Source organism: Hordeum vulgare, chromosome 2H, assembly GCF_904849725.1.
Source record: "Hordeum vulgare subsp. vulgare chromosome 2H, MorexV3_pseudomolecules_assembly, whole genome shotgun sequence".
In the NCBI taxonomy this organism is placed as follows: Eukaryota; Viridiplantae; Streptophyta; class Magnoliopsida; order Poales; family Poaceae; genus Hordeum; species Hordeum vulgare.
In genome coordinates this window covers 527,877,665-527,949,753 of record NC_058519.1, presented here as the reverse complement: position 1 = coordinate 527,949,753, position 72,089 = coordinate 527,877,665, and positions in this window count along the sequence as shown.

Genomic DNA, 72,089 nt, shown 5'->3' with positions numbered 1-72,089 from the left:
GCTTTGTGGCGTCTCCTAACGTGATTTCCATGAACGTTCCACCTAAGGCGGAGTCCAAGATATTTCTCGAAGCGAAATTCAAGCCAGCGTAAAAGATTTGAATAATCATCCAAAGGCTCAAGCCTTGAGCGGGACAATTTCTAATCATTAATTTCATCCTCTCCCAAGCTTGTGCAACATGTTCATGATCAATTTGCTTGAAATTCATGATATCATTATGGAGAGAGATGAACTTAGCCGGCGGAAAATACTTGGATATATAAGCATCTTTGCACTTATCCTAAGAATCGATACTATTTTTGGGCAAAGAAGAAAACCAAGTTTTTGCACGATCTCGCAACGAGAAAGGAAAAGGCTTCAATTTAATCACGTCATTATTCACATCTTTCTTATTTTGCATATCGCAAAGCTCAATGAAGGTATTGAGATGGGATGCGGCATCTTCACTACGAAGGCCAGAGAATTGCTCTTTCATAACAAGATTCAGCAAAGCGGCATTGATTTCGTATGACTCCGCACTAGTGGCGGGAGCAATCGGAGTACTAATAAAATTATTATTATTAGTATTCGAGAAGTCACAAAGTTTGGTGTTTTTGTTCATGGTGACCTCAGCAAGAAAGCAAGCACACAAGATAACAAAGAGGAGGTGAGAAAAGGCGAACGAAAAAGGCAAACGAAAAAGGCAAATTGGTGAAGTGGGGGAGAGGAAAACGAGAGGCAACTGGAAAACAAAGTAAATGCAAGAGATGAGTTTGCGACACCTACTTGGATGAGTCCTTGACTTGATCTTCCTCCCCGGCAACGGTGCCAGAAATTCTTCTGCTGCGGCAACAAAGTAAATGCAAGAGATGAGTTTGCATCATCATTAAGACTAGCACAAATTTGGTTTATTGGCTTATAGAAAAATTTTAAAAGAGAAAAATAGAACAAGCCTCTGCACTCATAGCCTTTTCTTATAAATTGTCCAAATCTTGACATGGTTAATTTATTCGACTCCAGAAGTACCTTAAACCCATCTCGTCGTAGAAGGGAGCCGCTAACTAGATTCTTGTTCATAGTAGGGACATGTTGCATGTTCCTTAGTTGCACGATCTTTCCCGGAGAAAACTTTAGATCCACTGTGCCAATGCCACGAACGGAAGCATGTGACCCGTTCCACATTAGGGTGGAAGAATCCCTTGCGACCTGATAAGAAGTAAACAAAGAGACGTCAGCACGCACATGAACGTTAGCACCCGAATCAATCCACCATGAAGACGATTGAAAAACTGAAAGCACAATACATAAATTATCATACCCACCAATATTGCTAATGGTCACCATGTTGACATTCTTGGAGCATGTTTTCCCTCTGCGGTCTGCATGTTCTGGTCATTCCTTGGAAAAGTGATCGGGCTTCCCGCAAGCATAGCAGTCAAGCTCAGCCTTGTTGAACTTCTTATTCTTGAAGGTAGTAGTCTTCGTAGGTTTGTTGAAAACATGCTTATTCTTCCCTTTGTTCTTGTTTTGTGGGTACCTTTGCACCATATTGGCGGTAGGCTGAATCTCACATCCTTTCTCAGTGGTGTGTTTAGCCTGAGCTTTATCTTCAACATCAAGAGATGCAATCGGATTTTCGACTAATATCTCCTGTCTCTTGTGTTTCAGAGTAGTGGAAAAGTTTATCCATGAAGGACGTAAATTTGCAATCATGCTCCCAAGCACAAATTTATTAGGTAAATCACACTCAAGGAGTTCCACTTCCTGTATAATGCACTGTATCTCATGATCTTATTCAACAATAGAACGGTTATTCAGCATCTTGTAGTCGTGAAAATTCTCCATGATGTACACTTCACTGCATGCATCTGCACATCGAATTTCGCATTCAATGCATCCCACAGAACCTTCCCATCTTGCATGTGCATGTACACATCACATATAGCTCAGCAAGAACACTCAGAACGCATCCCAGAAATATAGTGTTGGCTTCGTGGAACTTTCTCTGACCTTCATCAAAAGCTCCTGATATAGGAGCGACAGTGTTGATACTGATGTTGGCAATGATCTGTTATTGACGACGATGGAGATGGAGATGAGTAGCACCACACAATTTGGACGGTAGACGACCCGTCATGACAAATTTGAGCAGTCGTGCAGAGCGCTTCCCAAAAACCTAATTCGTCCTCTCCATGTGCAGGATCGCAAAGATGAATGGTTCCAGAGACCTGCTCTGCCACACGCCGATGCAGGTCGGTGTTCGAGATGAGGTAGACTACAATGGCGGCGCAAGTTGTGAGATGAGGCAAAACCCTAGGTGTTTTCGGTATATCTTTTGTTGAGGCCGGTAAGAAGTATATATAGGAGGACCTCAGGTGGTACCGTGTCGCGATCACGATCTCAAACCGACTTGGTTTCTAACTCGCATACTTACTCGACAAGAAATAATTAACTTGTCTACCAAGATATAAAAAATAATACGACAAAAGGAAGCCGTGCCCCTACAAGGCAATAGGCCGGATTTTGGCGAACCATTCACGCGTATGTCGCACGTATGCGCTGGCCCAGCCCGCCCAGGCCAGCACAAGTATTGGGGATATGACCTCGCGATATAACCCATCGTTTAGTCCGGGTTAGGCCATTGCCGGCTCAAGGAGCATGTGTTTCATGGGCCACGGAGAAGCTAGGAGGTGATGCGGCAACAAAAGTCCTTCCTTGGCGCTAGGAATTCTTCTTGTTACTTATCTGGTTTGCGTCAGTTTTTCCCTTGAAGAGGAAAGGGTGATGCAGCACAGGAGCAGTAAGTATTTCCCTCAGTTTGAGAACCCAGGTATTGATCTAGAAGGAGGGCCTCGTCAAGTCCAGAGTACCTGCGCAAACACAAACAAGCTTGCACCCAACGCTTCAAAGGGGTTGTCAATCCCTTCAAGATTGTTTGCAAAGTGAGATCTGACGGCGGAAAGTGCAACGAAGTAAAAAGTGTAAGGCCGAAAATATGGTGTGGAGTAGACCCTGGGGGCCATAGTGTTCACTAGAGGCTTCTCTCATAATAGCAAATATCATTGTGGGTGAACAAATTACTGTCGAGCAATTGATATAGGCATCACGTCCGAGACAAGTAGACCGATACTTTCTGCATCTACTACTATTACTCCACACATCGACCGCTATGCAGCATGCATCTAGTGTATTGAGTTGATGACGAACAGAGTAATGCCTTAAGCAAGATGACATGATGTAGAGGGATAATCTCAAACCAATGATTAAAACCCCATCTTTTTACCCTTGATGGAAACAACACGATGCGTGCCTCGCTACCCCTTCTGTCACTGGGTGAGGTCACCGCATGGTATGAACCCAAAACCAAGCCCTTCTCCCATTACAAGAATCATAGATCTAGTTGGCCAAACAAAACCCACAACTCGAAGAGAATTACAAGGATATGAAATCATGTATAAGAGAGATCAGAAGAAACTCAAATAAGATTCATAGATAATCTGATCATAAATCCACAATTCATAGGATCTCGACAAACACACCGCAAAAGAAGATTACATCGGATAGATATCCATGAAGATCATGGACAACTTTGTATTGAAGATCCAAGATAGAGAAGAAGCCATCTAGTTACTAGCTATGGACCCGTAGGTCTATGGTGAACTACTCACACATCATCGGAGAGGTCATGGGGTTGATGGAGAAGCCCTCCTTGTCTGAATCCCCCCTCCGGCACGGCAACAGAACATGCCCCAGATGGGATCTTGTGGAGACAGAAGCTTGCGGTGGCGGGAAAGTGATTTCGACGATCTCTTGATTTTTTTGGGATTTTTAGGGAATTTATAGGCGCAACCCCTAGGTCATGGGGCGCTCAGGGGCCCCACAAGCCTGGGTGGCGCGGCCTACCCCCTGGCCTCGGGGTGGGGTCTTATGGGGCCCCTGAGGCTCCCCTGCCTTGGTTCCCAAGCTTCCCGATCTTCTTTCGTTTCGGAAAAAACTTTTCGGGGATTTTCTTCCGTTTGGACTCCGTTTCAAAATCTCCTCTGAAAGGGGTCAAAACATGGAAAAAATAGGAACTCGCACATGGCAGTGAGTTAATAAGTTAGTCCCAAAAAATATATAAAAGGCATGCAAAACATCCAAAGTTTGACAAGATAATAGCATGAAACCATCAAAAATTATAGATACGTTGGAGATGTATCAGGAGGTTGAACGTGCCGACTTACCAATTTAGCCACCAGACAGCCCAGTACGAGAAGATGGCGACTTAAGGCCCACAAATCGAAAGACGCCAGAAGCTTTCCTAACTTCGGAAAAAAGATAAAGTAGAATTGTAATAGGTCATGGGCGTTTATCGACCCGGACTTTGTTGTAATCTTGTAGCGACCCGACTCAAGACGAGTCAAGCCTCTGGTGTTTCTGTACCATCCCAAGATCATGCTGGTACGCACACAGTACATAATGTAGATATTCAAGAGTTCAGTCACACAGCTTTATTAATTGAAATCTCATAAAGAGTACTTTATTACAATAAAGGATTACAATAAAGTGGCTGAAGGCCAACTCATGAGATATCTAACGAAGACTAAGCGGAAGCATCAGGTAGACGAGTCCATCCGACTCCAAGGGCATGTCGCTGAGCGTAGATCGTAGCCTCACTCCTGGTCGGAAAAGTACTCTGCAACATGATACGTTGCAGCCGAGTAGGTCAGCATATTGAATATGCCGGCAAGTCATCAAAGAGAGGGGTAAAATAATAATCAACTATCTCTACATGCATATTTGGCCGGTGGAGCTAAGTTTTGCATAAAGCCAGTTTTATGCTACAACAAAAGGGGTTGGAAGCAAAATACTACTACATTGTTTGTTGTTAACGAGATGGTTCCGCCAACCAGTTCTCGTACTCGAATAGTTGTTAACACCCACATCATTATTAAGTTGTGTCGAGAGTTCAGGGGAAATTCAATGCCTTCGGCTCAAGTTGTCCATGACCATGGACACGGCTAATCGATTAGGTTGGGCACTCTGCAGAGTGCACACGTTCCCCACAAGATTTGATCGCCTCCGGGTTTTGTCCTCGCACTTCAGGGTGTTTGAAGATCGGATGATCAAAACATGGTCTTTCAACGGGTCCCTCTGAATCCCTGTCGGTGCCCGTCCATTCCTACCGTTCGTCTACATCTGCTAGCACCGCCTGTCGAGAGTCGCCGCGTTGTCCAACCAAGCCAGAGCCCATAATGACTTGTGGCTGTGCAGGTAAGCCTTGAGTTTTGAAGTCTCCGTCCGTCTCTTCGAGCCTGGGTGAAGCTTTCCGCGGGATGACATGGCCTCTCCAGCATCCCGGGCATCCACTGGGTTCTCCAAGGAGCCGATCAACCGTCCTTCACCCAGAGTTGCATTGCGTCCGAGGTCTTGAAAATCTTGTCTTAGTCCGGTCTTGATTATTATATCAACCTCGCATCACTCGTGGTATATACTCAACCGATAACCCGTCTACTCAAGCATAGCATTAAGAAATTGTCGTCCCGGGGCCAAGTATCGGGGTTGTTGTGTGCCTACCACATGATACTACAACTTATACTAAAGTTTCCAAGTACCTAGGCAGCATGCAATTGGGCAAAGAAGGTGATCTACCATGCATCGAAAACATAGGTAAAATAACATGATCAAAATGACTTGCCTTGATGATAGTTGTCTTGCTCGAGCGCTTCTAAGTAACACGCTTCGCACTCCGGATGATCTACCGATACAAACACAAAGCACACCATAAGCACTTCAATCATGCCACAAGTAAAATAAAATCACAAGTAATGATTTGCGAAAGCCTAAGCAAAAGAATTCAACACGCGCCGGTATGGCAGAAACTTGTTTCTGTTGAAAACACCTGTAAAAATACTTTAAAATTTTTGAAACTTCTACCACAGTAAGATTTTATCACTAGGAAGCAGTAGCAAAAAGAATCAACTCAAAATCATTTTTTAAACTCCTGGAATAGGCAAACCAAGGTTTAAACTAAATCTGCTCTAACTTATATTTGAAAATTTCAAACATAGACAAATTATATGTTTTCAAAAACTACAGGAAATTTGTGAGCTACTGGAAAAATAATAAATGTCATTGAACTTTGGGATAAAAAGTTGTGGCCAAAACAAAACAGAAACTTTCTGTTTTTGCAAACAGGCAGAAAAATTTAAAACTACTAGTACTAAAAAGAGGGGTATACGTGGCAAGCTACTGTTGGCTGGGAGGGGTGTTTGTTGCAGCGTTTTGAGCAAACGGCCTAGGCTTAACAAACTCGCTGGTTAAATGATAAGTGGAACTAAAAACCGTTGGTTTTCTCATATAGACCGAAGGGGTATTTCTAAGATCTAATCTATGCCATAGAATCAAGATCTAAGGGTTAAAAAACAAAACGAAGGAAGAACAGAGAGGTGGAGGGATAGCTACCGTGCTGGGACAGTAGCTCCGACGAGGGAGGGGCTGGCCGGCGAGGGAGGGGCTCCGGGGCGGTGGGGATGGGGCGGCTGCGGCGGGGCAGTCCTCCTACTCGGGGAGGCGCTCGGGGCGGAGAGGGGGCTCGGGGGGGCGCTCCCAGGGGGGCAGCCGAGAGCTGCAGAAGCTCGGGCTCCGGCGGGCGGTGGCGCGGCGGCTAGGGGCGGCGGCTCGGCGAGGAAAAGGTGGGAACGGGGTCGGCCGGGGGTGCGGGGTTTATATAGGCTAGGAGGGGGAGTGGGGAAGGTAAGAGGAGAGAGGGAATCGGGGTAGAAATCGCGAGTTTCCTGGGGAGGGCACGGTTTCGGTCACAGCTTTGGAAGGAGAGGGAGGAGAGGGATGACCGACGTGGAGTGGGTTCGGTCGGGGGCCCCACTGGGCAGCGAGTGGAGGCGGGGATAGGCAGGGGCGGTTGGCCGGTTTCAAAGGGATTCGGGATCCCGGGGCAGGAGATTTCGGCCCAGGCTAAGATGCGCTCGGCGGCGGCGATTTGTAAAGAATTTTTTTTTCCTAATTTAAACCTTTTTCCGAAACAGAAAGTAAAAGCGAATAAAAAGGTAATAAATCAAAATATTAATATAGGGTATTATATACCAAAAAAATCAGAAAAATATTCTCTACCCGAATAACATTTTTCCAAAGCAAAAATAAAACCTTTAAAAAAATGTTTTTTTCAGAAATTCCCAAATGTGCTTTATTTCTTTTTGCAATTATTTTTGCAAAAGAACTTTGGGTTTTCTTGGCTCAACATTTCAAAAAAATTCCCGCATTTTGGAGGTTCATTTTCCTCCGCTCTCTCTCTTGCGTGCAAGAGAGTATTTCTCCGGGCATTACTCGTGCGAGGAAAAATAGAAATGCAAATCAAAGACGAAGGAAAAATCACGTGCTAAAATTTATTTCACTCAATATGCATATATGCTTAGCTACAATGTAAAACATTCCCAATTAGGAAAATTGGGATGTTACAAATCTCGAGGCCTCTACCTATATATAAAGGGAGCCCTCGAGCCACAGAAATTAAGCAAGAAACTCTTGAGAGCTAGGATAGCTATTCCGCATCCTTTTAATCGAGATCGCCATCAATATAGACACCAAAGCATGACATAGGCTTTTACCTCCACTGCAGGGGCCGAACCTGGGTACATTAGTCTCCTATTCCCGGTCAACCTCTTCGAGTCGCCACACAGTGATGATGGCCTTACCACTAAGTCCTTTCACCAGGATATCTGCCGTGACAAAACCACGACAGTTGGTGTCCACTATGGGGCTATCACAAGGTGGAGTTGACTTCTTGGAGGGAACCCGCCCAGCGTTCGGGAGTTACGCGGTTGCTATGATGATCAAGAACTGTCGTGGTGATTGCTATGCCGACAATCCAGGCAGGGACCCTGAAGCCAAATTAGCCAAGTCTATCTAGGAGGTCCCCTTAAACCAGATCTCCACCTCGGCATTCGGGTCGGACATCTACACCAGCATCGTCAAGCTGGCTCGATGCGCCCAAAGTGACCGACCTCAAGCCGTTCGTCGTCATGTCTTCATCGGATTCACCCAGGGAATCAGCCTCTCGGATGAGCCAACGGGTAGCGAGGATATCCCCGACAACCCTAACGGCGAGTCATCCATAGGAGACACCAGATCCATCTTTCCCCTCTCTTATGGACCTAGGAGTTTTCCGGAAGTAGAAGCCGCCAGGGAGCCAAATGAGCTGCCCCATCAGGTCATGGTTTACATGGCAGGATTCACAGTCGCTTCGGATCCGCGGTAGATTTGATGGTTGAGATGACCAAGATTTTGGAGGGTCCTGTCACTGTGGAGAACCAGGAGGAGCTCAACGCGGAACTAGTAAAACTTCACGGAGAGATGGTCATGGTCCAGCAAGAGATAGACGCTGAAAACACCCGGATGGTGGAGTTTCAGGCTCGAATCCGAGGTGAGTCGGAGCATCTGAGGGCAGATGCTTGGTGGCTAGGGCTTCGACACAACGCTTCTCAGGCGGTTCACCATAGGAGGCACCAGTCCCGGTTGCCGCAAAACGTGACACCAACTCGTTTGTTTGCTAGTCCACACACACCAGGCATTGCACAAAATCCAGCATGCGGGCAAGAAGAGCCAGCTCAGGTGTCGCCACAATGTTTTCGCACACCGCAGGGTCACTTCTCCAACCCCGTTGACAATATGTTCGCGGTAACACATAATTTGGAGGTGCACCCTATTCATAGAAATTCTTTAGCTGAGATCGAAGCTAGGAACGCCATTGAGATGCTAAAAGCAGCAGCAGTTCAACACGCGCAGTACTCATACAGCCGAGATCGGATGCACTCCACACCATATGCCAGCTACCACGAGGAGTCTCTGGCAATTTCCAGTAGCGGGCGGCGATAGAAGCCCCGGGTTTCCCCAACCCGGGCAGGAGATTATAGAACGCCCAAGACCTGGTTCATGCGGCGAGAGCCGCTCGACATGCATAGGCAGAAGCGGCAGAAAGGCGGTGGGCCAACCGCATGTGGCGGAACCCGAGTCGGCAAAACAGGGGGCTAGAAACAGCACCAGAACGATCGGCATTCCTTGTCTATCTCTGGCTCTTCCCGGCGAGCCTATGCCTAAGGACTTGAAAGGACCTAGCAAGGTGCCAAACGATATAACAGATCTTGAGCTGGTAGCATGGATTGAAAGTTATGAGCTGGCCATGGATATGCTTGACGTCAGCGATGCGGTATGCACATAATATTTGATGATGATTCTAGAAGGGCCGGCTCGAACCTGGCTGAAGAATCTTCCTCCCAATTCCATTAATACATGGGTTGAGCTGAAGGAACGGTTTATCAAGAATTTTCAAGGAACCTCCAAACATCCAATGATGATTGTTGATCTTCAGCACCGTGTTTAGCTCACGGGCGAGTCAGCTCATCATTGGACTCGTCGGGTTGCAGAGTTTATCCACTCATCAGACAGCATTACGGCCTCCCAAGCCGTCCTGATTCTAGAGAAAATTGTCATTTCCAGCTGCTAGTCTTGAAGCTTGGTCGCCTAAAATGGAAGACTCAAGATATGAGTGATTTAATAGATGTTCCGATGAGGTATGTTGAGTCGGACATCATGAATGATCCTGGCTCGGATAAGGAGAAAACCGGCAAGAGCAAGAAAGGCAAAGGTGGCAAGGGAAACCAGCAAGGTGGAAACCATGGAGGCCAAAATAACAAACGGAAGCAGCCTCAGGGCGGGTAAGAGTTTGTGGCTAATACCAATACTAGGGTCAAGAATCAGCACCGCTCTTGGCGACCTCACGACAGGAATAAGCCACACAATTATGAGGAAGCACTCAAGGCGCCCTGCCCAAAGCTTAGTACCCAGGACAAGCCATCTACTCATTCATTGGTGAATTGTTATATTTTGCAGGAGTTCCATAATCAAGCTTTCTAGAGCCACCAGGGGGCTAATGGTGGACACCCATGTCAGTATGGTCAATCCGGCTCACAGGACGGCTCGTCTGGCGGTTTCCGAGGGTCGGGTTTTAATGAACCAGGCGGCTCGCGGTCAGCTTTTCAGCATCAAGGGAACACGGGCAACGAACAACATCCTGATGAGGGCAACCAACAACATAACAATCAATCTAGTTTTCAAAGCAACCCTAAGCAGCTGAACAATGGCCAGTACCATAAATTCATCACCAACACTTGCAAACAACAATGAAACGCAAGCAGCAAGCCATCAATATGATTGAGTCGGTGGTCCCTAGATATCTCAGCTGGTCTGAGCAGCCAATCATTTGGAGCAGAGAGGATAACCCTCCTTGGGTTGATAACCCAGGAGATTTAGCTTTGGTGGTGGTGCCTCAAGTTGGTGGCTATACCCTCACAAAGGTCCTCATGGATGGATGGACCAGTATCAACATCCTGTATTATTACACTTTTCGACGGATGAACCTTCACGATAAAAATCTACAAACTTCCACCACGGTTTTTCATGGAATTATTTCGGGCAAATCAGCTCACCTAGTAGGGAGAATCTAGTTGAATGTCGCTTTCGAGGACGAATTCAATTGCAGATGTGAACCCTTAATGTTTGAGGTCGTAAGGATAAGAAGTCCTTATCACGCTCTCTTCGGAATACCGGCTTATGCTCGTTTCATGGTTCGTCCTTGTTACATCTATCTCAAACACAAGATGTCGGGTCCCAAAGGCACCATAACTGTGGGAGGCAACAAGAAGATAGCCCGAGAATGCGAGGAAGGAGAGGTAGATTATGCTGAGTCGGCCTACGCCGCCAAAAAGTTAAAGTTCCTCACAGCCGATGATGACCCGGCAGGCAAGCCCCCCCCCCCCCCAAGAAAACCAAGAATTGAGTAAGTCAACCTGGCCAAATTTCGGCCATATCATATCAGAGCCACCCGCTCATTACCTCTGTATCGACCCCCAAATTTTTGTACATACTTCTATAAAATTTTGAATCTAATAAAGCTCATTTTTTAGTCCATAAACTATGCATGAGCCTTTATTGTTTTGAAAACAAGTTATTTCGGGGCTTTTGGCTCAACCAAAATCACCGGACTATCAAATTGTGATCAATGGAATCAAGCCGGCTTATCTGGACCCCAGATTATTTTGCAGTAATAGCATTGTCTTCTACAATCCTATGCCGAGCTTTTCCATGATCACAGGTCACTTGGGGGCTTCCAACTCACCAAGTTTAGCTTTCTCACCCTCTTGACCCGACAAAGATGCCACAAAATGGTTAAACCTGCCTGTATGCTTGATGCGATTCCGATCAGGTGTCCCCATGTACACTTGACTGGTCAATCCATTATGGACCCTGAACTGACAAGGTTAAAACATTGGTTTAGGTCACGTGAGAGCCGACATACTAAAAGCTAGTGTTAGGGCATATTTCTCCTAAGTGGTTTTAGTGGTTGATGACAATAGTTGTGCGGACTAATCATGTGCACTGAGAATTTCAGATTATTCATATCTAGGCACAAGACGATTCGATGCCCCTCGGAGTCTCTCGAAGACAATCGCTTTCTATGTTTCTCTTTGGTAGTTTTGAGTCGTAGGAAAGCATTTCTATTAAGAGGGGGTCCGTGTCTGAAAGGTTTGGGTGGAATCATCACGTACACACTTAGTGCACCCACTTTGTTTTGGCTACAATGGAGCTCCTTACCCATATTTATTCTCTACGCAAAAAGGCTAGCGGTAGTTATTTTTTACTACCACTCCAAGAGCGGTACTACCGCCCTCAGTACGGTAGTAATTTTTTACTACCGCTCCAAGGGCGGTACTACCACCCTTAGTGCGGTAGTATTTTTTACTGCCGCTTCGTCGGACTTTTTCACATACTTTTCCACCCGCAGTAGTAGGCACTGTAGTATTTCAGTACTACCGTGGTTGGTGAGATGCAGAGCGGTAGTACCGGTCTCAGGAGCGGTAGTACCGCTTGTCTTTTATTATGGTGGGTGGGTGACAGTTGGATGTGAGCCCCCGACTATATAAAGGTATCTTCTTCCTCAAGGAGTTCACATTCAACCTCTCTAAGATCCATTGTTGCTCCACAAGCTTACTTTCGCCCTATCTCTCTCCCTAGCAAATCAAACTTGTTGATTTTCTAGGGATTGCTTGAGAAGGCCTTGATCTACATTTCCACCAAACGATATTTGATTTCCCCCACTAATCCCTTGCGGATCTTGTTACTCTTGGGTGTGTGAGCACCCTAGACGGTTGATGTCACCTCGAAGCCACATGCCATTGTGGTGAAGCTTCGTGGTCTAGTTGGGAGCCTCCAAGCTTTCTGTGGAGATAGCCCCAACCTTGTATGTAAAGGTCTGATCAGCGCCTTCAAGGGCACCAATAGTGGATTCACGGCATGCCGCATTGTGTGAGGGCGTGTGGAGAATACGGTGGCCCTAGTGGCTTCTTGGGGAGCATTGTGCCTCCACACCGCTCCAACGGAGACGTACTTCCTGTCAAAGGGAAGGAACTTCGGTAACACATCCTCGTCTCCACCTGTTCCACTTGCGGTTATCTCTTACCTTTACCTTTACCTTGTAATTGTTGTGGTGAATTCACTGCTTGTACTTGTTATCCTTGTGGCTATCATCATATAGGTTGCTCACCTAGTTTTTCACATAGAGAACCTTTTGTTGCAAATGCTAATTTGTTAAGGCAACCTAAAAATTGGTAGTTGCCTATTTACCACCCCCCCTCTAGTCAACCATATTGGTCCTTTCAATTGGTATGAGAGCTATGTCTCTTTATTAAGGGTTTCACCTCCCGAGGAGTATGGTTGACGATGGTGAGGTTGGGCCCGAAGGGCCTGAGTCCGTGTATGTGGCTTCGGTCACACGTGATGATTTGAGTGAGGCCATGACCTTACTCAAAACGTCTGTGACGATCGAAGTCAAATCCACGCTTAAAGAATTACTTAAGGGGGTGAAGAATTCTCCCAACCCGTTGCTTGTGGTCAAACCCACCTCATCGGTGTCAGAGGCCAATTCCAATAAGGAAGCGGCTAAAGGTACTCAAACTTACTCCCCTCATGATAAGAATGGGACTGGGACATTTTCCTTAGTTCCTCCTCCCCCGGTCTATGGAGGACCGATTCATACCCCGCATATTAATAACCTAGGACCTCCTCCTAAACTTGTTAAAAGTGATTTCGCTAATTGGGTTTTCTCTATCAAGTCTCTTTTGAATCACATCTCAACAAATCTTTGGAGAATCATCGAGCAAGGTTATTACCCTCATGATCCCATGAACCTTACTCCAAGAGAAGAGGCGGACAACCAATACAATCATTCCGCATTGTTCATCCTTCAATCTGCAGTCTCCCAGAAGACCTTCCACATATGCGTCCTTTCACTCGTGCAAAGGATTGTTGGGAGCACATCATGGCTCTATACAAGGGAAGCTCACACATTCAACGATCTAACTTTGAAGTGGTCCTTGATCAGGCTAATGAGTTTGTGATGATAGAAGATGAGGATCCCCGTGATCTCTATCGAAGGGTGACTGCACTCGTTGTTGCTCTCCAAGACCATGGGAGCAAAGATACAGATGACACATGGATCAAGCGCAAGTTTCTCAAGGCCATCATGCCTTTCAATAAAGCCATGTCTTCCTTCATTCGGCAAAGACCAGATTTTCACTCCTTGTCCTCAGGCGAAGTGTTGGATGAGTTCATTGCTATGGATATTATGAACAATACCGACGACAATGCACTTGCTCCTGTTCGGTCAAAAACAGCATCACCCAACCTTGCCTTGAAGACCAAGGCTATTGTTGATGAAGAAGAGGAGGAGGAAGATGGCTGCCCCGAAGACAAAAAATATGCATATCATGAGCACATGGCCCTTGATTCAAGGCAATTTTGGGGAAACAAAAGGAACTCAAGACCCAATTTCTCCAAGGACAACTCAAATCGGTCCAAGAACAAACAACGGGTACGGACATGCTACAACTGCGGCAATGTAAGTCACTCTATTGCAGATTGTCCTTCTGAGAAGAGGGAGGACAACGGGGGCAAGCTCATTCGCATCGACAGGCCCAAGTCCTTCCCTAGCAAGAACACCTTCACCAAGAAGACTCATCCAAGGGGGTTGGTGGCCGATGAAGAGTACACCTCCGATGATGATGAAGACGATACATGTCGTGAGGGGATGGCAACGGCCACTGTTGCCATTGCCACTTCCTCCCCCAAGGTATCCCTTTTCGGCGCCACCAACAAGAACCGTATCGCCAGGTGCCTCATGGCCAAAGGTATCAATAAGGTAACCCCTAGCATCAAGACCACTCTCACAACATCTCCTTCATTGTTAGACGGTGTTGATAATAGTGAGGTAGCGGAACTTGATGAAAATGAATTTGATAAATTCTTGTGTAAGATCAAGGGTGAAACCAAAAGACACTTTGTTGCTCTTTTGGAACAACTTGGTTGAGCCAATGATCTCGTTGAGACTCATGAGGAAACTATCTCCAAGATGCAAGAACATAGTCGTGATTACGCAGATGAGATAGCCGAACTATCCATTGCCCTAGAAGAAGATAGTGGTCTTCGTTTGGCTCTTGAGGAGTCACTCAACTTTGACCATGCTAAACTGCAAAAGGATCTTGATCATCCTAGTGTTCTTACTCGTGTGCTTAAAACTGAGAAAGTTGCACTTGGGGTTGGCCATTATAGACTCAAGAAAGATTTTGACATACTTGACAAGGCTCACAAGGCCTTGAAAAGTGCTCATTTCTCCCTTAAGGAGTCTCATGATCAACTCCAAGCAAAACTAACCAAGGAGATTTTGAATTGTCCTCCTTTTGTCTTAATTCATAATGCTTGTGCCACTAACTCTTGTTGTGAGCATGTGCATCTTATGGAGGAAAATTCCAAGTTGAAAGAACAACTTAAAAAGGGCCTTGTTACGTGCATCCAAGTTGAGAAAATTCAAAATGATCTTTTGAGTAATCAAAAGGAAGTTGCAGGAACGAAAGGACTTGGGTTTGCAACCAAGTCTAAGAAGAAAAAGAAAAACAAGACGAAGCCATCACCCTCTCTCAAGGACATATTTGTCCAAGAGGGTGAGAGTACTCACAAGAAGATGAAGAACAAGGAAGGGGGTGACAATGTCAAGAAGGGCAAAACCACTCCCACCAACACCGCCGATTCTTTTAACCCCTCCTATATTTTATGTCGTGCTAGTGATGGTCATATTTATGCCAAATTTGTTGGTTCTTATTATGAGTGCATTGAGTGGGCTATTTGGGTTCCTAAGACCCTTGTTTCTAACATCAAAGGACCAATTCAAAAATGGGTACCTAAATCCAAGCATTGATCTCGTGCAGGAGTTTGCTTTCGGTGGGGTGTCATGGTTGCTCGATAGTGGAGCAACAAATCATATGACCGGGATCAAAGACTTGGTGGTGGATGTGCATCCAATTCCATCTATACCCACGCATGTCCAATTTGCTGATGGATCAACATCTATGGTAATGGGATTTGGTAAAGTGGTCATCTCTCAAGATTTATCTATAAAGAAGGTCATGCTTATTGAGTCCCTTGCATACAATTTGCTTTCTGTTCGACAACTTGCAATTATGGGCTTTGCCACATTCTTTAATCTTGATACCGTGGCCCTTTTGTGGAGCAAGAATCTTAAAGTAGCTTTTATTGGATATGTCGAGAACAGTCTCTATGTAGTAAACTTTTCAAAGCGACCTACTAAGACCGCGACTTGTCTAATGGCTAAAGTTGATGTGGGTTGGCTATGGCATCACCGACTAGCCCATGTCAATATGAGATCTTTGCAAAGTCTCCTCAAAGGGGACCATGTTCGTGGACTAACAAATGTGAGTTTTGCCAGAGACCGTGCTTGCAGTGCTTGTATTGAAGGAAAGCTTCATGAGACAGCTGACCGTCCCACAACTGTCATATACTCTAAAAGGCCTTTGGAGCACCTTCACATGGACCTCTTTGGACCTCCCTATTTTGATAGTCTTGGGGGAAGAAAGTAATGTTTGGTGATCGTGGATGACTACTCAAGATACACTTGGTATATTTCTTCAAAAAGAAGAGTGGGACTCAGCAAACTGTCATCGACTTTGCTAATGAAGCTCAACGTCAACATGCAGCAAAGATTTTGATGATTAGAAGTGACAACGGCACCGAGTTCAAGAATTGCACCCTAAATGAGTTTCTTAGTGATGAGGGGATCAAGAATCAATACGCAGCACCCTATACCCCTCAACAGAACGGTGTTACGAAAAGGAAGAACCGAACTTTGATGGACGCATCAAGAACCATGATGGCAGAATTCAAATCTCCATACAACTTATGGGCTGAAGCCATTAGTACCGCATGTCATGCAACCAATTGTCTCTACCTCTGCAAAGGGTTGAACAAGAATCCGTATGAGATCCTTATAGGGACCAAGCCCAACCTCAAGTACTTTCGGGTGTTCAGTTGTAAGTGTTTCATACTCAAGAAAAATGTTCGTTTGTCTAAATTTGAAGCTAGAGCTCAAGAGGGCATATTGGTTATGCTACAAACTCCCATGCTTACCGTGTTCACAACAATTCCACCGGACTCATTGAGGAGATGTGTGATACGTCTCAAACGTATCTATAATTTTTGATGGTTTCACGCTGTTATCTTGTCTTCTTTGTATGTTTTATGTACCTTTTTTATATATTTTTGGGGACTAACTGATTGATTCACTGCCAAGTGCTAGTTCCTGTTTTTCCGTGTTTTTGACTCTTTTCAGATCTGATTTTGGAACGGAGTCCAAACAGAATAAAATCCCCGAAACGATTTTTTCCCGAACGAAAGAAGACTAGGGAGCCTTTGAGCCAAGCCACGTGGGCCCCAGGGAGCCCACAAGCTTGCACCACGCCACCAGGGGGGCGGCGGTGGGCAAGCTTGTGGCTTCCCTGGCCGCCTCCTGACCTAGGTTTTGCACCTATATATTCCCAAATATTTCGCAAAAAAATAGGGGAGCCTCGAAAATACTTTTCCGCCGTTGCAAGCTTCCGTTTCGGCGAGATCTCATCTGGAGACCCTTCCCGGCGCCCTGCCGGAGGGGACTTTGGAGGTGGAGGGCTTCTTCATCATCATCATCGCCCCTCCAATGACTCGTGAGTAGTTCACTTTAGACCTACGGGTCCGTAGTTAGTAGCTAGATGGCTTCTTCTCTCTCTTGGATCTTCAATACAAAGTTGTCCATGATCTTCATGGAGATCTATCCGATGTAATCTTCTTTGGCGGTGTGTTTGTCGAGATCCGATGAATTGTGGACTTGTGATCAGATTATCTTGGATATATATTTGTGTCTTTGCTGATTTCTTATATGCATGATTTGATATCCTTGTAAGTCTCTCCGAGTCTTGGGTTTTGTTTGGCCAACTAGATCTATGATTCTTGCAATGGGAGAAGTGCTTGGTTTTGGGTTCTGCCATGTGTTGACCTTTCCCAGTGACAGTAGGGGCAGCAAGGCACACATCAAGCAGTTGCCATCAAGGGTACAAAGATGGGGTTTTTATCATTGGTTTGAGATTATCCCTCTACATCATGTCATCTTGCTTAAGGCATTACTCTGTTCTTATGGACTTAATACACTAGATGCATGTTGGATAGTGGTCGACGTGTGGAGTAATAGTAGTAGATGCAGACTGTATCGGTCTACTTGTTTCGGACGTGATGCCTATAGAAATAATCATTGCATAGATATTGTCACGACTCTGCACAGTTCTATCAATTGCTTGACAGTAATTTGTTCACCCTTCGTCTACTTGCTTTCATGAGAGAAGCCACTAGTAAACACTACGGGCCGTGGGTCTATTCACATCCATCGTTTACACCTCTGCTTTTACTTTGCTTTGTTACTTTGTTGCTTTCAGTTCTCACTTGGCAAACAATCTATAAGGGATTGGCAACCCCTTCCGTCGGATTTTGAGATACTCTTCCGTCGGATTGATACCTTGGTTCTCAAACTGAGGGAAATACTTACCACCGCTACGCTACATCACCCTTTTCGCTTCGAGGGAACACCAACGCAAGGCTCCAAGGCCACGGGGGAAATCCTTTGCATACTTGCCTAGGAAGTCCCTTAAGGCGTAGCCGCAGCTGAAGGATTCCTGGTGCCGTTGCTGAGGAGTATCAAGCAACACTCCTATTTCTGGTGCCATTGGAAGGTCTTTTGTTGCAGTAGGAGAAGAATTTCTCGCGCCGTTGCCGTGGAGGAGAAATCAAGATCTATCCAGCTAGGTCTCACAAACTCTTCTCTTGCATTTACTTTTGTTGCCAGTTGCCTCTCGTTTTCGTCTCCCCCACTTCACATTTGCCATTTTCATTTGCCTTTCTCCTTCGCCGTTTTCTTGTGCCTTTTGTCGTTTCCCTTTGCCGGTTTTCTTGCTTGCTTGTGTGCTTGTTTTTTTGTTGAAGACATCCTGTCTGAAAACACCAAACTTTGCGACTTCTCGAGCACTAATAATAATGATTTTATTAGTACTCCGATTGCTCCCGCCACTAGTGCGGAATCGTATGAAATCAACGCAACTTTGCTGAATCTTGTTATGAAAGAGCAATTCTCTGGCCTTCCTAGTGAAGATGCCGCATCCCATCTCAATACCTTCATTGAGCTTTCTCATATGCAAAATAAAAGAGATGTGGATAATGACGTGATTAAGTTGAAACTTTTTCCTTTCTCATTGCGAGATCGCGCAAAAACTTGGTTTTCTTCTTTGCCTAAAAATAGTATCGATTCTTGGGATAGGTGCAAAGATGCTTACATATCCAATTATTTTCCGCCGGCTAAGATCATCTCCTTACGTAACGATATCATGAATTTCAAGCAACTTGATCATGAACACGTAGCACAATCTTGGGAGATGATGAAGCTTATGATTAGAAATTGTCCCGCTCATGGCTTGAGTTTGTGGATGATTATACAAATCTTTTATGCTGGCTTAAATTTCGCTTCTCGCAATATCTTGGACTCCGCCTCAGGTGGAACATTCATGGAAATCACGTTAGGAGACGCTACAAAAATCCTAGACAATATCATGACGAATTACTCTCAGTGGCACACTGAACGGTCGCCTGCTAGCAAAAAGGTGCACGCTATAGAAGAGATTAACTCGCTTAGTGCTAAGATGGATGAGTTGATGAATTTGGTTGCTAGTAGAAACACTACCGTAGATCCTAATGACATGCCACTATCTTCTTTCATTGAGAGTAGCAACGCTAGTTTGGACGTGAATTTTGTTGGTAGGAACAATTTTGGCAACAACAATGCTTTTATAGGAAACTATGTTCCTAGGTCTTTTCCTAGTAACTCCTCTAACAATTATGGCAATTCCTACGGAAACACTTATGGAAATCATAACAAATTACCCTCTGATCTGGAGAGTAATATCAAGGAGTTCAGCAACTCTCAAAGGATTTTCAATGCGTCCATAGATGAAAAACTACTCAAAGTAGATGATTTGGCTAAGAGCGTTGATAGGATGTCTTGTGATATTGATGCTTTGAAATTTAGATGTGCTCCTCCCAAGATCAACTTGGATGAAACTTTGAAAGCTATGTGTATCTCCATGAATGAGAGCAAAGAAAGAACCGCCCAAATTCGCGCTAGACATGAATGGTTTAAAAGGGTGCGTTCTAGTGATGAAAATCACGAAGATCTTAAAGTGCTTGGTGTGTGTCCTCTTGAATCTTTGTTTTCGCGTGTCAAACCTACTTATGGAGGGGCTGGATATGAATCCACTTTGGTCGAAAAACGCCCCGATGATTCGGAGTTCACCTATCTTGATGATAAAGGTGTGGAGAGTGGATTAGAAGAAGTCAAAAATTTGGATAGTAATGAAACTCCCACTTTGGATTTCAAGGAATTCAATTATGATAATTTCTCCTTGTTTGAATGCATTTCTTTGATGCAATCCATCGCAAACTCTCCACATGCTTATAGCCAAAGCAAAGCCTTTACCGCGCATATCGTAGATGCTATGATGAAATCTCTTGAAGAGAAGCTCGAACTAGAAGTCTCGATTCCTAGAAAAATTCATGATGAGTGGGAACCTACTATCAAAATCAAGATCAAAAACTATGAGTGCAATGATTTGTGTGATTTGGGTGCTAGTGTTTCCGTGATTCCAAAGTCTTTATGTGATATTCTTGGTTTTCATGAGATTGAAGAGTGCTCTCTTAATTTGCATCTTGCGGATTCTACTGTCAAGAAACCCATGGGAAGGATCAATGATGTTCCTATTGTTGCAAATAAGAACTATGTAACCGTGGATTTCATTGTACTTGACATAGATTGCAATCCTTCATGTCCCATTATTCTTGGTAGACCTTTCCTAAGGACTATTGGTGCTATCATCGATATGAAGGAAGCGAATATTAGATTTAAATTTCCCTTAAAGAAGGGCATGGAGCACTTTCCTAGAAAGAAAATAAGATTGCCTTATGAATCTATGATGAGGGCTACCTATGGTTTGATCACCAAAGATGACTATACGTGATTCCATCACTTTCGCCTAGCTAAGGGCGTTAAACAAAAGCGCTTGGTGGGAGGCAACCCAACGAATCTATCCTTTTTCTTTATGTTTTGTGTTTTCCACACTTTCATAATTCTGTTATGATTGTGTTTTTTCTGTTTATTTTTGCGTTTGTGCCAAGCAAAACCGTTATGATTAGTCTTGAGGATGATCGTTTGGTCATGCTGGGAAAGACAGAAACTTTATGCTCACGAAAAGAATTTTCATTTTGTTTCTGTAAGAGATTTTGAGTTAATTCTTTATGCTACTGATTGCTACACAAATTCTTCAGATGGTCGTAACTTTTCAGAATTTTTGAAGTAACAGAGGTATAAGAAACATACAGATTTCTACAGACTGGTGTGCTGTTAATAGATTCTGTTTTTGTTGTGTTGGTTGCATATTTTGATGAAACTATGGATAGTATTGGGGGGTATTAGCCATGGAAGATTGAAAGTACAGTAAACCAACATCAGCACAAGTAGAATTTAAGTTTTCTACAGTACCTACGAAAGTGGTGGTTTGCTTTCTTGTACTAATGTTATCACGAGTTTCTGTTTAAGTTCCCTGTTTTGAAGTTTTCAAGTTTTGGGTGAAGTTCTTATCGACAAAAAGATAAAGAGTGGCAAGAGCTCAAGCTTGGGGATGCCCAAGGCACCCCAAGAGATTCAAGGACGCCGTAAAATCCTAAGCTTGGGGATGCCCCGGGAAGGCATCCCCTCTCTCGTCTTCAATCCATCGGTAACGTTACCTGGGGCTATATTTTTATTCACCACATGTTATGTGTTTTTGCTTGGAGCGTCTTGTATCGTAGGAGTCTTTTTTTTGTCAGAATCATCCTTTCTGCACACCTATAGAGAGAGACATGCACACACCGTGATTTTTTTGAGCTTCACTTATATCTTTTGGTAGACAATTCAGCTCACATGTGCTTCACTTATATCTTTTGAGCTAGATACTTTTGCTCTATGTGCTTCACTTATATCTTTTAGAGCACAGCGGTGCGTGGCTTGGTAGTTGATTTATGCTTTGAAAGTAGTCTCAAAAGGGGTAGTTATCCAACGGGATACGAAAACTTCCTCCTTCATGTGCATTGAATAGTTAGAGAAGTTTGATTCATTTCAATTAGTTTTGAGTTGTGGTTATGGTAATATTGAAATCATGCTAGTGAGGTGTTGTGGATCTAGAAATACTTGTTTTGAAGTTAGTGATTCCCGTAGCATGCACGTATGGTGAACCGCTATGTGATGAAATCTGAGCATGATTAGTATATTGATTATCATCCTTTGCGTGGCGGTCGGGATCGCGCGATGGTTTATACCTACCAACCCTTCCCCTAGGAGTATGCGTTGAATGCTTTGTTTCGATTACTAATAAAACTTTTGCAACAAGTATATGAGTTCTTCATGACTAATGTTGAGTCCATGGTTTAGATGCACTTTCACCTTCCACCATCACTATCTTCTTTAGTGCCGTGCAACTTTCGCCGGTGCACAAAACCCACCATTAGCCTCCCTCAAAACAGCCACCATACCTACCTACTATGGCTTTTTCAAAGTCATTCTGAGATATATTGCCATGCAACTACCACCATGACATGTGCCACCACGTCTACATTGCCATTGCATGATCGTAAGATAGCTAGCATGATGTTTACATTAATGTCCATGCCATGCTAGATCATTGTCACGGTACACTACCGAAGGCATTCCATATAGAGTCATCGTTGCTCTAAGTTTTGAGTTGTAGGTGTGATGATTATCATTGATGGAGCATTGTCCCATGTGAGGAAATAAAAGAGTCCAAAGATGCCCACCAAAAAAAGAGAGGCCAAAGAGCCGATCCAAAAAAAATGAGAGAAAAAGAAAGAAGGGACACTGCTACCACCTTTCCACACTTATGCATATTAAGCACCATGATCTTCATGATTGAGAGTCTCTCGTTCTATCACCACCATATAGCTAGTGGGAAATTTTCATTATATAACTTGGCTTGTATATTCCAATGATAGGCTTCCTCAAAATTGCCTTAGGTCTTCGTGAGCAAGCAAGTTGGATGCACACCCACTAGTTTTTTAAGAGCTTTCACGTACTTATAGCTCTAGTGCATCATTTGTATGGCAATCCCTACTCATTCACATTGATATCTATTGATGAGCATCTCCACAGCTCATTGATATGCCTAGTTAATGTGACTATCTTCTCCTTTTTGTCTTGCAAACTCCACCACATTCCACACCATCTATAGTGCTATAACCATGGCTCACGCTCATGTACTACGTGAGAGTTGAAAATGTTTGAGAAAGTAAAGGTGTGAAACAATTACTTGGCCAATACCGGGGTTGTGCATGATTTAAATTCGTTGTGCAATGATGATAGAGCATAGCCAGACTATATGCTTTTTTAGGGATAACTTTCTTTTGGCCTTGTTATTTTGAAAGTTCATGATTACTTTGCTAGTTTGCTTGAATTATTATTGTTTCCACAGTAATAGCAAACTATTGGTTTGAATCTAATGGATCTGAACATTCACGTCACATAAGAGGAATTACAAGGACACCTATGCTAGGTAGCATGAAAGCATCAAAAATTCATTCTTATCACTTCCCTACTCGAGGACGAGCAGGAGTTAAGCTTGGGGATGCTTGATACGTCTCAAACGTATCTATAATTTGTGATGGTTTCACGTTGTTATCTTGTCTTCTTTGTATGTTTTATGTACCTTTTTTATATATTTTTGGGGACTAACTTATTGATTCAGTGCCAAGTGCCAGTTCCTGTTTTTCCGTGTTTTTGACTCTTTTAAGATCTGATTTAGGAACGGAGTCCAAACGGAATAAAATCCCCGAAATGATTTTTTCTTGAACGAAAGAAGACCAGGGAGCCTTTGGGCCAAGCCAGGTGGGGCCCAGGGAGCCCACAAGCTTGCACCACGCCACCAGGGGGGCGGCAGTGGGCAAGCTTGTGGCTTCCCTGGCCACCTCCTGACCTAGGTTTTGCGCCTATATATTCCCAAATATTCCGCAAAAAATCAGGGGAGCCTCGAAAATACTTTTCCGCTGCCGCAAGCTTCCGTTTCGGTGAGATCTCATGTGGAGACCCTTCCCGGCACCCTGCCGGAGGGGACTTTGGAGGTGGAGGGCTTCTTCTTCATCATCATCGCCCCTCCAATGACTCGTGATTAGTTCACTTTCGACCTACGGGTTTGTATTTAGTATCTAGATGGCTTCTTCTATCTCTTGGATCTTCAATACAAAGTTCTCCATGATCTTCATGGAGATCTATCCGATGTAATCTTCTTTGGCGGTGTGTTTGTCGAGATCCGATGAATTGTGGACTTGTGATCAGATTATCTATGATATATATTTGAGACTTTGCTGATTTCTTATATGCATGATTTGACATCCTTGTAAGTCTCTCTGAGTCTTGGGTTTAGTTTGGCCAACTAGATCTATGATTCTTGCAATGGGAGAAGTTCTTGGTTTTGGGTTCTGCCATGTGGTGACCTTTCCCAGTGACAGTAGGGGCAGCAAGGCACACATCAAGCAGTTGCCATCAAGGGTAAAAATATGGGATTTTTATCATTGGTTTGAGATTATCCCTCTACATCATGTCATCTTGCTTAAGGCGTTACTCTGTTCTTATGGACTTAATACACTAGATGCATGCTGGATAGCGGTCGACGTGTGGAGTAAGAGTAGTAGATGCAGACAGTATCGGTCTACTTGTTTCAGACGTGATGCCTATAGAAATAATCATTGCATAGATATCGTCACGATCTGCACAGTTCTATCAATTGGTCGACAGTAATTTGTTGACCCTCCGTCTACTTGCTTTCATGGGAGAAGCCACTAGTAAACACTACGGCCCCCGGGTCTATTCACATCCATCGTTTACACCTCCGCTTTTACTTTGCTTTGTTACTTTGTTGCTTTCAGTTCTCACTTGGCAAACAATCTATAAGGTATTGATAACCCATTCATAGCGTTGGGTGCAAGCTTTTGTGTTTGTGTAGGATCTTGAGATACTCTTCCGCCGGATTGATACCTTGGTTCTCAAACTGAGGGAAATACTTACAACTACTACGCTACATCACCCTTTCCGCTTCGAGGGAACACCAACACAAGGCTCCAAGGCCATGGGGGAAATCCTTTTCATACTTGCCTAGGAAGTCCCTTAAGGCGTAACCGCAGCTGAAGGATTCCTTGTACCATTGCTGAGGAGTATCAAGGAACACTCCTATTTCTCGTGCCAATGGAAAGTCTTTTGTTGCAGTTGCAATGTGTAACGTGGAGTTTGATGAGAATAATGGCTCCCAAGTGGAGCAAAGTGGTCTTTGTGATGTAGGTCATGAAATTCCTCCTCAAGCCATAAGAAGAATGGGGCTTGGTCAAATACTCCCCGTTGAGGAACCCCTTGTGGCCGAAGGAGAAGGACAATGCTCTACTCAGGTGGAGCCATCACCCTCACTTGACCCACACGCTTCCAATGAACGAAATGAAGACCCTCAACCCGATGAACCTGATCAAGGACAAGATCAACCTCATGGAGATGGTGCCACACCAAATGATGTCCAAGATCATGCTACAGATTTCGAGCCAGACCGAGACCAAGTGCAACCAGAAGACCAAGGGCAATCTAGTGAGCAAACTCAAGACGGTGCTCAAATCATTCAAGAAGAATCGCCTACATTATCAAGTAGGGAAATTATGAACAGTCGTGCTGCCAAGATAGCCAACAAACTCCGTGTTCGACAACACATCTTCAAGAATGTGCTTGGTAGCTTCAATAAAGGGGTAACCACTCGTCAACAATTATCAAACTTTTGTATGCATCACGCGTTTGTTTCATGTGTTGAACCATGATGACCCACAAGTATAGGGGATCAATCGTAGTCCTTTCGATAAATCAGAGTGTCGAACCCAATGAGGAGTAGAAGGATCTGACAAGTGGTTTTCAGCAAGGAAAAATCTGCAAGCACTGAAATTGTCGGTAACAAGTGATTGTGTGGTGAGATGATTCGTAGCGAGCAACAAGTAAAAAAAGTAGCAACGGTGCAACAAAGTGGCCCAATCCATTTTGTAGCAAGGGACAAGCCTGGACAAAGTCTTATAGGAGGAAAAACGCTCCCAAGGACACATGGGAATTTCTGTCATGCTAGTTTCATCATGTTCATATGATTCGCGTTCGTTACTTTGATAGTTTGATATGTAGGTGGACCGGCTCTTGGGTACTGCCCTTACTTGGACAAGCATCCCACTTATGATTAACCCCTCTCGCAAGCATCCGCAACTACGAAAGAAGAATTAAGACAAATCTAACCATAGCATTAAACTAGTGGATCCAAATCAGCCCCTTACGAAGCAACATATAAACTAGGGTTTAAGCTTTTGTCACTCTAGCAACCCATCATCTACTTACTACTTCCCAATGCCTTCCTCTAGGCCTAAATAATGGTGAAGTGTTATGTAGTCGACGTTCACATAACACCACTAGAGGAAAAACAACATACAACATATCAAAATACCGAACGAATACCAAATTCACATCACTATTAGTAGCATGACTTATCCCATGTCCTCGGGAACAAAAGTAACTACTCAAAAAGCATAATCATAATCATGATCAGAGGTGTAATGAGTAGCATCAAAGATCTGAACATAATCTCTTCCACCAAGTAATCCAACTAGCATCAACTACAAAGAGTAATCAACACTACTAGCAACCTTACAAGTACCAATCGGAGTCGCGAGACGGAGATTGATTACAAGAGCTGAACTAGGGTTTGGAGATGAGATGGTGCTGATGAAGATGTTGATGGTGACGAGTCCCCTCCGATGAGAGGAGTGTTGGTGATGACGATGGCGATGATTTCCCCCTCTGGGAGGGAAGTCTCCCCGGCAAGATCGTCTTGTCGGAGCTCTAGATTGGTTCTGCTCAAGTTCCGCCTCATGGCAGCGGCGAAACCACGAAAAAGCTCCCTTCTGATATTTTCCTGGACGAAACCCTCCATATAGCAAAAGAGGGGGGCCAGTGGGCCAGTGGGCTGCTCACAAGCCCCCATGGCGCGGCCTGGGTGGTGGCCGCGCCGTGCAGGCTTGTGGGCACCCCCTGATGCCCCTCCAGCACTTCTTCGGCCCAGTATTTTTTATAAATTGGGAAAAAAATCTCCGTTGATTTTCACGGCGTTTGGAGTTGCGCAGAATAGGTATCTCAACTTTGCTCCACTTTCAGGCCAGAATTCCAGTTGCCGGTATTCTCCCTCTTCATGTAAACCTTGCAAAATAAGAGAGAAAAGGCATAAGAATAGTACTGTGAAGTGAAATAACAGCAAAAGAAGCGATAAATATCAACATGAAAACATGATGCAAAATGGATGTATCAACTCCCCCAAGCTTAGACCTCGCTTGTACTCAAGCGAAAGCCGAGCTCAATAAATATGTCCACGTGTTTAGGGAGAGAGGTGTCGACAAAACAAGATACGAACATGCATGCATCATGACATGATCAGAACAACAATACCAACATATAATCTCTCATGCTAAAGTGATAATTCCTTCACAAAGTAAAGCATGGATCAAGAACCTTACCGAGAAGTAACAACCGATAGCCTTTAGTCATTGAAGCACTTGCAATTTATCACAACATCAGAAAGAGTCAATAAGAGCTTGTAAAGCAAATCCACATACTCAATCATTCTTTCGTTATCTACAATTGCTACAACTCACGTGGTACTCATGAGATCAAAGTTTCATCTGGACACAGAGATAGATAGGGGCTTATAGTTTTGCCTCCCAACTGCTTACCTCAAGGGTAAAGTCAACAATAATAATTCATGAATGCCTAACTCCAAGTTGACATATGAATATAGATCTTTCCCAAGCATGTGACAGTAGCCAAGATAAAGGCGAAATAAGAAATTGGTGGAGATCACCATGTCTCTTTCAGGGACAAAAAGTAAAGGTACAAGATAGGCCCTTCGCAGAGGGAAGCAGAGGTTGTCATGCGCTTTTAAAGTTTGGATGTGTGTCCTCTTGGTGCGGAGGAATGTCACTTTATATTGCCCCTGTGATAAAGAACTTTATTATGCAGTCTGTCGCTTTTATGTCTTCCTCATCACAGGTTCGTATAAACCTTATTTTCCGCACACTAATAGATCATACATATTAGAGAGCAATTTTTATTGCTTGCACCGATGACAACTTAATTGAGGGATCTTATTCAATCCATAGGTAGGTATGGTGGACACTCATGGCAAAACTGGTTTGAAGGTTTATGGATGAACAAGTAGTGTCTCTACTTGGTGCGGGGGTTTTGGCTAATATGAGGTGGAAGCAACCGTCACATGCTAAGGGATATCTAATCATATAACATTGTTCAGAGCCAAGCAAACACAATCCATTACGTTGTCTTCCTTGTCCAACATCTACTTCTAGGCATGTTAGTTTAGTGAGTGTTCACAATCATAGATGGTGTCAAAGATGATATATTTATATGTGAACCTCTCCTTCCTTATAACTTCCTATTATTTGCAACAATGACCAAGGTCTACGTTTGCCGACTCTCAACAAGTTTCAATCCTCATTCTTTTTATATGTGAAGCCATCACTTCCCATAAGATCATTACATGATCTTTCATGTTTTTGTTCTATTCTCACTCTTTTGATCATGGCAAGAGGCAAAGCCCTTCAACTAAGACACTCTTTATTATATGGCTCACGAGAAAGAATACATCAGGGGTGACACAAAGCAAAACTCAAGACTAAAATACTAAGACCTTACTCTACTAGAGAAAAACAAAACTAAAAAGGAAAACTAAAACAAAGGTAAAGGCAAAAGATGTGATGGTGATACGATATCGGGGCAACTCCCCCAAGCTTGGCACAAGCCAAGGGGATTGCCCATACCAATGCTGAGTTGTCTTCCTTCGGTGGTGGTGGAGGAGTCGTTGGAGCGGTCTGATACGTCCATTTTGCAGCATACTTTCATGTTGATATTTATTGCTTTATGGGCTGTTATATTACTTTGTGGTACCATATTTATGCCTTTTCTCTCTTATTTTGCAAGGTTTATTTTAAGTGGGAGAATTCAGGCAGTTGTAATTCTGGACTAGAAAAGGAGGAAATCTTAGTCCACTATTATGCACATATCCAAATGCCCTGAAAAGTTACGTGGAATTTTTTGGGATTATATAAAAAACACTAGGCTCAAGAAGTGCCAGAGGGGGGCTACCAGGGCGCCACAAGCCCTGCCACCGCCACCCCCCTGGTGGCGGATGGCAAGCTTGTGGGCTCCCTGACGGCCCACTCGCCCCCCTCTTTTTCTATATGAAGGGTTTCGTTCCAGAAAAAACCAATAGGGAGCTTTTTCGTGGTTTCGCCGCCGCCACGAGGCGGAACTTGAGCAGATCCAATCTAGAGCTCCGGCAGGACGATCCTGCCGGGGAAACTTCCCTCCCGGAGGCGGAAATCGTCGCCATCGTTATCACCAACACTCCTCTCGTTAGAGGGGAGGCATCTTCATCAACATCTTCATCAGCGCCATCTCCTCTCCTGTTGGGGAACGTGAGCATGGGAAACAAAAAAATTCCTACGCGCACGAAGACCTATCATGGTGATGTCCATCTACGAGAGGGGATGAGTGATCTACGTACCCTTGTAGACCGTACAGCAGAAGCGTTAGTGAACGCGGTTGATGTAGTGGAACGTCCTCACGTCCCTCGATCCGCCCCACGAACTATCCCGCGATCAGTCCCACGATCTAGTGCCGAACGGACGGCACCTCCGCGTTCCGCACACGTACAGCTCGAGGATGATCTCGGCCTTCTTGATCCAGCAAGAGAGACGAAGAGGTAGAAGAGTTCTCCGGCAGCGTGACGGCGCTCCGGAGGTTGGTGATGATCTCGTCTCAGCAGGGCTCCGCCCGAGCTCCGTGGAAACACGATCTAGAGGTAAAACCGTGGAGATATGTGGTCGGGCTGCCGTGGCAAAAGTTGTCTCAAATCAGCCCTAAAACCCCACTATATATAGGAGGAGGAGGGGGGAGACTTGCCTTGGGGTCCAAGGACTCCCAAGGGGGTCGGCCGAGCCAAGGGGGAAGGTCTCCCCCTCCCAAACCGAATTCTACTTGGTTTGGAAGGTGGAGTCCTTCTTCCCTTTCCCACCTCCTTCTTTTTTTTTCTTTTCTCTTTGATTTTTCTTCCAATGCGCATAGGTCTCTTTTGGGCTGTCCCACCGGCCCACTAAGGGCTGGTGCGCCACCCCAAGGCCTATGGGCTTCCCCGGGGTGGGGTGCCCCCCCGGTGAACTCCCGGAACCCATTCGTCATTCCCGGTACATTCCCGATAACTCCGAAAACCTTCCGGTAATCAAATGAGGTCATCCTATATATCAATCTTCGTTTCCGGACCATTCCGAAAACCGTCGTGACGTCCATGATCTCATCCGGGAGTGCGAACAACATTCGGTAACCAACCATATAACTCAAATACGCATAAAACAACGTCGAACCTTAAGTGTGCAGACCCTGCGGGTTCGAGAACTATGTAGACATGACCCGAGAGACTCCTCGGTCAATATCCAATAGCGGGACCTGGATGCCCATATTGGATCCTACATATTCTATGAAGATCTAATCGTTTGAACCTCAGTGCCAAGGATTCATATAATCCCGTATGTCATTCCCTTTGTCCTTCGGTATGTTACTTGCCCGAGATTCGATCGTCAGTATCCTCATACCTATTTCAATCTCGTTTACCGGCAAGTCTCTTTACTCGTTCCGTAATACAAGATCCCGCAACTTACACTAAGTCACATTGCTTGCACGGCTTGTGTGTGATGTTGTATTACCGAGTGGGCCCCGAGATACCTCTCCGTCACACGAAGTGACAAATCCCATTCTCGATCCATACTAACTCAACGAACACCTTCGGGGATACCTGTAGAGCATCTTTATAGTCACCCAGTTACGTTGCGATGTTTGATACACACAAAGCATTCCTCCGGTGTCCGTGAGTTATATGATCTCATGGTCATAGGAATAAATACTTGACACGCAGAAAACAGTAGCAACAAAATGACACGATCAACATGCTACGTCTATTAGTTTGGGTCTAGTCCATCACATGATTCTCCTAATGATGTGATCCCGTTATCAAGTGACAACACTTGCCTATGGCCAGGAAACCTTGACCATCTTTGATCAACGAGCTAGTCAACTAGAGGCTTACTAGGGACAGTGTTTTGTCTATGTATCCACACAAGTATTGTGTTTCCAATCAATACAATTATAGCATGGATAATAAACGATTATCATGAACTAAGAAATATAATAATAACTAATTTATTATTGCCTCTAGGGCATATTTCCAACAGTCTCCCACTTGCACTAGATTCAATAATCTAGTTCACATCACCATGTGATTCCAACGAATCCAACACCCATATAGTAATGGGGTGTGATCACGTCTTGCTCGTGAGAGAGGTTTTAGTCAACGGTTCTGAAACTTTCAGATCCGTGCGTTCTTTACAAATCTTTATGTCATCTTATAGATGCTGCTACTACGTGCTATTCGGAAATGCTCCAAATATCTACTCTACTATAGGAATCCGTTTCACTACTCATAGTTATTCGGATTAGTGTCAAAGCTTGCATCGACGTAACCCTTTACGACGAACTCTTTAACCACCTCCATAATCGAGAAAAATTCCTTAGTCCATTAGTTACCAAGGATAAATTTTGACCGCTGCTAGTGATTCAATCATGGATCACTCTCTGTACCTCTCAACAGACTTTGAGCCAAGGCACACATCAGGTGCGGTACACAGCATGGCATACTTTAGAGTCTACGGCTAAGGCATAGAAGAAGACCTTCGTCTATTCTCTTTATTCTGTCGTGGTCGGGTTTTGAGTCTTACTCAAATTCACACCTTACAACTCAACCAAAAACTCCTTCTTTGCTGATCTACTTTGAACTCCTTCAAAAACTTGTCAAGGCATGCATTTTGTTGAAACTTTCATTAAGCGCTTTTTGATCTATCTCCATAGATCTTTGATGCTCAACATTCAAGTAGCGCAATCCAGGTATTCCTTTGAAAACTCCTTTCAAACAACCTTATATGCTTTACAGAAATTCTACATTACTTTTGATCCACAATATGTCAACCACATATACTTATCAGAAATTCTATAGTGCTCCCACTCACTTCTTTGGAAATACAAGTTTCTCATAAACCTTGTACAAACCCAAAATCTTTGATCATCTCATCAAAGTGTATATTCCAACTCCGAGATGCTTGCACCAGTCCATTGAAGGATCACTGGAACTTGCATACTTGCTAGTATCTTTAGGATCGACAAAACCTTCTGGTTGTATCACATACAATGTTTGCTCAAGGAAACCGTCGAGGAAACAATGTTTTGACATCCTACGTGCAATATTTCATAAATAATGCAGCAACTACTAACATAATTCTAACAGACTTTTAGCATCGCTACGAGTGAGAAAGTCTCATCGTAGTCAACTGTTTGATCTTGTCGAAAACATCTTTGCGACAAGTCGAGCCTTTCTTAATAGTGACTTATCACCATCATCGTCTGTCTTCCTTTCAAAGATCCATCTTTACTCAATAGTCTTATGACCATCAAGTAGTTCTTCCAAAGTCTACACTTTGTTTTCATACATGGATCCTCTCTCGGATTTCATGGCTTCCAGCCATTTGTCGGAATCCGGGCCCACCATTGCTTTCTCCATAACTCGTAGGTTCACTGTTGCTCAACAACATGACCTCCAAGACAGGGTTACCATACCACTCTGTAGTAGTACGCAACCTTGTCAACCTACGAGGCTTGTAGTAACTTGATCCGATGCTCGATGATCACCATCATCAGCTTTCACTTCAATTGGTGTAGGCGCCACAGGAACAACTTCCTGCGCCCTGCTACGCACTGGTCGAAGTGATGGTTCAATAACCTCATCAAGTTTTACCACCCTCCCACTCAATTCTTTCGAGAGAAACTTTTCCTCGAGAAAGGATCCATTTCTAGAAACAAACATTTTGCTTTCGGATCTGAGATAGGAGATGTACCCAACTGTTTTGGATATCCTATGAAGATGCATTTATCTGCTTTGGGTTCGAGCTCATCAAACTGAAACTTTTTCACATAAGTGTCGAAGCCCCAAACTTTCAAGAAACAACAGTTTAGATTTCTCTAAACCTCAGTCTATACTGTGTCATCTCAACGAAAATACGCGGTGCCCTATTTAAAGTGAATGCGGTTGTCTCTAATGCATAACCCATAAACGATAGTGGTAATTCGATAAGAGACATCATAGCATGCACCATACCAAATAGTGTGTGGCTATGACGTTCAGACACATCATCACACTATGATGTTCTAGGTGGCATGTTCTGCGAAACATTTTCCACATTGTCTTAACTGCGTACCAAAACTCGTAACTCGGATATTTATTTCTATGATCATATCGTAGTCAGTTTATCCTCTTGTTACGACGAACTTCACTGTGAAACAGAATTGAACTTTTCAATATTTTAGACTTTGTGATTCATTAAGTAAATACTCCTGTATCTACTCAAATCATCAGTGAAGTAGGAACATAATGATATCTACTGCGTGCCTCAGCACCCATTGGACTGCATACATCAAAATGTATCACTTCCAACAAGTTACTATCTTGTTTCATCTCAATGAAAACAAGGCCTTGCTCATGTGGTATGATTTGCATGTCACTAGTGATTCAAAATCAAGTGAGTATAAAGATCCATCAGCATGGAGCCTCTTCATGCAATTTATACTAACATGACTAAAGCGGCAGTGCCACAAGTAAGTGGTACTATCATCATTACCTCGTATCTTTTGGCACCAATATCATGAACATGTGTAACACTACGATCGAGATTCAATAAACCATTGAAGGTGATTATTCAAGCAAATAGAGTAACCAGTATTCTCTTTAAATGAATAATCGTATTGCAATAAACACGATCCAATCATGCTCATGCTTTAACGCAAGCACCAAATAACAATTATTTAGGTTTAACACCAATCCCGATGGTAGAGGGAGCGTGCGACGTTTGATCATATCAACCTTGGAAACACTTCCAACACGTATCGTCACCTTGCCTTTAGCTAGTCTCCGTTAATGTCGTAGCTTTCATTTCGTGTTACTAATCACTCAGCAACCGAACAGGTATCCAATACCCTCATGCTACTAGGAGTACTAGTAAAGTACACATCAACATCATGTATATCAAATATACTTCTTTCGACTTTTGCCAGCCTTCTTATCTACCAAGTATCTAGAGTTGCACCGCCTCAGTGACTGTTCCCCTCATTACAGAAGCACTTAGTCTCGGGTTTGGGTTTAATCTTGGGTCTCTTCATTAGTGCAACAACTGTTTTGCCATTTCACGAAGTATCCCTTATAGCCCTTGCCTTTCTTGAAACTTAGTGGTTTTACAAACCATCAACTATTGATGCTCCTTCTTGATTTCTACTTTCGCAGTGTCAAACATCGCGAATCGATCAAGGATCATTGTATCTATCCTTGATAGTTCATCACGAAGCTCTCACAGCTTGGTGGCAGTGACTTTGGAGAACCATCACTATCTCATCTGGAAGATTAACTCCCACTTGATTCAAGTGATTGTCGTACTCAGACAATCTGAGCACACGCTCAACGATTGAGCTTTTCTCCTTTACTTTGTGGACAAAGAATCTTGTTGGAGGTCTCGTACCGCTTAACAAGGGCACAAGCATGAAATCACAATTTCATCTCTTTAGAACATCACTTATGTTCCGTGACGTTTCAAAACGTCTTCGGTGCCTTGCTTCTAAGCCATTAAGTATTTTGCACTGAACTGTCGTGTAGTCATCAGAAAAGTGTATGTCGGATGTTCACAGCATCCATAGACGACGCTTGAGGTGCAGCACACCGAGTGGTGCATTAAGGACATAAGCCTTCTGCGCAGCAATGAGGACAATCCTCGGTTTTACAGACTTAGTCTGCAAAGTTTTCTACTATCAACTTTCAACTAAATTTTCTCTAGGAACATATAAAAACAGTAGAGCTATAGCGCAAGCTACATCATAATTCGCAAAGACCACTAGACTATGTTCATGACAATTAGTTCAATTAATCATATTACGTAAGAACTCCCACTCAAAAAGTACATCTCTCTAGTCATTTGAGTGGTACATGATCCAAATCCACTATCTCAAGTCCGATCATCACGTGAGTCGAGAATAGTTTCAGTGGTAAGCATCTCTATGCTAATCATATCAACTATACGATTCATGCTCGACCTTTCGGTCTCATGTGTTCTGAGGCCATGTCTGCACATGCTAGGCTCGTCAAGCTTAACCCGAGTGTTCTGCGTGTGCAACTGTTTTGCACCCGTTGTATGTGAACGTTGAGTCTATCACACCCGATCATCACGTGGTGTCTCGAAACGAAGAACTTTCGCAACGGTGCACAGTCCGGGAGAACACAATTTCGTCTTGAAATTTTAGTGAGAGATCACCTCATAATGCTACCGTCGTTCTAAGCAAGATAAGGTGCATAAAGGATTAACATCACATGCAATTCATAAGTGACATGATATGGCCATCATCATGTGCTTCTTGATCTCCATCACCAAAGCACCGGCATGATCTTCTTGTCACCGGCGTCACACCATGATCTCCATCATCATGATCTCCATCAACGTGTCGCCATCGGGGTTGTCGTGCTACTCATGCTATTACTACTAAAGCTACGTCCTAGCAATATAGTAAACGCATCTGCAAGCACAAACGTTTGTTTAAAGACAACCCTATGGCTCCTGCCGGTTGTCGTACCATCGACGTGCAAGTCGATATTAACTATTACAACATGATCATCTCATACATCCAATATATCACATCACATCGTTGGCCATATCACATCACAAGCATACCCTGCAAAAACAAGTTAGACGTCCTCTAATTGTTGTTGCATGTTTTACGTGGTGACCATGGGTATCTAGTAGGATCGCATCTTACTTACGCAAACACCACAACGGAGATATATGAATTGCTATTTAACCTCATCCAAGGACCTCCTCGGTCAAATCTGATTCCACCAAAGTTGGAGAAACCGACACTCGCCGGTCATCTTTGAGCAACGGAGTTACTCGTAGCGATGAAACCAGTCTCTCGTAACCGTACGAGTAATGTCGGTCCGAGCCACTTCGATCTAACAATACCACGGAATCAAGAAAAGACTAAGGAGGGCAGCAAAACGCACATCACCGCCCACAAAAAGTTTTGTGTTCTACTCGAGAAGACATCTACGCATGAACCTGGCTCTGATACCACTGTTGGGGAACGTCGCATGGGAAACAAAAAATTTCTTACGCGCACGAAGACCTATCATGGTGATGTCCATCTACGAGAGGGGATGAGTGATCTACGTACCCTTGTAGACCGTACAGCAGAAGCGTTAGTGAACGCGGTTGATGTAGTGGAACGTCCTCACGTCCCTCGATCCGCCCCGCGAACTATCCCGCGATCAGTCCCACGATCTAGTGCCGAACGGACGGCACCTCCGCGTTCCGCACACGTACAGCTCGACGATGATCTCGGCCTTCTTGATCCAGCAAGAGAGATGGAGAGGTAGAAGAGTTCTCCGGCAGCGTGACGGCGCTCCGGAGGTTGGTGATGATCTCGTCTCAGCAGGGCTCCGCCCGAGCTCCGCAGAAACGCGATCTAGAGGTAAAACCGTGGAGATATGTGGTCGGGCTGCCGTGGCAAAAGTTGTCTCAAATCAGCCCTAAAACCCCACTATATATAGGAGGAGGAGGGGGGAGACTTGCCTTGGGGTCCAAGGACTCCCAAGGGGGTCGGCCGAGCCAAGGGGGAAGGTCTCCCCCTCCCAAACCGAATTCTACTTGGTTTGGAAGGTGGAGTCCTTCTTCCCTTTCCCACCTCCTTTTTTTTTCTTTTCTCTTTGATTTTTCTTCCAATGCGCATAGGTCTCTTTTGGGCTGTCCCACCGGCCCACTAAGGGCTGGTGCGCCACCCCCAAGGCCTATGGGCTTCCCCGGGGTGGGTTGCCCCCCCGGTGAACTCCCGGAACCCATTCGTCATTCCCGGTACATTCCCGGTAACTCTGAAAACCTTCCGGTAATCAAATGAGGTCATCGTATATATCAATCTTCATTTCCGGACCATTCCGAAAACCCTCGTGACGTCCGTGATCTCATCCGGGACTCCGAACAACATTCAGTAACCAACCATATAACTCAAATACGCATAAAACAACGTCGAACCTTAAGTGTGCAGACCCTGCGGGTTCGAGAACTATGTAGACATGACCCAGAGACTCCTCGGTCAATATCCAATAGTGGGACCTGGATGCCCATATTTGATACTACATATTCTACGAAGATCTAATCGTTTGAACCTCAGTGCCAAGGATTCATATAATCCCGTATGTCATTCCCTTTGTCCTTCGGTATGTTACTTGCCCGAGATTCGATCGTCAGTATCCTCATACCTATTTCAATCTCGTTTACCGGCAAGTCTCTTTACTGGTTCTGTAATACAAGATCCCGCAACTTACACTAAGTCACATTGCTTGCAAGGCTTGTGCGTGATGTTGTATTACCGAGTGGGCCCCGAGATACCTCTCCGTCACACGGAGTGACAAATCCCAGTCTCGATCCATACTAACTCAACGAACACCTTTGGGGATACCTGTAGAGCATCTTTATAGTCACCCAATTACGTTGCGACGTTTGATACACACAAAGCATTCCTCCGGTGTCCGTGAGTTATATGATCTCATGGTCATAGGAATAAATACTTGACACGCAGAAAACAGTAGCAACCAAATGACACGATCAACATGCTACGTCTATTAGTTTGGGTCTAGTCCATCACATGATTCTCCTAATGATGTGATCCCGTTATCAAGTTACAACACTTGCCTATGGCCAGGAAACCTTGACCATGTTTGATCAACGAGCTAGTCAACTAGAGGCATACTAGGGACAGTGTTTTGTCTATGTATCCACACAAGTATTGTGTTTCAAATCAATACAATTATAGCATGGATAATAAACGATTATCATGAACTAAGAAATATAATAATAACTAATTTATTATTGCCTCTAGGGCATATTTCCAACATCTCCAATCCCTAGTTCATCTCTTGTAACCAATCTCCGTCTCACGACTCCGATTGGTACTTGTAAGGTTAGTAGTAGTGTTGATTACTCTTTGTAGTTGATGCTAGTTGGATTACTTGGTGGAAGAGTTTATGTTCAGATCCTTGATGCTATTCATTACACCTCTGATCATGATTATGATTATGCTTTGTGTGTAGTACTTTTGTTCCTGAGGACATGGAATAAGTCATGCTGATAAGCGTCATGTGAATTTGATATTCGTTCGGTATTTTGATATGCTGTATGTTGTCTTTGCATCTAGTGGTGTTATGTGAACGTCGACTACATAACACTTCACCATACTTGGGCCTAGAGGAAGGCATTGGGGAGTAGTAAGTAGATGATGGGTTGCTGGAGTGACAAAAGCTTAAACCCCAGTCTATGCGTTGCTCCGTAAGGGGCTGATTTGGATCCACTAGTTTAATGCTATGGTTAGACGTTGTCTTAATTCTTCTTTTGTAGTTGCGGATGCTTGCAAGAGAGGTTAATCATAAGTAGGATTCTTGTCCAAGTAAGGGCAGTACCCAAGCACCGGTCCACCCACATATCAAACTATCAAAGTAACGAACGCGAATCATATGAACATGATGAAACTAGCATGACAGAAATTCCCGTGTGTCCTCAGGAGCGTTTTTCCTCCTATAAGACTTTGTTCAGACTTGTCCCTTGCTACAAAAGGGATTGGGCCACTTGCTGCACCATTGCTACTACTTGTTACTTGTTACTTTTCGCTTGCTACGTTTCACCTCACTACACCATCGCTTGTTACCGCTACTTTCAGTGCTTGCAGTAATTACCTTGCTGAAAACCGTTTATCAGAGCCTTCTGCTCCTCGTTGGGTTTGACACACTTACTTATTTAAAGGACTACGATTGATCCCTGCTACTGCAACAAAAGACCTTCTAATGGCGCTAGAAATAGGCACATTGTCGAGAAATTATCTTGGCGTGCTCCTCTAGGAGTGTTGCTTGATACTCCTCAGCAACGGCACCAGGAATCCTTCAGCTGCGGCTACGCCTTAAGGGATTTCCTAGGCAAGTATGCAAATGATTTCCCCCATGACCTTGGAGCCTTGCGTTAGTGTTCCCATGAAGCGGAAAGGGTGATGTAGCACAGGGGTGGTAAGTATTTCCCTCAGTTTGAGAACCAAGGTATCAATCCAGTGGAGGAGTATCTCAAGATCTTGCACAAACACAAAAGCTTTCTCCCAACGCTATGAAGGGGATGTTAATCCATTATAGATTGTTTGCCAAGTGAGAACTGAAAGCAACAAAGTAACAAAGCAAAGTAAAAGTGGAGGTGTAAACGATGGATGTGAATAGACCCGGGGGCTGTAGTGTTTACTAGTGGCTTCTCTCATGAAAGCAAGTAGACGGTGGGTGAACAAATTACTATCGAGCAATTGATAGAACCGCGCAAAGTCATGACGATATCTATGGCAAAGATTATATCTATAGGCATCACGTCCAAAACAAGTAGACCGATACATTCTGCATCTACTACTATTACTCCACATGTCGACTGTTATCCAGCATGCATCTACTGTATTAAGTCCATAAGAACGGAGAAACGCCTTAAGCAAGATGACATGATGTAGAGGGATAATCTCAAACCAATGATGAAAACCCCATCTTTTTACCCTTGATGGCAACTACTTAATGTGTGCCTTGCTGCCCCTACTGTCACTGGGAAAGGTCACCACATGGTAGAACCCAAAACCAAACACTTCTCCCATTGCATGAATCATAGATCTAGTTGGCCAAACAAAACCCAAGACTCGCAGAGACTTACAAGGATATCAAATCATGCATATAAGAAATCAGCAAAAGACTCAAATATATATCATAGCTAATCTGGTCACAAATCCACAATTCATCGGATCTCGACAAACACACCGCCAAAGAAGATTACATCTGATAGATCTCCATGAAGATCATGGAGAACTTTGTATTGAAGATCCAAGAGAGAGAAGAAGCCATCTAGCTACTAACTACGGGCCCGTAGGTCTGAAGTGAACTACTCACAAGTCATTGGAGGGGCGATGATGATGATGAAGAAGCCCTCCAACTCCAAAGTCCCCTCCGGCAGGGTGCCGGGAAGGGTCTCCAGATGAGATCTCGCGGAAACTGGAGCTTGCGGCGGCGGAAAAGTATTTCGAGGCTCCCCTAATTTTTTGCTGAATTTTTGGGAATATATGGGCCAAGGATCTAGGTCAGGGGGCGGCCAGGGAGGCCACAAGCCCTGCCACTGCCGCCTCCCCCTGGTGGCGGAGTGGGAGCTTGTGGGCTCCCTGGAGCCCACCTGGTTGGGCCCAGAGGCCCCCTGATCTTCTTCCGTTCAGGAAAAAATCATTTCGGGGTTTTTATTCCGTTTGCACTCCGTTCCAAAATCATATCTGAAAAGAGTCAAAAACACAGAAAAAACACGAACTGGCACTTGGCACTGAATTAATAAGTTAGTCCCAAAAAAGATATAAAGGGTACATAAAACATCCAAAGATGACAAGATAACAGCGTGAAACCATCAAAAATTATAGATACGTTTGAGACGTATCAATCCCCTATACTTGTGGGTCATCAAGACTCTTTTCTTGGCGCCGTTGCCGGGGAGTGAAGTGCTTTTGGTAAGTGGAAATTGGTAAGGAAACATTTATATACTGTGCTGAAATTTATTGTCACTTGTCACTATGGAAACTGTTCCTTTGAGGAGTTTGTTCGGGGTATTTTCACCACGAACGGAAGCACGAGGATTTGTTCCTCAACCTGAGGTACCTACTGAAAATATTTTCTTTGAATTTGCTTCGGGTATGCTTGAGAAACAGCTGGCTAATCCTTGTACAGGGGATGGAACATCACATCCAGACTTGCATCTAATCTATGTAGATGAGGTTTGTGGTTTTTTTAAGCTTGCAGGTGTGCCCGAGGGTGAGGTCAAGAAGAAGGTCCTTCCTTTATACTTGAAGGATAAGGCGTTGACATGGTATAGGCTATGTGATGATACTGGATCATGGGACTACAATCGGTTGAAATTGGAATTCCATCAAAAGTTTTATCCTATGCATTTAGTACATCGTGATCGGAACTTTATTTATAACTTTTGGGCTCGTGACAGGGAAAGCATTGCTCAAGCTTGGGGGAGGCTTAAATCAATGCTATATTCATGCCCCAATCATGAGCTCTCGAGAGAAATCATCACTCAAAACTTTTATGCTTGGCTTTCTCATGAAGATCGTACCATGCTTGACACTTCTTGTGACCACAAGTGGAATTTATTGGAGAGAATCAAACATAACTCTGAAGATTGGGAGCTGGAGGAAGGTAAGGAGTCAGGTATGAATTTCCATTTTGATTGCGTTAAATCTTTTGTTGAGACAAACACTTCTAGAGATTTTAGCGCTAGGTATGGACTTGACTCTGAGATAGTAGCTTCTCTATGTGAATCTTTTGCTGCTCATGTTGATCTTCCCAAAGAGAAGTGGATTAAGTATCATCCTCCTATAGAAAGCAACATAGACAAAACCAATCTAGTTGAGGAGAAAGTCATTGCTTTTAGTGATCCTGTTGTTCCTTGTGCTTACACTGAGAAATCACCATACCCTGCTAGGATAAAGGGTTATTCTAAAGCTCCAACTGTGATACGTAGGGGTTACATTAGACCACTTGCACCCCCTGAGGAGATTAGAGTTGAACCTAGTGTTGCTATTATCAAAGATCTCTTAGCCGAACACATAGATGGGCATGTTATCAAGTTTTGTGAGGACTCCGCTAGAATTGCTAAACCTCACGTGAAAGACAAACACGGACCTGTAGTTGGCCTGCCCGTTGTTTCTGTCAAGATAGGAGATCACTGTTACCATGGTTTATGTCATATGGGAGCTAGTGTTAGTGCAATACCCCGTTCTCTATATGATGAAATCAAAGACGAGATTTCACCTGCTAAGTTAGAACCCATGGACGTCACTATTACGCTAGCTAATAGAGACACTATCTGCCCTCTGGGAATTGTGAGAGACGTAGAAGTCCTGTGTGGTAAGACAAAATATCCTACTGATTTCCTCGTCCTTTGTACTGCACAAGATAAATTTTGTCCCATCATATTTGGTAGACCGTTTCTCAACACTGTCAATTCTCACATTGATTGCATTAAGCAGACCGTCACAGTTAGTTTCGAGGGTGTGTCTCATGAATTTAACTTCTCCAAGTTTGGAAGACAACCCCATGAAAAAGAGTCGTCTGGAAGGGATGAAATCATTGTTCTTGCCTCTATTGCCGTACCTCCTACGGATCCTTTGGAGCAATATCTGCTTGAGCATGAAAATTATATGCATATGGAGGAGAGAGATGAGATAGATAAAATTGTCTTAGAACAATATCCTATTCTCAAGAATAATCTGCCTGTTGAACTGCTTGGGGATCCTCCCGCACCAAAGGGTGATCCTGTGTTCGAGCTTAAACAGTTGCCTGATACTCTTAAGTATGCCTAGCTTGATGAGAAGGAGATATATCATGTTAATATTAGTGCTCTCCTCTCAGAGCACGAAGATAAGAAGTTACTAAGAACTCTGAGGAAGCACCGTGCTGCTATTGGATATACTCTTGATGATCTTAAGGGTATTAGTCCCACTCTATGTCAGCACAAGATTAAAAGATCCTGACTTTAAACCAGTTGTTGATCATCAAAGGAGATAGAATCCTAAGATGAAATAGGTCATTAGAAAAGAAATATTAAAGCTTCTGGAAGCAGGAATCATTTATCCTGTTGCTCATAGTGATTGGGTAAGTCCAGTACATTGCGTACCTAAGAAGGGAGGTATCACCGTCATTCCTAATGATAAGGATGAACTAATCCCACAAAGGACTATTACTGGCTATAGGATGGTGATAGACTTCCGGAAACTGAACAAGGCAACCAGGAAAGATCATTATCCTTTGTCGTTTATCGACCAAATGCTAGAAAGGCTATCAAAACACACACACTTTTTCTTTCTAGACGGTTATTCAGGTTTCTCGCAAATACCTGTTGCACAATCCGATCAGGAGAAAACCACTTTCACCTGCCCTTTCGGTACCTTTGCTTATAGACGTATGCCTTTTGGCTTATGCAATGCACCTGCCACCTTTCAAAGATGTATGATGGCTATATTCTGTGACTTTTATGAAAAGATTGTCGAGGTTTTCATGGATGACTTCTCCGTTTACGGGTCTTCCTTTGATGATTGCCTCAGCAACCTTGATCGAGTCTTGCAGAGATGCGAAGATACCAACCTCGTCTTGAATTGGGAGAAGTGCCACTTTACGGTTAACGAAGGTATCGTCTTAGGACATAAAATTTCTGAAAGAGGCATTGAAGTTGATAAGGCTAAGGTTGATGCAATTGAGGAAATTCCTTGTCCCACAGATATCGGAGGTATACGAAGTTTCCTAGGTCATGCTGGTTTCAATAGAAGGTTCATTAAAGACTTCTCTAAGATTTCTAGGCCTCTTACCAACCTCTTGCAGAAGGATGTTCCTTTCGTTTTTGATGAGGATTGTGAGGAAGCTTTCGAAATACTTAAGAAGGCTTTGATAACCGCACCTATTGTTCAACTACCTGACTGGAACTTGCCTTTTGAAATCATGTGCGATGCTAGTGATTATGCTGTTGGTGCTGTTCTAGGACAAAGAGTTGACAAGAAGTTGAATGTTATTCACTACGCTAGTAAAACTCTAGACAGTGCCCAAAGAAACTATGCCACTACGGAGAAGGAATTTTTAGCAGTCGTGTTTGCATGTGAAAAGTTCAGATCTTATATAGTTGACTCCAAAGTCACTATTCACTCTGATCATGCTGCTATTAAGTACCTTATGGAGAAGAAGGACGCTAAGCCTAGGCTGATCAGATGGGTTCTCCTGCTACAGGAATTTGATTTGCACGTCGTTGACCGAAAGGGTGCTCATAACCCTGTAGCAGATAACTTGTCTAGGCTAGAGAATGTCCTTGATGACCCACGACCTATTGATGACAGCTTTCCTGATGAGCAATTAAATGTCCTCCGCACTTCACATAGTGCACCGTGGTATGCTGATTATGCAAACTATATCGTTGCCAAATACATACCACCCAGTTTCACCTATCAGCAAAAGAAGAAATTCTTCTTTGATTTGAGACACTACTTTTGGGATGATCCTCACCTTTATAAGGAAGGAGTAGATGGTGTTATTAGACGTTGTGTGCGTGAACATGAATAGGGACAGATCTTGTAGAAGTGTCATTCCGAAGCCTACGGAGGACACCATGCTGGAGATAGAACTGCCCATAAGGTATTGCAATCAGGTTTCTATTAGCCCACTCTCTTCAAGGATGCCCGTAAGTTTGTCTTGTCTTGTGACGAATGCCAAAGAATAGGGAACATCAGTAAGCGTCAGGAAATGCCTATGAACTATTCACTTGTCATTGAACCGTTTGATGTCTGGGGCTTTGATTATATGGGACCCTTTCCGAGTTCCAATGGGTACACTCACATTTTTGTTGTTGTGGATTACGTCACTAAGTGGGTAGAAGCTATCCCCACTAAAAATGTTGATCACCACACCTCTATTAAGATGTTTAAAGAAGTTATTTTCCCAAAATTTGATGACTGATGGCGGTTCACACTTCATTCATGGTGTTTTCTACAAGATGCTCGCTAAGTATGATGTCAACCATAGAGTTACATATCCTTATCATCCTTAGTCTAGTGGTCAAGTGGAGTTGAGTAATAGGGAGATCAAATTGATCCTACAAAAGACCGTCAATAGATCTCGAAAGAATTGGTCTAGCAAACTTGACGATGCACTATGGGCTTATAGGACTGCTTATAAGAATCCCATGGGCATGTCGCCGTATAAAATGGTTTACGGTAAGGCCTGTCATTTACCTCTTGAGCTGGAACACAAAGCTTATTGGGCAATCAAAGAGCTCAACTTTGATTTCAAACTTGCCGGTGAGAAGCGGTTCTTTGTATTAGCTCATTAGATGAATGGAGGGCCCAGGCATATGAGAATGCCAAGCTGTTCAAGGAAAAGGTTAAGAGATGGCACGACAAACGGATACAGAAATGAGAGTTCAATGTAGGTGATTATGTCCTGCTATACAATTCTCGTTTAAGATTCTTCGCAGGCAAGCTTCTCTCTAAATGGGAAGGTCCTTACGTTATCGAGGAAGTATATCGTTCCGGTGCCATCAAAATCAATAACACGGAAGGAAATTTTCCTAGAGTGGTAAATGGGCAAAGAATCAAGCATTACATCTCTGGTACTCCCGTAAATGTTGAGACCAATATCATCAATTTCCTAACTCCAGAGGAGTACATAAGGGATGTTTATCAGCGTGTTTTAGACCCTGAAAACGAAGAGGTATCTATTTTGGTAAGAAATTGGAGTCCGATCCTTTTCCAATAGGAAATTTCCTCTGTTTTGGAATTTTTGGAAAAATAGAAAAATAAAAAGCAGTCCGGAGAGCGCACGAGGCGGCCACAAGCTTGGAAGCCGCCACCTACCCCCTGGTGGCGGAGGGACGGCTTGTGGGCACCTCGTGTGCCTCCCGGACTCCGTTTTCTTGCGGAGCACTCCTTCTGGTCCAGAAAAAATCAATATATATTCGCCTGAAGGTTTTGATCTTTATATCGCACAGTTTTCCTGTGTTGTCGTTTCGAGCCTGTTTCTGTGGCAGATCTAGATCATCATGACTTCCCCAAACGCTCCTAAGGACAAGATCTTCGAGAAGGCAATCCCTACCTCACGGAAGTGCTGAAACACCCTCAATCTATCAAGATGAGCGAGGGGATGTTGCACATCCGTGATGTTGAGGGGCCTAAGAAGACCGGAAGCATGGAGACGAGGCTCGAAGCAATGGAGCAACAAGTCTTCAAGTGCCAAGGGATTGTGGAGCGTGGAATCAACGCCAACCACATGATGTTCACGGAGTTCACCAGAAATCACAAGATGGATGCCATTGACATTGGGAAACACCTCTCCAGGCTCTATGACAGGGTTGACCAACTTCAGAGCCAGATCTATGACCTGCAGAACCAAAACTGTGAGTATGAGTACAGATTTAAATCAATAAGGTTGGCTGCAGATTTGAGGATTCCGGCGACTCGTTCATCCTGCCATGATGGAGCACCTATGCCTTGGAAGACGGAGGATCAGACTACTTCAACAACTCCACCACCATCACCAACAAAGGAAGACAACTAAGCATTGGTATGGGCAATCCCCTTGGCTTCTGCCCAGCTTGGGGGAGTTGCCCTGGTATCGTATCACCTTTATATCTTTTGCTTTTACCTTTGTTTTAGTTCTTTCCTTTTCAGTTTGTATTTCTTCTCTTAAAGGAATAAGTCTTTAGTGTTTAGTTTGAGTCTTTTGCTTTTGTCTCTCCCCCGATGTATTCGAGCTTGCGAGCTATATAATAAAGAGTATCTTAGTCAAGGGCTTTGCTTTGTACCATGATCAAAAGTATGAAAAGAACGATAGCATGAAAGATCGTGAGACGATCTTATGGAAAGTGATAACTTAACATATCACACGTATGATGATTGAAACTTGTTGAGAATAAATCAACATAGACCTCAGTCATTGTTGCAATTAATAAGAAGTAATAAGGAAAGAGAGGTTCACATATAAATATATCATCTTAGACACTTTTTACAATTGTGAGCACTCACCAAACTATTACATGCTTAGGAGTAGATGTTGGACAAGGAAGACAACATAATGAATTGTGTTTGCTTGGTTCCAAACAATGTTATATGATTAGAGATCCCTTAGCATGTGACGATTGCTTCCACCTCATATTAAACAAAACTCCCGCACCAAGTAGAGATACTACTTGTGCATCCATAAACCTCCAACCCAGTTTTGCCATGAGAGTCCACCATACCTACCTATGGATTGAATAAGATTCTTCAAGTAAGTTGTCATCAGTGCAAGCAATAAAAATTGCTCTCTAATATGTATGATCTATTAGTGTGTGGAAAATAAGATTTGTACGAACCTATGATGAGGAAGACATAAAAGCGAAAGACTACATAATAAAGTTCTTTATCACAGGAGGCAATATAAAGTGACGTTCCTCCGCACTAAGAGGACACGCATTCAAACCTCAAAAGCGCATGACAACCTCTGCTTCCCTCTACGAAGGGCATATCTTGTACCTTTACTTTTTGCCCTTGTAAGAGTCATGGTGATCTTCACCAATTCCCTATTTTTGCCTTTGTCTTGGCTACCGTCACATGCTTGGGGAAGATCTATATTCATATATCAACTTGGAGTTGAGTACTTATGCTTTATTATTGTTGACTTTACCCTTGAGGTAAATAGTTGGGAGGCAAAACTATAAGTCCCTATCTTCCTCTGTGTCCAGCTGAAACTTTGACACCATGAGTACCACGTGAGTTGTAACAATTGTGGAAAACAAAAGAGATGATTGAGTATGTGAATTTGCCGTACAAGCTCTTACTTGACTCTTTCTGATGTTGTGATAAATTGCAATTGCCTCAATGACTTTGGACTGTTGTTGGTTACTTCTCGGTAAGGTTTTTGCTTCATGCTTTGCTTTGTGAAGGAATTGTTACTTTCCCATAAGAATCTTTGTGATGTATTGTTGTTCTATGTGTGATCATGATGCCCTCATGTCCGTATTATGTTTTCTCGACACCTTCGTCCCTCAACATGTGGACATGTTTATGGAACTTGGTTTTCGCTTGAGGACAAGCAAGGTCTAAGCTTGGGGGAGTTGATACGTCCATTTTGCATCAGGCTTTCATGTTCATATTTATTGCTTTATGGGATCTTATATTACTTTGTGGTACCATATTTATGCCTTTTCTCTCTTATTTTACAAGGTTTATTTGAAGAGGGAGAATTCAGGCAGCTGTAATTCTGGACTAGAAAAGGAGGAAATCTTAGTCCACTATTCTGCACATCTCCAAATGCCCAAAAAAGTTACGTGGAATTTTTTGGGATTATATAAAAAAATACTGGGCTAAAGAAGTACCAGAGGGGGGCTACCAGGGCACCACAAGCCCTGCCACCGCCACCCCCTGGTGGCGGATGGCAAGCTTGTGGGCTCCCTGACGGCCCACTGCCCCCCCCCCTCTTTTGCTATATGAAGGGTTTCGTTCCAGAAAAAATCAATAGGGAGCTTTTTTGTGGTTTTGCCGCCGCCACGAGGCGGAACTTGAGCAGATCCAATCTAGAGCTCCGGCAGGACGATCCTGCCGGGGAAACTTCCCTCCCGATGGGGGAAATCATTGCCATCGTCATCACCAACACTCCTCTCGTCGGACGGGAGGCATCTTCATCAGTACCATCTCCTCTCCAATCCCTAGTTCATCTCTTGTAACCAATCTCCATCTCACGACTCCGATTGGTACTTGTAAGGTTACTAGTAGTGTTGATTACTCTTCGTAGTTGATGCTAGTTGGATTACTTGGTGGAAGAGTTTATGTTCAGATCCTTGATGCTATTAATTTCACCTTTGATCATGATAATGATTATGCTTTGTGAGTAGTACTTTTGTTCCTGAGGACATGGGATAAGTCATGTTGATAATAGTCATGTGAATTTGATATTCGTTTGGTACTTTGATATGTTGTATGTTGTCTTTTCCTCTAGTGCTGTTATGTGAACGTCGACTACATAACACTTCACCATACTTGGGCCTAGAGGAAGGCATTGGGGAGTAGTAAGTAGATGATGGCTTGCTGGAGTGACAGAAGCTTAAACCCCAGTCTATGCGTTGCTTCGTAAGGGGCTGATTTGGATCCACTAGTTTAATGCTATGGTTAGACGTTGTCTTAATTCTTCTTTTGTAGTTGCGGACGCTTGCGAGAGATGTTAATCATAAGTGGGATGCTTGTCCAAGTAAGTGCGGTACCCAAGCGCCGGTCCACCCACATATCAAACTACCAAAGTAACGAGCGCGAATCATATGAACATGATGAAACTAGCATGACAGAAATTCCCGTGTGTTCTCGGGAGCGTTTTTCCTCCTATAAGACTTTGTTCAGGTTGTCCCTTGCTACAAATGGGATTGGGCCACTTGTTGCACCATCGCTACTACTTGTTACTTGTTACTTTTCGCTTGCTACGTTTCACCTCACTACACCATCACTTGTTACCGCTACTTTTAGTGCTTGCAGTTATTAGCTTGCTGAAAACCGTTTATCAGAGCCTTCTGCTCCTCGTTGGGTTCGACACTCTTACTTATCGAAAGGACTACGATTGATCCCCTATACTTGTGGGTCATCACGGTCTTGAGCTTGTCTAATTTCCACTCGAGCATAAATTTTGCTCTCTCAGATCATCATTTTCCTCCTCAAGCTTCAACACCCTTTGGCATAATTCCTGCTTACTCTCGTGGAAGAAACGAGAAGGGATAAACAAGTTCTTAGACTTCTTCCTTGAGTCAGGGAGGCTCGACTTCTTGAACTCCACATGAGTGCGTCCAGGTTGAGGTAGAGGAGCATCCGCTTCGTCGGAACTCGTTTGTTCCTTCCCCTTGGGATCATAGTCTTCTTCCTCATCAGTGGTCCAGCCATATGGTTCCAAGTCCCCATAGACCTTGGGGTTAGCAAGGTAATCTGCCACATAGCTCTCCCCCTGTGAATCCTGAGAAGACATCTTGACCTAGATTTGCGGCAGAAAACAGGCTCGAAACGAAAAACAGAGGAAATCTGCGTGATGCAGGGGTCAGACCAAACGGAAGTATATATAATGATTTTTTTCCACACCAGAAGGAGTCCCCTGCACGAAAACGGAGTCCGGGAGGCGCACGAGGTGGCCACAAGCCCTCACGGCGTGGTCAGGGGGTGGGCCCGCGCCGTGCAGGCTTGTCGCCTCCTCGCGCACTTTCCGGATTACTTCCAATTTTTGTATTTTTTCAAATATTCCAAAATGGAGAAAATTTCCTATTGGAAAAGTTTTGGACTCTGTTTTCTTACCAAATCACACACCTCTTTGTTTTCGGAGTCTGAAACATGCTGATAAATGTCCCTTAGGTATTCTGCTGGAGCTATAGTATTGATGATATTGCTTTCAACATTTGTGGGAGTACCTGAGATATAATGCTTGATTCTCTGCCCATTTACAACTCTCGGACAATTACCTTCCGTGCTGTTGATCTTGATAGCACCGGAACGATATAGTTCCTCAACAACATAGGGACCTTCCCATTTAGAGAGGAGCTTGCGTGCAAAGAATCTTAAACGAGAGTTATATAGCAAGACATAATCACCTACATTGAACTCACGCTTTTGTATCCTCTTATCATGCCACCTCTTGACCTTCTCTTTGAAGAACTTGGCACTCTCATATGCTTGAGTTCTCCACTCATCAAGCGAGCTAATGTCAAATAACCTCTTCTCACCGGCAAGTTTGAAATCAAAGTTGAGCTCTTTGATTGCCCAATAAGCTTTATGATCTAGCTCAAGAGGTAAGTGACATGCTTTCCCATACACCATTTTGTACGGAGACATGCCCATGGGATTCTTATAAGCAGTTCTATAAGCCCACGGTGCATCATCGAGCTTCTTAGACCAATTCTTTCTAGACCTGTTGATAGTCTTTTGCAGAATCAGTTTAATCTCTCTATTACTTAGCTCTACTTGACCAATCGACTAAGGGTGGTAGGGAGACGCAATTCTATGGTTGACATCGTACTGAGCAAGCATTTTACGAAAAGCACCATGAATGAAGTGTGAACCACCATCGGTCACTAGATATCTAGGGACTCCAAATCTAGAGAAGATGACTTCTTTGAGCATCTTGATAGAAGTGTTGTGATCAGCACTACTAGTGGGGATAGCTTCTACCCACTTAGTGACGTAATCAACAACAACTAAGATGTGAGTATACCTGTTGGATTTTGAAAAAGGTCCCATATAATCAAAGCCCCAAACATCAAATGGTTCAATGACAAGTGAATAGTCCATAGGCATTTCCTGATGTTTGCTAATATTACCTATTCTTTGACATTCGTCACAAGACAAGACAAACTTACGGGCATCCTTGAAAACAGTGGGCCAATAGAAACCTGATTGCAATACCTTGTGTGCAGTTCTATCTCCTGCATGGTGTCCTGTGTAGGCCTTGGAGTGACACTTCTGTAGGATCTGTCCATGTTCATGTTCAGGTACACAACGTCTAATAACACCATCTACTCCTTCCTTATAAAGGTGAGGATCATCCCAAAAGTAATGTCTCAAGTCAAAGAAGAATTTCTTCTTTTGCTGGTATGTGAAACTAGGTGCTATGTATTTGGCAACGATATAGTTTGCATAATTAGCATACCACGGTGCACTACGTGAAGCATTGATGACATTCAATTACTCAACCGGGAAGCTATCATCAATAGGTTGTGGGTCATCAAGAACGTTCTCCAACCTAGACAAGTTATCCGCTACTTGGTTATCAGCACCCTTTCTATCAACAACGTGCAGATCAAATTCTTGTAGCAAGAGAGCTCATCTGATAAGTCTAGGTTTAGCGTCCTTCTTCTCCATGAGGTACTTAATAGCAGCATGATCAGTGTGAATAGTGACTTTGGAATCAACTATGTAAGACCTGAACTTTTCACATGCAAACACGACAGCTAAAAATTCCTTCTCCGTAGTGGCATCGTTTCTCTGGGCACTGTCTAGAGTTTTACTAGCGTAGTGAATAACATTCAACTTCTTATCAACTCTTTGCCCTAGAACAACACCAACAGCATAATCGCTAGCATCACACATGATCTCAAAAGGTAGGTTCCAATCAGGTGGTTGAACAATAGGTGCAGTTATCAAAGCCATCTTAAGTATTTCGAAGGCTTCCTCACAATCATCGTCAAAAACAAAAGGAATATCCTTTTGCAAGAGATTGGTAAGAGGCCTATAAATATTAGAGAAGTCTTTAATGAACCTTCTATAGAAACCAGCATGACCAAGGCAACTTCTTATACCTTTGATATCTGTGGGGTATGGCATTTTCTCGATTGCATCAACCTTAGCCTTATCGACTTCAATACCTCTTTCAGAAATTTTATGTCCTAAGATGATGCCTTCATTAACCATAAAGTGGCAGTTCTCCCAATTCAAGACAAGATTGGTGTCTTTACATCTCTGTAAGACTCGATCAAGGTTGCTGAGGCAATCATCAAAGGAAGACCCGTAAACGAAGAAGTCATCCATGAAAACCTCGACAATCTTTTCACAAAAGTGAGAGAATATAGCCATCATACATCTTTGAAAAGTGGCAGGTGCATTGCATAAGCCAAAAGGCATACGTCTATAAGCAAAGTTACCGAAAGGATAGGTGAAAGTGGTTTTCTCCTGATCAGATTGTGCAACTGGTATTTGGGAGAAACTAGAATAACCATCTAGAAAGCAGAAGTGTGTGTTTAGACAGCCTTTCTAGCATTTGGCCGATAAAAGGCAGAGGGTAATGATCTTTCCTAGTGGCCTTATTAAACTTCCTAAAATCAATCACCATCCTATAGCCAGTAATAATCCTCTGTGGGATCAACTCATCCTTATCATTAGGGACAACGGTAATGGCTCCCTTCTTAGGAACGCAATGCACCGGACTCACCCAATCACTGTGAGCAACAGGATAGATAATACCCACTTCTAGGAGCTTTAGTATTTCGTTTCTCACTACTTATTTCATCTTAGGATTCAATCTCCTTTGATGATCAGCAACTGGTTTGAATTCAGGATCAGTTTTGATCTTGTGCTGGCATAGAGTGGGACTAACGCCCTTAAGATCATCAAGAGTATATCCAATAGCAGCGCGGTACTTTCTCAGAGTTTTTAGTAACTTCTTTTCTTCATGCTCTGAGAGGCTAGCACTAATAATAACAGGATATATCTCCTTTTCATCAAGATAGGCATACTTAAGAGTATCAAGCAACTGTTTAAGCTCGAACACAGGATCACCCTTTGGTGGGGGTGGATCCCCAAGCAATTCAACAGGCAGATTATTCTTAAGGATAGGATATTGTTCTAAGACAACTCTATCTATTTCATCCCTTTCATCCATGTGCATATCATTTTCATGCTCAAGCAAGTATTGCTCTAAGGGATTAGTAGGAGGCACGGCAATACAGGCTAAGGCAATAGTTTCATCCCTACTAGGAAACTCCTTTTCATGAGGTTGTCTACCAAACTTAGAGAAACTGAACTCATGTGACACACCTTCAAAGCAAACAGTGACAGTTTGCTTCTCACAATCAATATGAGCATTGACGGTATTAAGAAAAGGTCTACCAAATATGATGGGACAAAAGCTATCTTGTGCGGTAGCAAGAACGAGGAAATCAGAGGATACGTTGTTTTACCAAAGAAGACTTCAACAACCCTAACAATTCCTACTCGACAGATAGTATCTCTATTGGCAAGCTGAATAGTGACATCAATGGGCTCTATCTCAACAGGTGCAATCTCATCTTTGATTTCATCATATAAGGATTGAGGTATTGCACTAACACTACCACCCACGTCACATAAACCATGGTAACAATGATCTCCTATCTTAACAGAAACCACAGGCATGCCAACAACAGGCCTATGTTTGTCTCTAACGTGAGGTTTAGCAATTCTAGCAGCATCTTCACAAAAGTGAATATTATGTCCCTCAACTTCTTCAGACAGCAGATCTTTGATAATAGCAATGCTAGGTTCAACTCTAATTTGCTCAGGGGGTGTAGGTGTTCTAATATAGCCTCTACGTATCACAGTTGAAGCTTTAGAATGATCCTTTATCCTAACAGGGAAACGTGGTTTCGCAATGTAAGCACTGGGAACCACATGATCATTATAGGCAATGACTTTCTCTTCAACTGGATTGGGTTTAACTACATTAACTTCTCTTTGGGGAGATCAATATGGGCAGCAAAGGATTCACACAATGAAGCTACTATCTCAGAGTCAAGTCCATACTTAGCGCTAAAGTCACAAAAAGTATTTGTCTCAACAAAGGATTTAACGCAATCAAACGTGAAATTCATACCTGACTCCTTACCTTCTTTAGAGTTGCATTTAATTCTCCCAATAAATTCCATTTGAAGTCAATATCTCTCATCATAAAAGAACCGGTACAAGAAGTGTCAAGCATGGTGCGATCATCATGAGAAAGCCGAGCATAGAAGTTCTCAATGGTAATTTCTCTCGAGAGCTCATGATTGGGGCATGAATATAGCATTGATTTAAGACTCCCCCAAGCTTGAGCGATGCTTTCTTGTCACGAGGCCAAAAATTATAAATATAATTCTGATCACGATGTACTAAATGCATAGGATAAAACTTTTGATGAAATTCCAATTTCAACCGATTGTAGTCCCATGATCGAGTATCATCACATAGCCTATACCATGTCAACGCCTTATCCTTCAAATATAAAGGAAGGACCTTCTTCTTGACCTCACCCTCGGGCACACCTGCAAGCTTAAAAAAACCACAAACCTCATCTACATAGATTAGATGCAAGTCTGGATGTGATGTTCCATCCCCTGTACAAGGATTAGCCAGCTGTTTCTCAAGCATACCCGAAGCAAATTCAAAGCAAATATTTTCAGTAGGTGCAGCAGGTTGAGGATAAACTCTTTGTGCTTCTGTTCAAGGTGAAGATACACCGAACAAGCCCCTCAAAGGATTAGTATCCATAGTGACAAGTGACAACAAATTTCAGCACACTATATGAATGTTTCCTTACCAAGTTCTACTTACCAAAGGCGCTTCACTCCCCACCAACTGCGCCAGAAAAGAGTCTTGATGACCCACAAGTATAGGGGATCAATCGTAATCCTTTCGATAAGTAAGAGTGTCGAACCCAACGAGGAGCAGAAGAATCTGACAAGTGGTTTTCAGCAAAGAAAAACCTGCAAGCACTGAAATTGTCGGTAACAAGTGATTGTGTGGTGAGATGATTCGTAGCGAGCAACAAGTAACAAAAGTAGCAACGGTGCAGAAAAGTGGCCCAATCCCTTTTGTATCAAGGGACAAGCCTGGACAAACTCCTATAGGAGGAAAAACGCTCCCAAGGACAGACGGGAATTTCTGTCATGCTAGTTTCATCATGTTCATATGATTCGCGTTCGTTACTTTGATAGTTTGATATGTGGGTGGACCGGCTCTTGGGTACTGCCCTTACTTGGACAAGCATCCCACTTATGATTAACCCCTCTCGCAAGCATCCACAACTACGAAAGAAGAATTAAGACAAAGTCTAACCATAGCATTAAACTAGTGGATCCAAATCAACCCCTTACGAAGCAACGCATAAACTAGGGTTTAAGCTTCTGTCACTCTAGCAACCCATCATCTACTTAATACTTCCCAATGCCTTCCTCTAGGCCCAAATAATGGTGAAGTGTTATGTATTCGACGTTCACATAACACCACTAGAGGAAAAACAACATACAACATATCAAAATACCGAACGAATACCACATGACTATTATTAGCATGACTTATCCCATGTCCTCAGAACAAAAGTAACTACTCACAAAGCAAAATCATAATCATGATCAGAGGTGTAATGAGTAGCATCAAGGATCTGAACATTATCTCTTCCACCAAGTAATCCAACTAGCATCAACTACAAAGAGTAATCAACACTACTAACAACATTACAGTACCAATCGGAGTCGCGAGACAGAGATTGGTTACAAGAGATGAACTAGGTTATGGATATGAGATGGTGATGATGAAGATGTTGATGGTGACGAGTCCCCTCCAATGAGAGGAGTGTTGGTGATGACGATGGCGACGATTTCCCCCTCCTGGAGGGAAGTTTCCCCGGCAGGATCGTCCTGCCGGAGCTCTAGATTGGTTATGCTCAAGTTCCGCCTTGTGGCGGCGGCGAAACCACGAAAAAGCTCCCTTCTGATTTTTTCCTCGACGAAATCCTCCATATAGCAAAAGAGGGGGGCAGTGGTCCAGTGGGCTGCCCACAAGCCCCCATGGCGTGGCCTGGGGGGTGGCCGCGCCGTGCAGGCTTTTGGGCACCCCCTAGTGCCCCTCCAGCACTTCTTCGGCCCAGTGTTTTTTATAAATTGGGGAAAAAATCTACGTTGATTTTCACGGCGTTTGGAGTTGCGCATAATAGGTATCTCAACTTTGCTCCACTTTCAGGCCAATATTCTAGTTGCCGGTATTCTCCCTCTTCATGTAAACCTTGCAAAATAAGAGAGAAAAGGCAGTAGAATAGTACCGTGAAGTGAAATAACAGCAAAAGAAGCGATAAATATCAACATGAAAACATGATGCAAAATGGACGTATCAAACCCCTAAAGGTAGATGATGCGCTTGATGATGAGGATTGGCTTGAAGCTATGCATGATGAACTTAACAACTTCGAGCGCAATCAAGTTTGGGAATTAGTGCCAAGGCCAATGGGGGAACACAATGTCATTGGAACCAAATGTATATTCAAGAACAAGCAGGATGCAAATGGTGTGGTCATTCGAAACAAAGCAAGACTGGTGGCACAAGGCTACTCCCAAGTCGAGGGTATCGACTATGGTGAAACCATTGCTCCTGTCGCTCGTCTTGAATCTGTTCGCGTATTACTAGCTTCTGCTTCTCATCATGATTTTAAATTACAACAAATGGATGTGAAGAGTGCTTTTTTCAATGGTCCTTTAAATGAGGTGGTATATGTTAAAGAACCCCCAGGATTCGAGGATCCCAAATTCCCCACTCATGTATACAAACTCGGAAAGGCACTCTACGGTCTTAAACAAGCCCCATGTGCATGGTATGATGTCACATCCCTAAAACCTAAGCTAGATAGCATTGTGCTCATGTCTTCTTTGCATTTGCATCTAAGAAGTTTCAACAAAAACAACAAAGTGCCAAAGGAAAAACTCAAAACCCTAGCCACCATTTCAATTAAAGGAAATTTAAAACTAGTTCAAAATCAATGAACCCAAAATGGCCTCAAGAAATGTTCAACCTTTCTGATAAATCATGAAAGTACATGAGCATTGGAGAAAACTATTTCCTTGGCACTTCAAGCATTTTAATTGAATGCAAAAGCCACTGGTTTCAAATTTAAAAATTTGAAAACAGAAGCTATAATTTTCCAAAAATGTTGAAAGTCTTGGAAATGAGTGGGGACATTATAACAAATATTTCAGGAGGTTTAAAATAGTTTTTACTTTTTGTTTTGGAGCTGAAATAATTAGCAAAGAAATAAATAGCAAAACAGAAAAACAAAAGCAGAAGAAAAAGGAAAAGACTTACCTGACGCCCACGCCAGGCCCAGCCCATCTCGCCGCTCGTCCCCTTCCCCGCGCCAGTAGGCAGCAGGAGGTGGCCGCCGCCTCCTCCGGCGCGGCACGCACCTGCGTGCCTGCCTGGCCGCCGGTTCGCGCTAGCGACGGCGGGGATAAGCTCCCCAGAGCCTCCCCTATCCATTCCCCGCCTCGGTTCTCCTCCTCCGCCCGGATCCCCTCCTTCTTCCTACTGCCGCCATTAGAGCCGAGCTCGAGCTCGAGCTGGCCGTTGCCCTGGCCATAGGAACCCCTCCCCGAGCACGCCATTAGATCCGCCTTGTCGCCCTGGTCATCCCTGCAGAAGCCGAAGTCCCCTCGAGCCCTGCAACGCCCGCAACGCCGTCGTCTTCTTCCTCCGGCCGCCGGACCTCTCCCGTCGATTCGTCGCCCGCAGGCCTTCCCCGAGCCGTCTGAGCTCTTCTCTGCACTCCCTGTGAGCATGCGGTGGTTTTCCCTAAGCTTTCCCCGTCGATCCCCTCCTCTAGTCCTAGTTCCACCGGAGCCCGACGAGCACCGCCGCTGCCGCTCGTCGCCGGTAGCCCTCCGATGTCCAGCTCGTCCTCCCGTGAGCACCAGAAGCTCCAGGACGACGCATAGATGCCGTAGCAGCTAAGATCTAAGCGTGGAAGCCTCTGATTGAAGCCCCCCCGACGACGCCCGAGCTTCGGCCGCCGCTCCGGCTCGTCGCCGACGCCTCTTCCGGCGACCCTAGCCTCCCCAGTTGGTCCTGCCAGATCGGCCGCTTCGCGAGCTTGCTGTAGCTGCCAACCGCGTGCGATTTGGTGCTGTGCAGCGCCGTCTAGGTCGCCTCCGGCGAGCCCTCCGCCGCGGGTTTGGTCGCCGGCGACCACCCTTCGGTGGCCGTCGACGTGGCCGGCCATTAGGGCCTAATCGCCCTCCTGTGAGTCGCTGACAGAGGGCCCCACGCCTGGTCAAACCCCAATTAGGGGCTGGTCAGCGCGGGATTAGTCCCAGAGAGGCTGACCAGTGGGGCCCCCCTGTCAGGTTTGACCTGCACAGGTCGGCTGACCTGCTGACGTCAGCCTGATGCAATAAATGGAATTTCCAGTATAAAAATAATTCAGGAAATTGCTAAAAATTGCAAAAATCATAGAAATTAATCTGTAACTCCAATGAAAATAATTTATATATGAAAAAGTATCAGAAAAATTCAAAGATTCTGATTATGCTATTTTTAGCTATGTTTGAAAAAGTTACAGAACCCTAAATTGTGAAATAAGGAATAATTCAATTCTTTTAATCACTTTATAAATGGAATTTGCAAAAATATCCAAATTTCATTATAAATGCAATGATCACACACTGCCCTAGATGTAAATCAGTACCATAACATGACTTTTCATGCATGTTAACAATAGGTTGATCTGAGCATCAGGTCGAATCAATTAAACCGGTATCCGGGAATACCCGTTTGAATTGCTATTCGAATGTGATTCAAATCAACTCTAAACCCAAAACATCTTGATTATAATAACTTATCACTTTGCATTCTCATGCCATGCTCATGCATCATGATTGCATATGATTGTTACTGAATGTTGCCGTTCATTTCGGTAGGCTCCGCACCCCCGGATTCCACCGAATATCCGCCCGACGGATATCGTTCCTCCTCTGAGCAACAAGGCAAGCACCCCTTTTGATCATCCCGATAACACCTATGTTCTTGCTCCTGCACCTATTTAATGCATTAGGATCAAATGCTTCAACTACTTTTGCCACGATAGTTGGACCCACTTCCTTTGCATGACTTAACCTTGTCACAGTAAATAGCCGAACCTTGCAACCTAGCATACCTGGTAGTTGCTTGAGCTATGATGTGACCTATCCTGCTATGCATGCTATGCTTAGAGTTGTGTATGGTCTGTCATCTGGGAGATGAACAGAAATGTGGAATGTGTTCGGTGAGCAAAGGTCGTGTGTTGAACTTGATTTGGTAAAGGTACCGGTGAAAGGTTGTGTAGGAGTACATGGCGGGTTGTTTCATTGGAACCGTCCTTAGGAACTGAATTCCGAGTATGTAATCCAAGACTAGATACTACCACATGCTGGGCCCTGAAATATGACCCCGCTCGGCCTATTAATCGCGTAGTACTCGGTCCAGGAGTTGCAAGTAGTTTCTGGTGTTTATAGTAATGCTGGAGGCCGTGCATGGTGTTGACCTGAGAGGTGGACCGTGATGCGGTAGGCAGTGGCACGGTGTACCAAGTGGCACCCGGATGGTGGGCTTGGGAACCCTGCGCATATCGTTTGAGGCCGTGGCGGAAACCTCGGCCGGACTTCCGTACGGGTTACTCTCAGATAGGCGATAAACCTGGACTAGGTACTAGCGTGGTTAACGGTCGTGGCCGACTCCCTCGCTGGGCTTCCGCTTGAAGGTTGCCGAGGTGCATGACGTGCACATGGCGATAAGTGGCGGGAGCGTGTGTGACGAAGTACACCCCTGCAGGGTTATGATCTATTTGAATAGCCGCGTCCGCGGATATGGACTACTTGGAGACATATGTTGTTCATAGATAACTTCAATGGCTACTCCAAAAATTGTCAAGATAAGCGTGAGTGACGTGGACGGCATTTCCGTATGGAGACGGAATGATTCCACGATGGTGTTTTGTTGTGGTGTTAGTGGACTCGTGTGCGAGGTATCAAGTTGTCAAAACTAATTTCAAAAGTAAGTTGTCTAGCCACGAGTCAAATGCTGGCTTCCCGCATGAAACCCCACAATACCTTCTTGATACCTTGCATGAGTAGTTAGCCATCCTAAAGTCTTGCTGAGTACCTTCGTACTCATGTTTGCTTAATAATGTTGCAGAGGTTGCTAATGACCCTAATGGAGGGTTCTTCGTAGACATCGACGACGACGAGTAGCTGGTGTCCCAGCTACGATCTGGCCCTACGTCGGCTCTGTAGTATAGTCAGGCCATGTGCCTCCTAGTTGCTCTGTGTGTACCCAGACAGCTTATAACTCTTCCGCTGGCTTGTATTGTATGACTGCTATTATGGGTCGTGAGACCCTTAATGTGTAATAATATGTGTGTGGCTCTTCCGAGCCTCTTAAATAAAGCTTGTATGTTTATGGTTATGTTGTGATGCCATCGATGTATCTATACATATCGGTATGCCATGCGTACGTGTGTCTTACATGATATGTACGGGGTTCGAATACCTAGTCGTGAACTTTAGTAGCACCCCTTACAAGGAAATGCCCCTTTGTGATCCAACGAGCCTTGGTAGTTCGCTACTGCTCCGGACACATTGGTTGACCGGCATGTGTCCTTCTTAGCTGCTGTGTCTGTCCCCTTTGGGGAAATGTCACGCGACGTAATGGAGTCCTTGTAGCTTGCTACGACTCGTCTACGTTCGTTGATGACCGACACCTGCTTTGTTGGGTCATGTATGCCTGTCCTTGTGCGGGACTGCCACTTTGGTTTATGACTAGACATGTCGATCCGGGTTCTTTGACATTGGAATGCTAGCGACACTATCGCATACGTGAGTCAAAAGACGCAAACGGTCCCGGCTAAGGTAAGGCTGCAGCCGTGGAGTTAACCGTGCGTGAGACCACAAAGGGATGCGATGTGTTACAGGCTGGATTCCTATGGCTTAGGATCGGGGTCCCGACAGCGTTGGTATCAGAGCCTGACTGACTGTAGGATTACTAAGCCAAACTGGTCGAAGTTGAGTCTAGAATTGCTTTAGTTATATATAAGGGAATTGTTTGTGGAAGGGAACGTAACACTCTTGTTCTCTTCTCAAGATATTCTATTCTGGTCATCCTCGTCTTTTCCGCGGGAATTAAGGACTAGGTTACTCATCTTCTCCTAGGCTCGGATTTTGATCGGTAGATTATAGAACTACGGGTCGAGAGATATTGGGTTTCTTTTATTCCTAGGAAGCAGGAAGTAAGTTTGATGATCAGAGAGTTGAACTTGATAGTTGAGTGGTGACGCTATTTCATTTTGGGTTGTCTCAAAATTTGTTTTTGAGCATTTACAGCCGTTATGCTGCCCAATTTTGCATTCAGAGCTCTAATGCTTCTGCATTACTCTCTATTTACAGATGCCTGGCCGTCCTTCTCGTCAGGTGGTACGTCTGACCAGGTGCATTGATGTACCGGGTCATACGGCCATGCTGGTCAGGATGATGTCGGTGTGCGGTTACCGCTGGTACCCCGAGTACACAGTGGAGGAACAGTACCGAGACTTCAACCAAAGCCAGTACATCTGCACTGTTAGGGTATTTCCAGACTACCCTGGAGCGGAGAAGCCAATCCATTGGTCCTATGGGTTGGGAGTCACTGTTGACATGGCAGTACAAGATGCTGCCTATTCAATGCTGACTATTATGAGAGCGAGACATGCACTGCTGCAGAATTCAGAGTTCTGCTATGTTCCGGCCTCTCAGTCTGGTGAACAGGGATACCTCAGTGGAGTCTATTTTGATTCTTCTATGGAGGACCCACTTCTGCAGTCCACTGTTGAGATGCTAGAGAACAGAGACAGGGATGCTCGTGCTCTCCGCATGGAGCTTTACGCTACCCGTGCCCGCCTGTGGACAGCTTTGACGCAGCTGGCACCGGTAGTCCAGACAGGGTATGGAGAGATGGAGATGCTGAACCCTGTTAGGACACATCTTCCGGCCCACGTTGACTGGCCAGCTATAGGAGGAGTCACACCTCTTCGGGGACCCCTCTTACCACCAGTCAGGGGACCAAGGCCACATCCGTGTCCTTATGGATCCCAGGGATCTCAGGCTAGAGTGTTTCCTGATCCGCAAGTTGAGCTTCCAGGTCATGGAGGTAATCTCTATGAGATGTTCTATGCGGATGCCTGAGCTGTGAGCGGAAGGATAGTTTGGTAGTAGTCGTACGTTCACAGTCTTGTGTGACTTGTGGAGTATGGTAGTAATGTGAAACGAATTCCGGAGGCCTAGATAAATAATGTATAGGAAGCTTGTAAGCCTCTGATGAGTAGTTCCACCATTTCAGTAGTTTGCTCTTCGAGTAAGTTTGTACTGAACTATGTAAGGGTGTGTATGAACCATGGTGTATATATAGCAGTTGCTTGTTACCATGTTGTTCGGATATTCATTTCCGCATTCCGTGTGTTCAGTACATTCTTAATCCATAGCTAGTAATGATATGATATTGGTCTAAGCTATGAGTTTGTTTGTCAGGATGGTGTTCACCAGGTTGAACCATGCCCCAGCTCATGAGCAAGGCGAGGGTAGTCAAGCGTCGCAGGAAGACCTGCCTCACCCACCTTCTCTGGTAGAAGTAATGCTTGAGACAGAAAGAAACAAAAGGGAGACCAACCGACTGCTAGAGCGTATTGAGCAGAATACGGCTCGACAGCCTAGGAATGCTGCAGTATCCCTCAATGACTTTGTGAAGCTGAATCCTCCAAAGTTTCATCATTCCGTCGATCCCCTCGACGCTGATGACTGGCTATGCAGCATCTCACGCAAGATTCGCTTGGCAAATGTATCTGAAGCCGACAAGGTGACCTTCGCGACGTATTTCTTGGAGGGACCCGCCAATCTGTGGTGGGAGAATTTTGAAGCTATGCGTCCCGCTGAACCAGTGGCCACATGGGCAGACTTCAGTGCAGCTTTTCGCCTGCACCATATTCCAGAGGGCCTGATGGACAGAAAGAGAGAGGAGTTTTGTGCCTTCACTCAGGGCAAGTTGTCTGTGGATGCCTATAGCCGCGAGTTCGGTAACCTCGCCCGCTATGCAACAGAGGAGGTGTCTACTGACGCCAAGAAGCAAGCAAGATTCCGTAAGGGTCTGAGCCCTGAGCTCCGTCGAGATCTGCGCCTCAATGAGTGTGCAAGCTTTCAAGCCCTGGTCAACAAAGTGATCAGTGCGGAGACTAGTCATACTGACTTCGAAGCCACAAGGAAGCACTCCCGTGACTTTGGCTCGTCATCTGGTTCCGCGTTTCCAAAACGCAGGCTGTGGGTTCCAAACAGTTCTCTGCTGCCAAGATACACTCCGAGGCCATCCTACGTGGCGCCTCAGACGAATCAGGCCAACCCTCCAGCAAAAGCTTATGGTGGTCCAGCTGACAATGCTGCACCACGTGCCAACCAGGTGCTATGCTACAAGTGTGGAGAACCAGGGCATTATTCCCATGAGTGTCCTCAGAATGTGGGTGCCAAGCAACCCGGAAAGTCCGTCGGGCATGCCAAGTCGGGCAAAGCATTTTATGTGAAGCCAACTCCTGCACGTGGCCGTGTGAACTATGTGTCAGCAGAAGAAGCTGCAGAGGATCCCGACGTCATGCTGGGTACGCTTCTTGTTAATCATCACCCAGCGTCCGTTCTCTTTGACACTGGGTCCTCTCATTCCTTCATTTCAGAAAGTTATGCACAGTTGCATAACATGTCATTTTGTGATATGCCAATCCCATTGGTTGTCTAAACCCCTGGTAGCAAATGGCAAACCTCTAGGATAACCTATGACAATGAAATTCTAGTAGACAGGCTAGTTTTTCTAGCCTCATTGATAGCATTGAAATCTTCGGATATTAATATCATCTTGGGCATGGACTGGATGTCAGCTCACTATGCCAAGATTGATACCCACTCTAGAAATGTCCAGCTTACCCATCCCTCGGGTGAGATAGTAAATGTCTCTACTCGAGTTGCCAAATGCCAACTCTATTCCCTAAATGCCAACCCTCTTCCGGAACTTGAAGACATTCCGGTAGTCCATGACTTCCCGGATGTTTTTCCAGAGGAACTGCCAGGAATTCCACCTGACAGAGATGTAGAGTTTGTGATAGATCTTGTTCCGGGAACTGTCCCAATAGCCAGAAGACCTTATAAGATGGCACCCCTGGAGCTAGCCGAACTTAAGAAGCAATTAGATGAGGCCTTGAGCAAAGGTTTCATTCGTCCTAGCTCTTCTCCTTGGGCTTGTCCCGTCCTCTTCGTCAAGAAGAAAGACGGAACGGATCGGATGGTTGTAGATTACCGACCAGTTAACCTGGTCACCATAAAGAACAAGTATCCGCTCCCCAGGATCAACGATCTGTACGATCAGCTCGCTGGATCCTTAGTCTTCTCCAAAATGGATTTGAGGTTGGGATACCATCAAATCAAGATTAAGAACGGGGACATTCCAAAAACGGCCTTCGTTACTCGTTATGGCCAATATGAGTACACCGTTATGTCCTTCGGTTTAACCAATGCCCCAGCCACCTTCTCTCGACTGATAAATTCAATCTTTATGGAGTATTTGGATAAATTCGTCGTAGTATACCTCGATGATATTCTCATCTACTCCAAGAATGAACAAGAACATGCCGAGCATCTAAGGCTGGTATTGATGAAACTTCGAGAGCATCGCCTTTATGCCAAATTTTCAAAATGTGAATTCTGGTTACCAGAAGTGACCTATCTAGGCCACGTAATCTCTGGTAAGGGTATTGCTGTCAATCCTGAGAGAGTTCAAGCTGTCCTTGATTGGACTCAACCTGAATCGGTTAAGCAAGTTAGGAGTTTTCTTGGACTAGCGAGCTATTGTCGCCGCTTCGTCGAGAATTTCTCCAAGGTTGCAAAGCCTCTGACTGAACTCCTCAAGAAGGATAAAAAGTTCGAGTGGGCACCACAGTGTGAACATAGTTTTCAGGAACTGAAAAGACGCCTGACTTCCGCACCTGTGTTGCTACCACCAGATTTTTCTAAGGACTTTGTTATCTATTGCGACGCCTCGCGACAAGGATTAGGTTGCATTCTCATGCAAGATCGTCATGTGATCGCATACGCATCTCGCCAGTTGCGTCCACATGAGGATAATTATCCCACACATGACCTTGAGCTTGCAGCTGTGGTCCATGCACTAAAAACCTGGCGACATTACCTTTTGGGTAATCGTTGCGAAATATTCACTGATCACCAAAGTCTGAAATATATCTTCACCCAGCCGGATTTGAATCTCAGGCAAAGACGGTGGGTTGAGTTGATCTCGGATTACGACTTAGGGATAACTTACACCCCGGGGAAGGCCAATGTTATGGCCGATGCACTAAGTCGTAAATCTTATTGTAACAATTTGATGCTACAACAAGGTCAACCACTTCTCCATGAGGACTTTCGGAAGTTGAATCTTCATATCGTTCCTCAAGGATTCCTTTCTACCCTGGTGGCGAAGCCTACTCTTTAGGATCAAATTATAGCTGGCCAAAAGTGTGACAAGGGTATATCACGGATCAAGGAGAATATTTTTAGCGGAAACGCTAAAGAATTTTCCATGAATGATCAAGGTGTGGTGTTCTTCCAGAATCGTTTATTGGTTCCTAAGAACCCACATCTAAGGCAGTTAATCCTTAAGGAGGCTCATGATTCTCCTCTCACCATTCATCCCGGTAGTACTAAGATGTATCAGGACCTACGCCAGAGGTTCTGGTGGACTAGGATGAAGAGAGAAATTGCTGAGTTCGTTGCTAACTGCGACGTTTGTCGTCGAGTTAAGGCAGAACATCAAAGGCCTGCTGGCACCCTTCAACCTTTAGCTATTCCTGAATGGAAATGGGATAAAGTTAGCATGGATTTCATTACCGGATTTCCCAAGACCAAGAAAGGAAACAATGTTATCTTTGTGGTCATTGACCGTCTTTCCAAACTGGCTCATTTTCTTCCTGTTCGTGAGAGTATAACAGCTAGCCAGCTAGCAGAGTTATATATCTCTCGAATAGTGTCTCTTCATGGTGTTCCCCTGGAAATTAACTCGGACCGTGGAAGTATCTTTACTTCTCGCTTCTGGGAAAGTTTTCAGAATGCCATGGGGACTCACTTATCTTTTAGCACTGCTTTCCATCCCCAGTCAAGTGGTCAAGTAGAAAGAGTGAATCAAATCCTAGAAGATATGCTCCGAGCTTGTGTTATTTCGTTCGGTATGAATTGGGAGAAGTGCCTTCCATTCGCCGAATTCGCTTATAACAATAGTTATCAATCAAGCTTGGGCAAAGCCCCTTTTGAAGTTCTCTATGGACGAAGATGTCGAACACCTCTTAATTGGTCAGAAACCGGAGAGAGGCAACTCTTTGGCCCGGACATGATCCAGGATGCAGAAGAGCAGGTTCGCATTATTCGTGAAAAGTTGAAAACAGCCCAGTCTCATCAAAAGAGCCATTATGATCGTCATCATAAGGCTGTGACCTTTGAAGTTGACGAGAAGGCTTATCTTCGGGTTACACCTTTGAAGGGTACCCATCGTTTCGGTATCAAGGGCAAGTTGGCTCCTCGTTACATTGGACCTTTTCGCATTCTTGCCAAACGAGGAGAAGTTGCCTACCAGTTGGAACTTCCTCCGCATCTTTCCAAAGTTCATGATGTTTTCCACGTCTCGCAACTCAGGCGTTGCTTTTCGGATCCTATCCTTGAAGTGGACCACGAAACGCTTGATCTCCAAGATAACCTTTCTTACCGAGAATACCCCGTGCGTATTCTTGATCAAGCTGAGCGTACCACTCGACGTCGAAATCTCAAGTTTCTTAAAGTTCAATGGTCAAATCATTCTGAAAAGGAGGCAACTTGGGAAAGAGAGGATCGTCTCCGACTTGAATATCCTGCGTTATTCCCGACGACTTCTAAATCTCGGGACGAGATTATTTTGAGTGGGGGTAAGTTGTCACATCCCTAAAACCTAAGCTAGATAGCATTGTGCTCATGTCTTCTTTGCATTTGCATCTAAGAAGTTTCAACAAAAACAACAAAGTGGCAAAGGAAAAACTCAAAATCCTAGCCACCATTTCAATTAAAGGAAATTTAAAACTAGTTCAAAATCAATGAACCCAAAATGGCCTCAAAAAATGTTCAAACTTTTTGATAAATCATGAAAGTAAATGAGCATTGGAGAAAACTATTTCCTTGGCACTTCAAGCATTTTAATTGAATGCAAAAGCCACTGGTTTCAAATTTAAAAATTTGAAAACAGAAGCTATAATTTTCCAAAAATGTTGAAAGTCTTGGAAATGAGTGGGGACATTATAACAAATATTTCAGGAGGTTTAAAATAGTTTTTACTTTTTGTTTTGGAGCTGAAATAATTAGCAAAGCAATAAATAGCAAAACAGAAAAACAAAAGCAGAAGAAAAAGGAAAAGACTTACCTGACGCCCACGCCAGGCCCAGCCCATCTCGCCGCTCGTCCCCTTCCCCGCGCCAGTAGGCAGCAGGAGGTGGCCGCCGCCTCCTCCGGCGCGGCCACGCACCTGCGTGCCTGCCTGGCCGCCGGTTCGCGCTAGCGACGGCGGGGATAAGCTCCCCAGAGCCTCCCCTATCCATTCCCCGCCTCGGTTCTCCTCCTCCGCCCGGATCCCCTCCTTCTTCCTACTGCCGCCATTAGAGCCGAGCTCGAGCTCGAGCTGGCCGTTGCCCTGGCCATAGGAACCCCTCCCCGAGCACGCCATTAGATCCGCCTCGTCGCCCTGGTCATCCCTGCAGAAGCCGAAGTCCCCTCGAGCCCTACAACGCCCGCAACGCCGTCGTCTTCTTCCTCCGGCCGCCGGACCTCTCCCGTCGATTCGTCGCCCGCAGGCCTTCCCCGTGCCGTCTGAGCTCTTCTCTGCACTCCCTGTGAGCATGCGGTGGTTTTCCCTAAGCTTTCCCCGTCGATCCCCTCCTCTAGACCTAGTTCCACCGGAGCCCGACGAGCACCGCCGCTGCCGCTCGTCGCCGGTAGCCCTCCGATGTCCAGCTCGTCCTCCCGTGAGCACCAGAAGCTCCAGGACGACGCGTAGATGTCGTAGCAGCTAAGATCTAAGCGTGGAAGCCTCTGATTGAAGCCCCCCCGACGACGCCCGAGCTTCGGCCGCCGCTCCGGCTCGTCGCCGACGCCTCTTCCGGCGACCCTAGCCTCCCCAGTTGGTCCTGCCAGATTGGCCGCTTCGCGAGCTTGCTGTAGCTGCCAACCGCGTGCGATTTGGTGCTGTGCAGCGCCGTCTAGGTCGCCTCCGGCGAGCCCTCCGCCGCGGGTTTGGTCGCCGGCGACCACCCTCCGGTGGCCATCGACGTGGCCGGCCATTAGGGCCTAATCGCCCTCCTGTGAGTCGCTGACAGAGGGCCCCACGCCTGGTCAAACCCCAATAAGGGGCTGGTCAGCGCGGGATTAGTCCCAGAGAGGCTGACCAGTGGGGCCCCCCTGTCAGGTTTGACCTGCACAGGTCGGCTGACCTGCTGACGTCAGCCTGATGCAATAAATGGAATTTCCAGTATAAAAATAATTCAGGAAATTGCTAAAAATTGCAAAAATCATAGAAATTAATCTGTAACTCCAATGAAAATAATTTATATATGAAAAAGTATCAGAAAAATTCAAAGATTCTGATTATGCTATTTTCAGCTATGTTTGAAAAAGTTACAGAACCCTAAATTGTGAAATAAGGAATAATTCAATTCTTTTAATCACTTTATAAATGGAATTTGCAAAAATATCCAAATTTCATTATAAATGCAATGATCACACACTGCCCTAGATGTAAATCAGTACCATAACATGACTTTTCATGCATGTTAACAATAGGTTGATCTGAGCATCAGGTCGAATCAATTAAACCGGTATCCGGGAATACCCGTTTGAATTGCTATTCGAATGTGATTCAAATCAACTCTAAACCCAAAACATCTTGATTATAATAACTTATCACTTTGCATTCTCATGCCATGCTCATGCATCATGATTGCATATGATTGTTACTGAATGTTGCCGTTCATTTCGGTAGGCTCCGCACCCCCGGATTCCACCGAATATCCGCCCGATGGATATCGTTCCTCCTCTGAGCAACAAGGCAAGCACCCCTTTTGATCATCCCGATAACACCTATGTTCTTGCTCCTGCACCTATTTAATGCATTAGGATCAAATGCTTCAACTGCTTTTGCCACGATAGTTGGACCCACTTCCTTTGCATGACTTAACCTTGTCACAGTAAATAGCCGAACCTTGCAACCTAGCATACCTGGTAGTTGCTTGAGCTATGATGTGCCCTATCCTGCTATGCATGCTATGCTTAGAGTTGTGTATGGTCTGTCATCTGGGAGATGAACAGAAATGTGGAATGTGTTCGGTGAGCAAAGGTCGTGTGTTGAACTTGATTTGGTAAAGGTACCGGTGAAAGGTTGTGTAGGAGTACATGGCGGGTTGTTTCATTGGAACCGTCCTTAGGAACTGAGTTCCGTGTATGTAATCCAAGACTAGATACTACCACATGCTGGGCCCTGAAATATGACCCCGCTCGGCCTATTAATCGCGTAGTACTCGGTCCAGGAGTTGCAAGTAGTTTCTGGTGTTTATAGTAATGCTGGAGGCCGTGCATGGTGCTGACCTGAGAGGTGGACCGTGATGCGGTAGGCAGTGGCACGGTGTACCAAGTGGCACCCGGATGGTGGGCTTGGGAACCCTGCGCACATCGTTTGAGGCCGTGGCGGAAACCTCGGCCGGACTTCAGTACGGGTTACTCTCAGATAGGCGATAAACCTGGACTAGGTACTAGCATGGTTAACGGTCGTGGCCGACTCCCTCGCTGGGCTTCCGCTTGAAGGTTGCCGAGGTGCATGACGTGCACATGGCGATAAGTGGCGGGAGCGTGTGTGACGAAGTACACCCCTACAGGGTTATGATCTATTTGAATAGCCGCGTCCGCGGATATGGACTACTTGGAGACATATGTTGTTCATAGATAACTTCAATGGCTACTCCTAAAATTGTCAAGATAAGCGTGAGTGTCGTGGACGGGATTTCCGTATGGAGACGGAATGATTCCACGATGGTGTTTTGTTGTGGTGTTAGTGGACTCGTGTGCGAGGAATCAAGTTGTCAAAACTAATTTCAAAAGTAAGTTGTCTAGCCACGAGTCAAATGCTGGCTTCCCGCATGAAACCCCACAATACCTTCTTGATACCTTGCATGAGTAGTTAGCCATCCTAAAGTCTTGCTGAGTACCTTCGTACTCATGTTTGCTTAATAATGTTGCAGAGGTTGCTAATGACCCTAATGGAGGGTTCTTCGTAGACATCGACGACGACGAGTAGCTGGTGTCCCAGCTACGATCTGGCCCTACGTCGGCTCTGTAGTATAGTCAGGCCATGTGCCTCCTAGTTGCTCTGTGTGTACCCAGACAGCTTATAACTCTTCCGCTGGCTTGTATTGTATGACTGCTATTATGGGTCGTGAGACCCTTAATGTGTAATAATATGTGTGTGGCTCTTCCGAGCCTCTTAAATAAAGCTTGTATGTTTATGGTTATGTTGTGATGCCATCGATGTATCTATACATATCGGTATGCCATGCGTACGTGTGTCTTACATGATATGTACGGGGTTCGAATACCTAGTCGTGAACTTTAGTAGCACCCCTTACAAGGAAATGCCCCTTTGTGATCCAACGAGCCTTGGTAGTTCGCTACTGCTCCGGACACATTGGTTGACCGGCATGTGTCCTTCTTAGCTGCTGTGTCTGTCCCCTTTGGGGAAATGTCACGCGACGTAATGGAGTCCTTGTAGCTTGCTACGACTCGTCTACGTTCGTTGATGACCGACACCTGCTTTGTTGGGTCATGTATGCCTGTCCTTGTGCGGGACTGCCACTTTGGTTTATGACTAGACATGTCGATCCGGGTTCTTTGACATTGGAATGCTAGCGACACTATCGTATACGTGAGTCAAAAGACGCAAACGGTCCCGGCTAAGGTAAGGCTGCAGCCGTGGAGTTAACCGTGCGTGAGACCACAAAGGGATGCGATGTGTTACAGGCTGGATTCCTATGGCTTAGGATCGGGGTCCCGACATATGAGTACCTTACTGAGTTGTTGCAAGACCGTGGGTCTAAGATTGGGAAAATTGATCCCACTCTTTTTACCAAGAAGGTCAAAGGGGAGTTATTCATATGCCAACTATATGTTAATGATATTATTTTTGGTTTTCCTAACAAATCTTTCAATGAAGAATTTGTTGCACTAATGAGTGAGAAGTTTGAGATGTCAATGATGGGGGAGTTGAAGTTCTTTCTCGATTTTGAAAACAAGCAAGGAAAAGAAGGAACTTTCATCAAACAAGCCAAGTACACTCAGGGCATGCTCAAGAGGTTCGATCTCGAGGATGTCAAACTAGTCAAATTTCCCATGCCAACCAAATGCCATCTCGACAGTGATCCCAGTGGTAAAGTCGTGGATCAGAAGGTATATCGCTCCATGATTGCATCCTTGCTTTAACTTTGTGCATCTAGACCCGACATCATGCTGAGTGTGGGAATTTGTGCACGGTTTCAATCCGCACCAAAGGAAATCCACTTTGCGGCAGTCAAACAAATTTTTCAATATTTGGCTCATACCCCAAAGTTTCGCTTATGGTACCCCAAAGGAACAAGCTTCAGTTTAGTGGGTTACTCTGACTCAGACTGGGCTGGAGACTGTATTGGAAGGAAGTTAACCTCTGGAGGATGCCAATTCCTTGGTCGGTCCTTGGTAAGTTGGTCTTTGAAGAAGCAAAACTGTGTGTCACTTTCTTCCACTAAAGCTGAGTATATGGCTGCTGCAAGTTGTTGTGCACAAATATTATGGATGAGGCAAACTTTAAAGGATTACGGTGTCATTTGTGACAAAGTGCCTCTTCTGTGTGACAATGAGAGTGCCATCAAGATATCTCTTAATCCGGTGCAACATAGCAAGACGAAGCATATTGGTATACGTCATCATTTCATTCGAGATCATATCAAGCAAGGAGATATTGAGGTCCTGTTCATCAACACTCAAGAGCAACTTGCAGATATTTTCACCAAACCTATAGATGAAGCAAGGTTTCGCGAGTTATGGCATGAGCTAAATATCATTGATTCAAGTAATGTAGATTGAAACCAGGCACACCACACCTCACTCATCATTTTATTTGTCTCTAGACGTAGGCATGGACATAGGGGGAGTATTGTTCTCTCAATGAACCTCTCCTCCCCCTATTTATGCACAAATTGATCAAATCTTTCATAGTAGCCATTGTTGATGGCACTTGTGCTTCAAAGACAAGCTATGGTCATGAACCCAAGGATAATTCTTCGTAGTGTCATACCATTTGTCTCAAATATAGGTGGCTTCGGCCACCGCCCTCTCCA